This window comes from Hibiscus syriacus, unplaced genomic scaffold (genome assembly GCF_006381635.1).
Source record: "Hibiscus syriacus cultivar Baekdansim isolate YM2019G1 unplaced genomic scaffold, ASM638163v2 tig00109973_pilon, whole genome shotgun sequence".
In the NCBI taxonomy this organism is placed as follows: Eukaryota; Viridiplantae; Streptophyta; class Magnoliopsida; order Malvales; family Malvaceae; genus Hibiscus; species Hibiscus syriacus.
The window spans coordinates 328,814-400,902 of NW_024062544.1; the positions used below are offsets into that span (position 1 = coordinate 328,814).

Here is a 72,089-nt window from a genome sequence, read left to right on the forward strand (position 1 = left end):
AAAAAAAATACATTATATAATAGAATCTTATCCTCTCTATATATATGAGGATGCTCACAGAAAAAATACACATATATATGAGAAGCGTATTTTATAGAAAAAGAGAAAGGCATCCTATCAAAGTTACACTGGAAAGCTCTAAAATGAGTTTTCCGCTAGCTCCGCGACCCATCGCAGTACGAGTCGTAAATCAGACTTAAGACTACGATGATTATTTATATATATAATTGTCAGATAACAATTTAATTTTGACATATCCCATGAGCCAATTAATAATTATGTAAAAGGACTGTAATTATCTAAAGATATTGGACTCTAAGCTTCGACGGATGAAAAATCATAAACAGGGGTGCGATTTGTAAAGAAGGTCCGAGAAAGATATAAGAATGTTCATGCAACAGATTAGCTGGCTGATACTTTTAACTGCACTTTGTCCGTCAGTTGCTCATGGTTGATGGCAAGAAAACAATATAAGCATTGCACTGTTGAAAACGAAATCCTCATAATTTTCCAGTCAATTGCAGTCTACAAGACAAAAATATCCACTTAACAACAAATAGAACTCTTATAACGTGTATATTAAAATTTAGGATAACCTATTTGTTTAGACACCCAACTATCACTTTAGTTTTATTTTATTTATTCACTTATTTTTTCCTTCTTTAAAATCATATTTAACAAGGTTGTTGGGAGACTAAAGAGATAGTTTACTCTCAAATTTATTTAAAGCTTTACTAATAATTAGTTATACTACATACGCAATGAAACTCTTATAACATCCAATAGTTAATAATAATTATGATATAAATAAAACCAAATCAATAGCAAAATATAATTATTATTTTGGATTAATTATCACTTAAAATTTTACTATTATATATCAATTAAAATTGAAATTAACACTAATAGCATCCATCAATTTGACATTTTCAATAAAATGACATCTAGAATTGCCCGTCCAGCTCAGTTGGTAAGAGCGTAAGGCTCTTAACCTTATGATTGTTGGATAGAGTCTCACGGTGGGCAATTCATAATTCTAACTGTCAGAGGTCTCTCAAGGAAGCTGCTCTCAACTTGACGTTGGGAGCAACCTACTATCCTACCTCTCCCTTACCCCATTACATATGGGAATAGGATCAGTTAATTTTTAATAAAATGACATCTAAAGAAAATAAAGATTATCATATAGATATGTAAAATAGAATATTCTCATAACTGAATCGAATCGGATTGAGCCCATTCGAATACGGGTATTTTTGCCATGATACCTACTAATAACTATATAGTATTGAAACAACACATATTTCTGACTTAAGGTACAAGGGGTTACGTACTCGTCAGCAGATGAGAATTTCTACAACATCCATACAACTATTTAGTATTTATCAATTGACGTCGGTGAAAGGAGTTCTACTGGGCGAGAAACTTGTAACATGCTGCTGGATTTTACTTTCATTGTTGCCCCATTTTGATCTGTTTTTCTCCAAGTTGTTTTCTTCTCCTTTGTCGTCTTCGAAGTCCGTCGGCATCCTCATCCCTTCGATTGATGCTAAGCTGGGGACGACTGTGTCTCGCTTCTTCGGCTTTGTATGGTGATCATCAACCTATTCGATATAATTCCGATTATATGTTTAGAAATCCGGTAATAATTTCACTGGTAGCTGAACTAATTATATATATACATGGAACATACCAAGTAGTCTTTTGTGAGGCATTTCTGAGCTTCACTTCTGATATTCGTAATGCTTTCACCATGCTTTTCTTGCACTGTTTTTAGTTGATCTACGCAACTTTTTGTAAAGGAGTCTATTTCCTTCTTACATTCATGGTCATGAAGTAGTGAATCTGCCCTGGACAGTATTTGCTGAGTTATAATGAGAATAGACGTGAAATTCTAAAATGACAGTTCTTGCACTAAATGTACAAATAAGTTGTATTACCATTGATTGCAGCCACTATATCTCCAGTTCTAGTGGCAAACTCTGCATCCATAGAGGATATTACGGATAAAAGTTCTTCGTGTACTGCATGATTTCTTCTGATATTTTTGCTGTCAAATGTGATGAGAAGAGAATTTAGAATAGTCCTCTAACATTTAAAACTACAAAAACAAGGAACAAGAAATGCTTACCTAACACTAGTTTTAACCTCTGCAAGGCTGCTTGTATTAAGTTCATTTATGCATGTCTTAGCACTTTTCCCACTGCTGCCTAGAAACATTCAGTCTTTTTTAGCTGTGTTGAACAGATAGGATCAAATAAATTGGAAAGAGAACTAGTTATTGCCTAGTTGCACCAATTGATTTACGGTGACAAAAATTTGTCGAATGAAAACTTACCATTCTTGAAGGCCATCTTCCATGATGCCTGCAGATTCAGCTGCTGAGAAGGTGTTTTCCACGAAATGAGTTTCCACCTTTTCCATATACTTGCACATTTCCTTCCCAGCATCTGCTGAAACCTGTTGCAGCATGGACATATTCCGCTGCAATATTTTATTATCTTGAATATTCGAGTCCTTCATGCGTCCTGATGCCTCCGAGACCTAATAAAAATTATTCTATAAGCAAAAACTCCATGTATGTATTTGGGTTTTGCAAGATAACAAAGTGGCTGATACTAACCATAGCATTTCTATTAGATGTCAAAGTTTCTAATATTGCTGCAATCTTTTCCATAGCCCGCTTTTCCTCACTAGCAGCTTCTTCCTGTTTCACAGAAGTTCAATTTCATTATTAGCCTTCATTATTTTCCCCATATCAATCATGCATGTAGGTTATCAACTTGCCTTGAATCTGTTTACGAAATTTGATATTTGCTGAGATTTCTTGGTTCCAATTTCCTCAAGGGTTGTCATGAAAATGGAAGCTTGATTTTTGATGTCAGTCAGAAAATGAAATGTTGCCTTGGATATTTCTTGTGCTGAAATCAAGTTGTGGCGCAATCCCTGTCATTATCCACAAATATGAGAAAAAGCCAAGAGAGTGATGAATGAAATTGGAAAATAAAAAATATACCCACCTCTTCTTGTTGTCGAGCAGAGGAAACCAATAACTCCTTTTGTTCATTAACACAGTGACAAGGAACTTCAAAAGCAATTAACACAGCGCTTAAGCAAATCAGAATCACATGCTTTCTATAAGCAACTTGAAAAGAAAGCAGTGTTTCTGGATAGCATACCTTCTCAATGGCTTCTATTTGAGATGAAAATGAAAAATGCATTTCCTCCATGTTGGAGGAAGCGTTCCTTCGGAATTTGTTGGCAAGTTCCTTAATTGTTGCAACTCCTGCTGGCATATGTCTGTCATACTCTGAACCTTAGATTACAAGGAGTTGGTTGCCTGCGAATAATTCATAAATCATGAATCAGAAGTAATGTAGCCACTGCTATAGAGTAAGACAAAGTAAAACTTGCCCAAATCTTACGTCACATTTACTGGCAAGAAATGAATGAGCATGCTCTTCCATGCATCTCAGTTGTTGATGCTGCAGAGAAACAGAGCCCAGGATGGTCTTATGCAAATCTTGTAGATGCTGATTGAGCTGAGAACCACACGTTAAAACAATGCTTCGATTTTCTGCTTCCATCTTGTCCTTATCATCTGTGCAGAAAAATATTTATATTTAAGGGCTCTGGAATAATGGAGGTGGAATCTTTTATATAAAAGGCATTTCACTTCTTTGCCCATTCTAAAATAATGGAGCTACCCAGACAATTAGGCCAACTGCACCATGTTGGACCTATCAAACATGGTGTCCGGAAGATGCAACATTCTGTAATATCTCCTTATAAAATCTCCTTTTATTAGTTAATGGATGATTGGCAATTGTTTTTGACATACACCATGGGACTTTGAAAGATAATATTTCAAAGGGAAACCTTAAGATAAACTGATCATAACCAAGAATGAGAACAGATATTTTACCTAGTTTTGCAAGAAGTGAATTCATGTCCTCTGATGCATGTTGCAAATCTGTACGTAACTCTTTTGCCCTTTCAATCAAAGAATTTTCTGTTCATAAACCAATTGTCATTGTTACTAAATAAGCAAAATGATAGACAATGAAAATTTCCAGAATTGACTCTTGTACCCGAGCATAGCAGTTTGGAGATGATGAATTCCTTTTCTTTCAGTGTCTGGATGGCTACCCTGTAATTCTCTTGAAGATTAAGCAATTCTTTCCTATTCTTTTCGAGATTTATCTGGAGAAACAACATCAATTTACAATCCGGAAATTTCCCAGAATTGATAGAAAAAAATATTAATATTTCCAGTACATGCTTGCCTTGCAATCCTTCAGGTCACTTTCTAAGTCCAATCTTTGCTCTTGCTCAGTGAGATACAGCTCATGATACTTCTTAGCTTCCTGCATGAAGTAGAAGAAAATATAAAAAATACATGGCAAGAAAAGAGTGAAACTAAAATAAGTGGGAATCAACCTTCTCAATAAGGTTGAGATCATTCTGGAGTTGCTCTATCTTCTCCATGCTTGCCTGCAAAGGTACAAGTAAAAATTCAAATCAATACCCTTGAGCCTACATAAAGAGTGAAGATCATTCTTTGAAAAACAAAAGTAAAGTTTTTCTTTCAAGTCGGAGGAAATTACTTAATTTTAGAATATGCAACAAATCATAAACAAAAAGTGCAGTTCAAAACAATTTACCTTCTTTTCAGCTTCCTCTTGGAGAAATCTTTCTTGGGGGACGTAAACACCGTTCTTGTCCCTAGCTACTCGAACATCTGGAGCAATTTTGTTTTCCATTTGTAAGAATCTATATTGTATTTTTTGTATCAATCAAAGGACATTGAGATTGTAAGTGCTTTCCATACCTTCTTTCATTTTCTCAATTTCCAAGTACAACTCTTTAAGAAACACAGCCTTGGACATTTTCTGTTTCGCCTGAAATTACAAGCTTTTTCATTAGTAAAATACATACAACACACATAAACAATTAAATAGATCAAAAGAGGCATTTAAATCAACCTCTGTGTAATACCCTAATTTTGTCCGGGCCATTTAAATTCACTGGATGATTAACGAGAATTGATTTGAAGGTGTTTGTGATTGATGAGGAATTAATTCAAGTGATTAATCGTGGAAGCTTGAATTTGGGTTAATATGGAAATTGAGAGACTTTGGCTTTAATTGGATTGATATTGTATATGTTTCATTTTTGAAACCGATATATAAATTAAAAGTCAATCCAAAACTCAAATTAAGTGTTCAAAGTCCTTTTACAAACTCAAATTAATTACAAGCCCAAGCCAAATTACAAATAATGGACCCAAATACAGAGCCCAACAGCAGCTCATGAACCACGTCCTGCCAGCACTACAACCGAGCAGACAAGGCTCGGCTCCCAGCTGTGACCGAGCAGCATCCCACGTGAAGCCCGCTTGCCCGGACATCACCCTGCCAGCACTCTGACCGAGCAGCTCGGTTCCCTATCACCCGTGCCCTGCTGCTCCTGCTCCACTGCCCAGTCCATCTCATGCCCATACCATGCACAAATGAAGAAAGACAACAAAAACAATTAACAGAAGAGATCACGGGGAACAAAAAAAAATCAACGGAGAAATCAACGAGGGAGGAACCAGAAATAAAACACACACACACACGAGAGAGCTGGGGGGAATTTTACACAGCAGAACAGAGAGACCACAACCGAAAAAAGGCTCACCAACACAGGGGCTCGATTTTTCTATAGGATAGAGGGGATCGAACAGGGGTTCTCGGTTAGCAATCCAGAACAGAGGGGCAACAACGAAAAATGGGGGTGTTCATCAACAACAGGGGACGAAAACAGTAAAAAAAAGGAGGGTGGTCTCAATCTTTTCCTTCGAATTTACAGCATAAAATCAATGTAAAAGAGAAAAGAAAGGGCAATCCTTCATTGTATTCAAAAATCGGGGAAAGCAATAGAAAACACGTTTTGGGTTTGAGGTACTCTCTTTTGGTTTGTTTCCATTTTCCCGTTTTCTTTGTGTGTACTGGTATTGTCTTCAAACCAAGGTAAATATGAAATAGAATCAGGAGAGGATTGTTTACCCGAGTCGTGCGTACCAGGTGTTGGTGTTCGAGCGTTGAGATTTTTTTGAGAGACCTGGCATATGGGTATGAGGTTTAGCTTTTAAATCGTGATTTCAAAATAGAGTGAGAATAAAGAGAGGTAGGGTGAAGGTCGTTTACCTTTACGTTGAGTCACCGGGGCGTTGTGCATGGTGGTTGGATTTGGGATTTGGAGTCTTAGTCGTGGCTTGTGAATGGGGGGATAAAAAAGAGAATATAGAGGGAGAGTAGAGAAGATGAGAGGAACGGCTGGGGTAGTGTGAGTTAGGATTAGGTTTATTTTATAATTAGAATATATATTGGAAATTTTAGGGTTAATCATGTGTAGGTCACCGTGTTTTAGGGGTTATTAGCGCGAGGTCTTGTATGTTTAACCTGTTTTATTTTGGTCCCCGAATACAATCTTTTTGTTAGTAATTTGGCCTTCTTATTCTCAGAGTCTTGCGTTTTGATCCTTAAATCATGATTTTTGAGTTTTTTGATTGTGTCTATATATTTTTCTGTATTTAATTTAAGTCCCAAGTAGTAGTGTATTTAATTTTTGTTGTTTTTAGACATTTAATCTTTACATTGTTGCATGTTTCTTTTTAGTCCTATGTATGTTTAGGGTTTATTATAATTTTAGTCCATTATGGTGATGATTTGTTTTATTCTGGTTTCATTGTTTACTATGTGTATTACTCATATGTTCATTTCAATTATTATTTTGTTTATATTTTAGATATTAAAATTTGGTTTAATGTGATTTGGTTATTAGTGTAATATGTATAGTTTTTCTCATAGTTTGGTATGTTATGTTTTTATTTTTTGTATTTAAGTCCCATTAGTGTGTTACATATTAATACGATAAGTAATGTTAGTGCATGTTAGTTTTTCATATATTATTTATTAATTAGATAATTTTTAATATTGTATGTTAACCTCGTGTGCATGACCCGACGTCATTACATAATCAGATTAAGGGTAATATTCTTTTAATTTAAAATTGTTGGAATGGCTTCTCCTAACTTACTAGAGAGTTGTTTTGGCAATTTTAAATTAAAATTGTATCCCGTCAGTAACGCCTAATTAAATTTGGATTAATCACTTTAAAATTTGGGAATGAAAGAAAAAGAAATATTCGGCTATTTAAATTATTTGAGAAAAGGTCGTTAGAACTCACCTAAAGATCTGGTCTCGATATTTTTAAATAATCGAATATCCTTTATCTTTCTAATGACTTGGTAATTTTAAATTAACATATTTTGTTGCTTTTCAATGTTACAAATTTGCATTTTTGTTGTTTAAAGGGATCATTAATCAAATTAAACTTGAACTTGTGAAATTCGTTTCAAAGACATTAATTAATCGACTATGTACCGATTTAAGGCGTTGTGGGGGTGTTAATCCTTCCCCACACGTAATCGACTCCCGAACTCAGATTTTGATAACGCAAACCTCTACTTGTCGTTTTAATTAAAATTAATTTTGATTTAAAATGACAAAAGATTTTTGGGTGCCCAATCACACCCTAATCAAAGATTGGTGGCGACTCCTCGAACCACATGTTTTTATTGTAAAAGGATTTCCAAATTTTCGAAACGAGAGGTTTTCTAAAAATCACATTGTTTTTAATTAAAAATTCAATTGAAAATAGAATAATTAAAAAATGACGTGGTTTTCAAAATCTCGCCCCCCACTCTTCAAAAATCGTTTCGACAGCTTGGCGACTCCACTGGGGACTTTTTTTAGAGAGTCAGGCCGATAGTCGATTAATTAATTATCTTTGCAAACGAAATTTATAAGTTCGTTTTAATTTTGTTTTTGATCCCTTGTTTGTTTTAAATTTCTTGTTTGTATTTTAATTTGTGATTTGGTTAATGAATAAATAGTTGTACTAACGTGTGATTTGCGTGTTTCAGTTTTCTGACTTTAGTTTGTTGATTTCCTAGGATCGAGGCAAAGAATTATGGGTTTCCCCTTACTGTCGCTACAAACTTTCGATATTGAAAGCCTTCTTACTGTGCTTTGTCCCGTTAGGTAGGGGTGAACGCTACGCTTACGTGAGAAAAATTACTTTTCTCCGCATGGGCTTTAGCAAGTAACCTCTGGGGTACATGCCTTGTGTTTACGAGTGAAACGTTGAGTTTTCTGGCATGGACATAGGGAAATGTATCCTCTCGAAATTGAACTTGATCCGTTTTAAGCCTATAATGGGTGAGGATCGAGGGTCTGACAAGCTCAAGGGAGCACCAGCAAAGAACAATTCGAGGACCTTTTTAGTGATACCAAACTTTGCCCATCTTATGTTGAATCTCAGTCTACAGATACAAAGGGGAAACTCATTCTAACCTTTTCCTCGAATTTATTTTTGCAAGAAGTATGAGAACTAGAAAAACATGCAGTTAGGTTTTATATTTTCGCACAAAGCATGTGAATTAGATACCATGCGATTAGGATTTTTTATGAATGACAAAGCATGCGGGTAGATATCATGTTGGGTAGGATCTAGTAAAGCATGATTTGGTAGCCAGCATGTGAGGGTAGGTTTTATTTGATGTTTACGGTATCCACTATCTTGTTGTTTATCTTATGTGCACTAACCCATTTTTGTTCTCTGTCTGTTTTATTTTAATTTTATTGCATTTTCATCCTTATGTCCTCGAGGGGTGTTAATTCATAAGTGATTGACTAAAAAGAAGGCTGACCATATTGAGATAAGAAATTCTCCACCATGTAGTCAAAACCGGGAGATCTAGAGATGTTCAAACGATCCATGAAGAAGGACACCCGAGGAATGAAGAGATCTGAAGCTGATTGGAGATTTTCTTTAAAGGTGTAAAGGCCAAGATGTTGACTCAGAAGATATATATAGTCATACCAAGGACGAGAAGACCATCCATAAAGACGAGAAGACCATTCATAAAGATGAGAAGACCATTCACAAAGACGAGAAGATCATTCATAAAGACGAGAAGAACATTCATAAAGACATGAAGACCACTTCGCTTTGAAGGTAAGAATGCAGATTTCAAGATTCAATTTAAGGATATCCGACGTCATCAAAGGTGATGGAATACGCCGACGATTTTGGAGGTGCAATACCATATCCCATGAAGAGTACGACTCAAGGAAATGAAGAGATGAAGACTCACAGTTGTATTTTGACTACATGGTGTACTTACTGAATTCTTGTTGTCTAAGTGAACGGTTGTTCTATAGTGGTCACTTTTGGAATTAACACCTTGTGCATTTGCATTTGCATTCTTATTTTACATTATCTTATTAATTAATTTATTTTATTTTGCTATTGTTACTTTTGGCAACATTAATATCTTATTTGTACTAACTTGCTTTTATGTTGTTTTTTCTCGTTGTCTGCATTGCATGATTATGACATGATCAAAAGGTGTTGATTTGTGAGTGTTCATCATAGTAAAAGGTTTTCATGACGGACAAAGGGTTTCGTGATCAAACAAGCTATAACACGGTCAAGAAGTGGCATCCTGAGAAAGCTTCAAGAATAGTGGAGAGATTTGCGCCCAAATATCGCATGGCTGAGGGAGAGCAAAAGGAGATAAGAGAGATAAAAGAGCAGATGTCCACGATGATGGATAGAATAGATGTTTTTGCCAAAGGAAGTGGGACTTCTACAGCAGAAAGGAAAGAGCTCGATCTTGAGGTGTCAAATATGCAAAAGACTATTTTAGAGCCTATTGATTCTAGCCAGCATGAGAAGCCATGCGTAATCATTGTTCGCATCAACAAGTTGTTTGGAAACACCAAGGAAATAGTGGAAACTATAGAAGCTCAGAAGGATGAAAAGAAGCCATGCAGTCAGAACTCAATGACATTTGATAGTCTACTCCCAACATCAGGGGGAGTAAAGCTTGAAGCTTCAGTTCAACCCAAGTCGAAAGGTGGCTCTAATTTTGATTCTATCCCAATATCATATAAAGAGTTGTATGATGTACTGTTAGAAGCCTGAGAAGTAGCTCCGCATTATGTGAAGCCTTTGCAGCCTCCGTATCCAAAATGGTATGATGTAAATGTTTGTTGTGAATATCATGTTGGGGTTCAAGGACATTCCATTGAGAATTGCACTACCTTCAAACATCGAGTCCAACATCTTCTGGATCATGGAGTATTAGAATTTGAATCAGAAGGACAACACACTTCGGTAGCAGTTTATCCTGTTGAGTCGGAGCCAAAAGTGTTCAAAGGTAAGGGTATCAGTGAGGACATCCAAGAAGAAGATAGTTTGCCAAGGTATGAAGCTCAGATTCGTCATTTAAAGAGAAAAAATGATAGATTGAGCAGAGAGATGGAAGTTATGCGGGATAGTTTTCAAAGGATCAGGCACGCCTTTAAATTTGCCGGCATAGGAAATGTCTCAGAGGAGTAGATAGTAGGAGTCGCTAAATTGAAGAATGATGTTGAACAGTGGAGAAAGAATTGCAAGGTGCATGAAGGCCGAGCGGATAAGTTTTCTTATGAATTACAGATTGCAGAGAAAAGGTGCGATACAGCTATCAATGATTTGGGTAGATATCAAGCTGAAAATCAGACGTTGAATTTGGTCATAGCTAACATGGAAATCTCACATCAGCGCCACAAGCGGGAGAGTAAAGCTAAGCTAGAAGCCACTAAAGCCAAGAACAAGAAGTTGATGAAGATGGTGGATGACTGTAGTGATCTTATGCGAGAGTTTCATAACCAAAATGACTTTCTTACAAGGAAAAATCAACAACATTGTCTGCAGCTCTGAGAATCAGCACTCAAGATAGAGAAAAGGGACAACGTTATGAAAGAGGTTATGACTCAAGCAAGCGGTGTGGCTCACAAATTGGTTGATTTAGTTGGCTTTGCAAGAGAATTGAAGTAGATTGATAACTCAACCCCCGATTATAAGTGGAAGTTAAATTGGTTTTTGAAGGAGATAAAAAATCTAGGAGCGAAAGTTATCCCTTATCTGTAAAAGTTTGTTGATGTAATGAAACCTTTGTGTTCAATGAAAGTTGTTTTAAGATGGTCACTCTAGAATGACACCTTTTGTATTTGCATTTAGCATTTGTATTGCATATCTTTATTTAAGCATCTTATATATGCATTAATTTTGAAAACATGGAAATAATTTATGGGAGGTTATGTGACAGTAGTACAAAGATCATTCATTCATATTGTTCCTCATCATAATGAACAAATAATTGGAAGCAATGGAGCAGTCTAATGAGAAATCACAAGATTAGTTGCAAGTGCAGCTGGTTGGGTTGCAACAAGATACGAGGAATCAAGCATCGGGATATCTGCAAGGCGCATCGAATCAAATGATCCAGGTGCTGGCAACCAAGGCTGTTGGCAGAGAGGAAATCACTGATAAAGGATACCAGTCTCATCAGAGTAGTGCATCAAGAGTGATAATTTGCCCCGGAGCATCTAACTCAAACCAAGGGAAGAGCCTCGTCAATTATGGGCAGTTTGAGAATGAATTCAAGTGGTTGAATGAAGCCGTTAAAAATATGAAGGTTGTTAACGCCACTCACAAGGAGTTAGAAGCCAGAGAACTCAGTTTGGTCCCTGATTTGGTCATCCATATAAATTTAGGGTGCCTAATTTTGAGAAATATGATGGCACCAGTTGTCCCCTAATTCATCTGAAAATGTTTTACAGAAAGATGGAAGGGTACTTAGATGATGATAATATGTTGATTCATTTCTTCCAAGATAGTCTTGTTGGGCCAGCTGTAGTATGGTACAATTATTTGAACAGAGAGCATATCAAGACATGGGTCAACCTAGTTGATACTTTTCTGGGGCAATATCGCTATGTTAAAGGCTTAGCCCCAAAATGTCATCACCTTCAGAAAATGAGGATGAAGGCTACTGAGAGCTTTAAAGAATATGCCCTAAAATGGAGAGGAGTGACAGCGCAAGTTCAACCTCCTTTGGTAAAAGAGGAAATATCACATATGTTTCACGATTCTCTTCTGGCTCCTTTCTTTGAGTTAATGTTGGGAAATTCGACGAATGACTTCAAGGACCTTATGCTAGTTGGAGAGTCAATTGAGGATGCAATCAGTAAGGGAAACTTGAAAGTCACTTCCAAAAGCTCAAAAAATGAATAGCGAAGAGTTAATGAGCTAAATGAATGTCACGTCCATAGCTCCCACAGCCGTAAGAGAAAAGGGGCAGCTGGTTACTCGAGTCGTCCAAAGAAGGTCCCACGATCGAAAAGTACTTTGAAAGTGTTCCAAACTTCTATCTCAGATTTATATCCCCATTTGGTTAAAGGTCAATACCTCACACTGAGGCCAGTGAAAGTGCAACCAAACCCTTCTGCTTACAGCTATGACCCAGATGGTGTCTGTGATTTTTACTTGGGGGTATTGGGGCATTCTACGGGAAATTGTAGGCCGTTGTTGAAGGAGATAGAGATGCTTATGGAAAATGGGACGTTGACACAAGAACTAGTGGAACAATGGAGGACGAGTTAGAGTGGGGCATCAGAGTGCAACGTATAACATCCGATTGAGTCAAACACCACTGCGTCAGAACAATAGTGGGGCACCTGACTACGCAAAAATCATTTCATTCATCATGAAACTTTATGTTGCGTGCAACATCTTGTTTGAACATGTTTTATGAACTTTCTCATCAGTTTTTTTTAATGATATTTAAATGAATTCATGTTACTTTAAGGATGGCGAGCATTGAATAGAATTCATGACTTGAAATTCTTTGAATATCAATTGAATTAAAAGCTCTTTAATGATTAGAGTTATAAATCTTCGACAAAATGGCAAGGTTGAAACCTGATAAAACAAGGACCCTGGACCTTACCCCTAGAAGATACACTCGAACACCATACCATTCTATTGCAGAGACCGATATAGCCTCCTCTTCTTATAAGGAAGTGAACAATAGACTTGGTATTCAGGTATGCATATGAGCGGACAACATGGGGCATATTTTGTGTATGACATCACAAAAATGTCTAGAACATACTTTTATTGATGACGTTCAATGATGATTATGATCTACATGGATGGAATAGTTGAGTAGGTGAATCTAATTTAGGTCAGTTGCTTGGAAATTGAACTCTAACGATGAGATTTTCTGACCTTCAACAATACCTAGACTATGACATGTTCTTCTTGACAAGCTTAAGAAATTAGATTCGTGTACCCAGATTATAATATTATATGTATACTGAGGTCTGATAGAGGTGATTATATTATATGTGTATACAATAAAGCTGAGCTATTCCGCTAAGGCAATTGGTTATAGAGGAAACTCGAAAGCCCTGGCTTTATGAATAGATTATATTCAAACCATGACCTTGATTGGGTACCTGGAAATTCGGTGTATGCTCCACTGTGATTGTCAAGTCAAAGACTTTGTGATGAGATGAATCCTTCAGCTAGCCCGATAAAGAAAAATTACAATAAAGCTGATTTCAGCTAGCCAGACAAGGGAAAATTAAATCAAGTTTATCTAAATAAGGAGTTACGATAAAGATGGACTAAGGGAGTTGAGGAACACCTGTCATAGTCAATTTCACACGAGCACTCAGAAATTTCATTTTTAGATCGATATTTCTGCACTACCCTGGTTAGAGGAGTCTACGAAGCTTGAACAAATGGAAGATTTCATAGAACTGAAATGAAAGTGTTCTGGAAAGTCTGGTAATGGATTATATTAGTTGCGTCATTTTGTCCGCATCCGATTAAAATACCAAGCCAATAAAGAAGGGCATGTTGCGATATTCACAATGATCAATAAAGAAATGATATTTTGGTGGTCGAAAACTTTGAAAATAGGAAGCCGACTTAAAGCCAACCCCTCAATTTTGATACTTGTCAAAGATATATAACCCTGAAAACATTAAAGAGTTATTGATTCTCTTGATCTTTTGTGAACTCATGTCTATGATTTGATTTGATTACGAGTCTGAATTAACTGGCAATATTTAATAAAATTCTTTCATTCTTTGATCTTTGAAATAAGAGAAAGAAGAAAAACATTTTAAAACAGGACAGTTCAAATGTGAAAGGTCCTTGAAGCTGGTGAGGCTCATTGTGCCTCTATTTGAGAAGAAGAATAAGAAATGCAGAAACATTAAGCATTCCACAATCTTGAAGCAGATGGTCCAAGAAGATCAGAAGGGATGAAGGATAGAACTGGCAACATTTCCTTGTGACGTTGTCAGTAACCCGTCAAGAAGAAGATGATCTCATCATTCAGAAGAGACATATATTACAACTTGTATAAAATACAAGATATTTGTTAGAAGGGTTGATCACTTTTTAAGTAGCATGAAGAAAAGCCCTCAAATTATTTGACAACACTACTGTGTAGTGACACCAGAATGAGAACATTTAAGTTATGATATATTGGGGGTCGAATGAACCCACTTCATGTTGAGATGACAAGATTCAGAATGAGGCATGAAGAATGAGCCTTACAATTTGAGGTAATGGAGCATTTTGAAGGCCCATACCAATATATGATAATGTTGGGGCACGACTGAACCCACATCATGCTGAGATGACAAGATTCAGACCAAGAAGTTATTGAGAATGAGTCTCGCAACTCGAAGTGTCAGGGGCAGACCGTGAATTTGAGTTGAGCTTACCTTGTAAAGCAAGTCAAGTGAGCATCGATCAATGTTAGAGTCCTGGAAGAACAACTCTGAAAGCATAATTGAGCCGAGGACAGAAATAGGGCAACATAGTCGTATTTCTGACCATAGCAAGAAGTTGAGAGAGAAAACACTCTCTCCGAAATGAAGACATAAAATAAAGATGGCAATAAGATAGAAGAAGATTAGAGGGCTCTTCCTAAATGCAAATTGGAAATTATGAGTTGTTACACGGGTATATGAAGCAAACCCAGGAAAAGAATGATCAAATGGAAGAAGATCGAGCTCACCACCCTGGAGCCAAGTGAAGATTAATTCAACATTTATGCATTCATGATAACATCATTTGCATAAAAGAAAATGAATTACACTGGTACATTGAATTGCATTCGTGTTTCTTGCATAAATACATGATTTTGACAGATCTTCCAGCGAAAAGAGAAGATGCAGAATGTTAAAATCCTGATGATTGAAAGGAAGATTTCAAACCTCAAATGAAAAGAGTTGCGTTTAAAGAGGCATACCCTGAAGAACAGAGAGGTCTAATCCATAGAAGAAGCATTGCTTTGAAGTGAAGACCGTCAGATGTAGAAGAAAAACAAAGATTTTCATGTATGAAGAAAGACTTGCACACATAAGATTGGAGCAAAGTCAATCTTAAGCCTTCACCAAAGAGGAGTGAAACAAACCATCTTAAGCCTTCACCGGAGAGTAGTGAAGTAATCACCTTAAGCCTTCATAGAAGAATAGTGAAGCAGTCATCTTAAGCCTTCACAGAAGAGTAGTGAAGCACCATCTTAAGCCTTCATAGAGGAGTAGTGAAGCACCATCTTAAGCCTTCACCGAAGAGTAGTGAAGCAAATCCATCCATAAAACCTTCGGGTAGGATGTTTTCACATGAATTTGAAAATGAAAAATGATGTTTTAAGAAGATGAAATTTTTAAAAACGAAGAATACGATTTTCAAAATTTCACGATTTATAAGTCCTTCGGGCCATCAGTAAATCTTTCAAGCATGATGCTTAAATCCTTCGGGTCATCTGTAAGCCTTCAGAGCAAGATGATAAGTCCTTCGGGCCATCCATAAGACCTTCGGGTAAGATGTTTTCACATGAATTTGGAAATGAAAAATGATGTTTTAAGAAGATGGAATTTTTGAAAACGAAGAATGCGATTTTCAAAATTTCACAATTTATAAGTCCTTCGGGCCATCAATAAGTCTTTCGAGCATGATGCTTAAATCCTTCGGGTTATCTGTAAGCCTTTAGAGCAAGATGATAAGTCCTTCGGGCCATCCATAAGACCTTCGGGTATGACGTTTTCACATGAATTTGGAAATGAAAAAATGATGTTTTAAGAAGATGGAATTTTTGAAAACGAAGAATGCGATTTTCAAATTTTCACAATTTATAAGTCCTTCAGGCCATCAGTAAGTCTTTCGAGCATGATGCTTAAATCCTTCGGGTCATCTGTAAGCCTTTAGAGCAAGATGATAAGTCATTCGGGCCATCCATAAAACCTTCGGGTAGAATATTTTCAAATGAATTTGAAAATGGAAAATGATGTCTTAAGAAGATGGAATTTTTGAAAACGAAGAATGCGATTTTCAAAATTTCACAATTTATAAGTCCTTCGGGCTATCAGTAAGTCTTTCGAGCATGATGCTTAAATTCTTCGGGTCATCTATAAGTTAGAGCAAGATGATAAGTCCTTCGGGCCATCCATAAAACCTTCGAGTAGGATGTTTTCACATGAATTTGAAAATGAAAAAATGATGTTTTAAGAAGATGAAATTTTTGAAAATGAAGAATGCGATTTTCAAAATTTCACAATTTATATGTCCTTCGGGCCATCAGTAAGTCTTTCGAGCATGATGCTTAAATCCTTCGGGTTATCTGTGAGCCTTTAGAGCAAGATGATAAGTCCTTCGGGCCATCCATAAAACCTTCGGGTAGGATGTTTTCACAAGAATTTTAAAATGAAAAATGATGTTTTAAGAAGATGGAATTTTTGAAAACGAAGAATATGATTTTCAAAATTTCACAATTTATAAGTCCTTCGGGACATCAGTAAGTCTTTCGAGCATGGTGTTTAAATCCTTTGGTTAATTTTTAAGCCTTCACAAGAGAGTAGTGGAGCAAATCTATCAGTAAGTCTTTTGAGCATGACGATTAAATCCTTCGGGTCATTTGTGAGTCTCTCGAGCAAGATGATAAATCCTTCGAGTCATCCATAAGACCTTCGGGTAGGATGTTTTTTTCACCAAGTTAATAAGTCATCCAAGCCATTTTTAGCCTTTTCAGAAGAGTGTTTGAGCAAACCACCAGATCATCAGATGTGGGAAGAAATCGAATATTCTCGGATATGAAGAAGTGGAACAATCCATTAAAAGGGTTTGTGCAAGTGACAGAAGCGAAAGTCAAGAAGAAGACTGAAGAAAGGGAAATGACGTTGCAATCAGACAAAATTAGGTCATTATTTTTGTCTTTGCTACATTCTTGTGGTCAGAACAACGAGCAAATAGTGGCAGCTGCAATACTATAATTTTGTCCGGGCCATTTAAATTCACTTGATGATTAACGAGAATTGATTTGAAGGTGTTTGTGATCGATGAGGAATCAATTCAAGTGATGAATCGTGGATGTTTGATTTGGGTTAATATGGAAATTGAGAGACTTTGGCTTTAATTGGATTGATATTGTATACGTTTCATTTTTGAAACCGATATATAAATTAAAAGTCAATCTAAAACTCAAATTAAGTGTTCAAAGTCCTTTTACAAACTCAAATTAATTACAAGCCCAAGCCAAATTACAAATAATTGACCCAATTACAGAGCCCAACAGTAGCTCATAAACCACATCCTGCCAGCACTACAACCGAGCATACAAGGCTCGGCTCCCAGCTGTGACCGAGCAACATCCCACGTGAAGCCTGCTTGCCCGGACATCACCCTGCCAGCACTTTGACCGAGCAACTCGGTTCCCCATCACCCGTGCCCTGATGCTCCTGCTCCACTGCCCAGTCCATCTCATGCCCATACCATGCACAAATGAAGGAAGACAACAAAAACAATTAGCAGAAGAGATCACGAGGAACAAAAAAAACCAACAGAGAAATCAACGAGGGAGGAACCAGAAATAAAACACACACACACACGAGAGAGAGCTGGGGGGGAATTTTACTCAGCAGAACAGAGAGACTACAGCAGAAAAAAGGCTCACCAACACAGGGGCTTGGTTTTTTATAGGATATAGGGGATCGAACAGGGGTTCTCGGTTAGCATTCCAGAATAGAGGAGCAACAACGAAAAATGGGGGTGTTCATCAACAACATGGGACGAAAACAGTAAAAAATGAGGGTGATCTCAATCTTTTCCTTCGAATTTACAGTAGAAAATCAATGTAAAAGAGAAAAGAAAGGGCAATCCTTCATTGTATTCAAAAATCGAGAAAGCAATAGAAAACACGTTTTGGGTTTGAGGTACTCTCTTTTGGTTTGTTTCCATTTTCCCATTTTCTTTCTGTGTACTGGTATTGTCTTCAAACCAAAGTAAATATGAAATAGAATCAGGAGAGGATTGTTTACCCGAGTCGTGCGTAACAGGTGTTGGTGTTCGAGCATTGAGATTTGTCCGAGAGACCTGGCATATGGGTATGAGGTTTAGCTTTTAGATCGTGATTTCAAAATAGAGTGAGAATAAAGAGAGGTAATGTGAAGATCATTTACCTTTACGTTGAGTCACCAGGGCGTTGTGCATGGTGGCTGGATTTGGGATTTGGAGTCTCAGTCGTGGCTTGTGAATGGGGGAGATGAAAAAGAGAATATAGAGGGAGAGTAGAGAAGATGAGAGGAACGGCTGGGGTAGTGTGAGTTAGGATTAGGTTTAGTTTATAATTAGAATATATATTGGAAATTTTAGGGTTAATTATCTGTAGGTCACCGTGTTTTAGGGGTTATTAGCGTGAGGTCCTGTATGTTTAACCTATTTTATTTTGGTCCCCGAATACAATCTTTTTATTAGTAATTTGGCCTTCTTATTCTCAGAATCTTGCGTTTTGATCCTTATATCATGATTTTCGAGTTTTCTGATTGTGTCTCTATATTTTTCCGTATTTAATTTAAGTCCCAAGTAGTAGTGTATTTAATTTTTGTTGTTTTTAGACATTTAATCTTTACATTGGTGCATGTTTCTTTTTAGTCCTATGTATGTTTAGGGTTTATTATAATTTTAGTCCATTATGGTGATGATTTGTTTTATTCTGGTTTCATTATTTACTATGTGTATTACTCATATGTTCATTTCAATTATTATTTTGTTTATATTTTAGATATTAAAATTCGGTTTAATGTAATTTGGTTATTAGTGTAATATGTATAGTTTTTCTCATAGTTTGGTATGTTATGTTTTTATTTTTCGTATTTAAGTCCCATTAGTGTGTTACATATTAATACATTAAGTAATGTTAGTGCATGTTAGTTTTTCATATATTATTTATTAATTAGATAATTTTTAATATTGTATGTTAACCTCGTGTGTATGACTCGCGTCGTTACATAATTAGATTAAAGGTAATATTCTTTTAATTTAAAATTGTCGGAATGGTTTCTCCTAACTTACTAGAGAGTTGTTTTGACAATTTTAAATTAAAATTATATCCCGTCAGTAACGCCTAATTAAATTTGGATTAATCACTTTAAAATTTAGGAATGAAAGAAAAAGAAATATTCGGCTATTTAAATTGTTTGAGAAAAGGTTGTTAGAACTCACCTAAAGATATGGTCTCGATATTTTTAAATAATCGAATATCCTTTATCTTTCTAATGACTTGGTAATTTTAAATTAACATATTTTGTTGCTTTTCAATGTTATAAATTTACATTTTTGTTATTTAAAGTGATCATTAATCAAATTAAACTCGAACTTGTGAAATTCGTTGCAAATACATTAATTAATCGACTAGGTACCGATTTAGAGCGTTGTGGGAGTGCTAATCCTTCCTCACACGTAATCGACTCTCGAACTCAGATTTTGATAATGCAGACCTCTACTTGTCGTTTTAATTAAAATTAATTTTGATTTAAAATGACAAAAGATTTTTGGGTGCCCAATCACACTCTAATCAAAGATTGGTGGCGACTCCTCAAACTACATGTTTTTATCGTAAAAGGATTTCCAAATTTTCGAAACGAGAGGTTTTCTAAAAATCACATTGTTTTTAATTAAAAATTCAATTGAAAAGAGAATAATTAAAAAATGACGTGGTTTTTAAAATCTCGCCCCCTGCTCTTCAAAAATCGTTTCGACACTTTGGTCTATTTTTTATATTCTTAGCCCGATGGGCATAATCCAAGGTGCTCAATGTTTCTTCTAAGGAATGAGCAGATGGAGATATTGTGGCAATAATGCAGGTCTTTGTTTTCCCTCCCAAAGAATCTCTCAAGAGCCTTGTCAGCTTATTATCCCTGCAAAGAGTGTTGGTAACCACACGAAAACAGTTACTAAAAGAAATTTACAAGCAACTCAATGTGCGAAAATGACTTTTAAGGAAGCAAACCTGTATGGTATAGCTGAATGCTCCACAGGTGCACTTATGACACGGCCAAGGGTAATTAAGCTCTTGTTAATCTTTCCTGCTTCCCTTGCACGACCCTGCAAATTCAATTTGATGAAAAAACTTCACAGGTACTGATTAAAATATACCCATCATTATCATTTATATATGTAGATCCATTTAATAATCATACTTATAATTGGTAATTAGCCATGTATTAGAAAGTAATGGACAGAAAAATAATTTGGGGGGTGTGGAGGGGACCGGACCCTTCAAAGACATGTCAAATTCCAAGACTGTATAATCAATAAAAGAAATTAAGTGCCAGGTAATAGGCTTCAAAAACTAAAATTTACATTTCCCTACCTCTCGAGCACCCGAACGTGAAATATTCTCAGATCCTGCCAAATCAACCAGATTGAGCTTGCCGCATTTGATCAATTCCTCTTCTCCCACAGCCTACTCTTTAATGTGGACAGTGATGGAAAATACAGAATGAGAACGGCTTCATGGCAAAGAAAGTGACTTTAGTCAAAAGGTTCTTAAATACCAAGCATAATATTAACAAATGAAACAAACAAATCCAACCTGCTGCGCTTGTTTAACAAGGCATCGGCGGTACATCTTTTGGCCGCTCCACGTTCCAAGATAGTGTAGATTTCATTAGCAGTGTATACGGCTTCTTCTTCTAGACCTCTCATAATAACACAACCCTTTCCATCTTCCAACAAAGAGATTGGTTTTCTTTGCCTATCTTCAGCATATCTTGGACTCTCATCAGGAGCCAGAAAATCAGTTATTTCCTCATTGTAGAGCTCCAAAAATGTAACTTTCATGCTATAATAAGCATTTTGGGCCTCTAAGGTATCAAATATTTGTCTCACTGCTCTTGGAATAACATCAGCCTCAGCAGGCAAGTCCCCACCCTGTATTTAACATAAATCCTTAACATAAAATGGTGCATCAAATACAAAATCTCAACAAAACATTGATTTGATGATAACGGTCTTATACCATGTTTCTCATCCCACCCTCCATTGTATATGTTTTGCCAGTGCCAGTCTGTCCATAGGCAAAGACAGTACAGTTGAAAACATCAAGTACTTCATTAACAATGAGGGCAATAGTTTGATTTGATCATATATTGTTCATTGCTGGGCCTTGGGGCCAAAAACCTTGCAAATGTAAAACAAAATCCAATTAATCTTGTGAATTTGAAACAACCCTAATAAGATGGATCATTTTCATAACATTGAAGCTGGTTGTTAGCTACATTTTGCAAAACAGTAACTTCCCTTTTAAGTTCATTACACGAAATCACTCTCGGAACATTCGTCCTCCGCTCATCCTCGCTTAACGGCCTAAAACTCAGATTCATCAAGGAAAAAGAATATACCGGTCTAAATTATATATATTTTACAAAAACGTTAAATAATAAATAAATTAAGTTGAGAAACTAAAAATACATGCATCTAAGCAGCACTTTGGCATTAACCTCTTTATTTCTATTTTGGAGATTAGAGAGCCAATCAGTTCCTCTAGAGTCAACACGACGTCGATCGGGGCGGGGAATGAGGAAAGGAGATGGTACTAATCCTCCCATTGCAGTTTTTCTAAATTGATCTGGAGTGAGCGACATCGTTTCTTCGTTGGATTTTCTAGTTCAATTTTTTTTTTTTTGAAAACCTAATCAAATCATTCGATGAGTATTGAAACTGAAACAAATGTGTGCATTGAAAATGATTATAAATTTCAAACTGAAAATCTTACCTGAATTCTTCCTTTATGAGAAACCTTTTGAAGTAGAATCTGAGACGCTGATTTGCAAAGATCTCTTGTTTTTCCTTTTTTTTAATTTGGATTTGTAGAAGTGAAACTTGGGTTGTTTTATTGTCTTTTCAATTTTAGTTTTGAACATTTTTTACTAGTAAGTATATATATGGCAGCAGCGTTTGTTCAAATGTAAGAGCCATTGGAACATGTGGGCCCATGAAAATTCAAATAAGACGCTTTCGAATTTGATCTCAAAGAAAACTAGGCCCTCTTAGCTTTTAGGCATCCATTAGCATTGCGTTTATTACTAATTAATAGGAGTGTTATAAACAGGTATTCATCACAAATATATTTTATTTTAGAGTGAGTATGTATATATTATTAATAAAAATAATTTATATAGCGTAGATAAAAAATTTTTTAGGATAAATACTATTAGTAAAATGAACAATTAACATTAAGAAATTCAAATTTCAGAATGAACACATATTCACCCTGAAATCCACTTACGTCTACCACTGCTTTTCGATACTTAAAAGATTAGATGTTTATTTTATCATGTAGTTAAAAAAATGGTTCATACTTAACCTAATGAGTGATATCTTAAATGTTATTTTTTCAAGGAACTTGACTTCGAGTAATTACGTTTGCATAAAATGTGTTGTCAATTGTTATTTTTTTTAAATAAATCATTTGTCTGAAAGTTGATTGGATACTTATTCATAGTTAGATATTATGTTTTATATTCGAGTCATATGGTCATATTGTTTAATAAATCAGATATCCAACCCATAATTTTCACCTTTTTAATAAAAATATTTAATCTTTTTTATCAGATTGATAGATCGGATATCACAAGTAAAGTGATAAAATGATATTAAAATAAATATTTTAAAAATATTTAATTAACAAATTAATGATTCATTTAACTATCATATAAAAATTAAAATAATAAAAACACATTGTGAAGTATATTAACAAAATAATATCTAATTAATTTACGACAACCAAATCAAAAGTTTAATATTAATAGACATAACATTGGATTTGTATATGTAGAACCGATTCCTAGTGTAAGATGATAAAGACCTATTAACTTTTACTACATCCTTTCAAGAAAAAAATTGACTTTTAGTCCCCTTTTTTTTTTAAATCTCCATGTACATGATAAAAAAACATGCAGACTTTAAAATTCTATTTACACGAGTAATGCAACTAAATTATTACTATTTTAATAATTTAAACTGCTCAGACACGAGACATATAGAGAGAACAACATTATGGAAACCGTATTTCAATTTATTGATTAGTTAAAATATTAGCATAAGAAATTATAAAACTATTTTGCATTTGAAATCATAAACCAGTGATTAATCATTCTTGATATAAAATTATCTAATCCTGGGTCACGGTTTTGAATATCATTTTAATTCATTAATGGAGTTAAAAAGGTTTTACTCTACAAGGACTAAATCCTACTATAGAGTTAATAAGAAATTATCTGCATGATTTGTCTAATCAAACAAATTTACGGGAAAGCACCAACCGAAGCTAGCAGAGTAATAATTATTTGACCCAAAAGATTAACCGCGTTAATGATGGAAAAGCCTCAAATCAAATGTAAGATGCAGAAAGTAGATTTCTCTTTCCTACAAAATTCATGCAGGCGCTTAGCAATATTAGAATCATCACACCGCAACTGATCCGTAGAACACTGCTTCAGCCGGGCCGGTCATGTACACGTGATTGTCTTCCTCCTTCCATTCAATATCTAAAGGGCCTCCAGGCAAATCCACCGTGCAACTCTATTTCACATAATGAATAATCAATTCCAACTCTTTGCCTTAAGAAAACCATGTGAAATACTTTTGAGATGAAAACACCTCGATGTCTAATCTCATGCACATAAGCTGATTCACCTTATTTCGTTACCGCAGTTTAAACATAACATAATATCAAAATTAGCCCCTAACGTTTATCAAAATAGTCATTTTAACCCATATTCTTTTTCTTTTTTTTGAAACATTTTGAACCTCTAACATTTCATTTTGGGGCAAAAAGACCCCTCTAGGGTGGAAACCATTAATTATCAAACGGTTAATGCTCCAAAATATGGGTTTTTTACTCTAAAATGAAACCTTGAGCGTCAAAATGCTCAAAAAAAAGAATGAGAGTCAAACTTTAGAGACCTTTTTGCCCTAAAATAAAAACGTTAGGGGTCAAAATGCTCCCAAAAGAAAAAAGAATAGGGAGCCAAAATAACTATTTTAGTAAACATTGGGGGTTTAAACATCAAGCGAGAAAACTTACCCTTCCGGCACGTCCTTCAAGAACAGCAGCAACCACCACAGCACAAGCTCCGGTTCCACAAGCCAGTGTTGCTCCTGTGAAAGGCGATTGAAATGAGCTTTTAACAAGAACAAAACCTAATCCAAAATGATACCCCCATTTTATACATGAACATGGTAGGTAAAGCTAACCTGCTCCGCGCTCCCAAACACGCATTTTCAAGTGCTCATGAGAAAAAACTTCGACAAATTCTAACCAGACAAGACACAACCACAGTTAGAGAGAGGGTTTGCTTAACAAAAGGAAATAAATGACAATCATGCAATAGGAGAACCATTTCATCAACTAATAAAAGCATGAAGCTGTGATAATAGAAGTTATCCGTGGAACTAATCGCTGAATATCATCTAAGAGAGTAGATAAAAACAAACCTGTGTTAGTCCTAGCCGGGAACATTTCATGATGCTCAAATTTAGGACCAATTGCTGCTAAATTTAGTTCATCCACAGTCAAATTCTGCTCGATCACAATCATTAAGCAAAAAAAGGATATATTAGAAATGCAAAAAAGAATAGAAGGAAGAACAAGAAATATGTATTTCAAGAAACCAGTCAAGGAATCCATTTCCTTTTAGAACAAGTAATTTAATGGAAGCAAGAGACAATTTAGCAGGAGCTGATGAATAGTTTGTTATAATGATACAAGATTGGCAAAAGCAAGTAGCTCTTTTAACTGTTCCTAGCATTTTTTTTTACTTGAACCAAAGGGTGAAAGGTTTATGATACTCGAGCACATAATTTATATACCAAGAAAGTTGGGCATGGGGATAGATGTCTTGTCTTCTGCTACAAGTCATACCTTGAGTCAAACAGTTTACCAGATATACAGTATATACTGAGCAAAAATATTCAATTATTGTAGAGTACATATAATTACGAATAGTTCATATAAATATAAGCTCCAGGTTAATCTTTTCATCAATCATTATCCAAAAACAAACCTGGCTTTCTTCACTGCCAAAAGTCACACAATGTGGATTTCCCATACTAACGCAAGTAACATTCCATAGTACTCCATCTACATTAAGATCAGATTTAATAACAGCTTGATCTTTATTAGCTGGTAACTTTGTAGGAACATCCGATGCTTTAAGAATTGGTTCGCCCATATCAACTTTAACCTGAGATCAGTTTGCTTCAAGTTAGATGCATTAAGCGCCATATACAAAGTACTGTAATGTATAGGGTTCCAATAAAATACCTTCCCATCTTCTTGAATTTCAGGGACAATTAAACCCGCACCAGTATGCACAGTAAAACTGCATAAAATTAGAGAAAGAGAATGAGACGCCAAAGACAAACTGTTCTTTTCAACAATGAAGTTGCACTTACAGGCAAAGAGAATAAAAAATTGCTTCAAACAAATGCATAAAGCAACATCATGACAGAAAAATATAACAAGGCATTAACTGTACCTTTGCTTCCCATGTAAATTCTCAAGTTCAGCGATGAATCTGGCAAAACAGCGCACACCGTTGCCACACATCTAGAAGAACAAATGTTAATTAAAAACTCAAACCGGAATTCTAATTTCACCCAAAAAAACAACACTCTATCCAAGTAACCACTCAATATTCAATTTCAGTGATGCAACCAGAGAATCAAAATCGAAGTGACAACCCAAGGCTCCGTTGGTTTTCACTGATAATACTAGTGAAGACACTAGTTTTTTATTTCATTTGTTTTATTTATTATTATTATTTTGTTTTAATATTATTATTATTATATTATATTATATTATTATTATTATTACAAACAGGCCAAGTCCGGCCCAAACCAGACGAGCCCAGTTACAAGAGACCAAACCCAAACCCAGATGGCCCAACAGTAACCCTAAACCCATCTAGGGTTTGTATCATCACCAGTAGCCGCCTCCACCTCAACCGTTGGATCTGGTAAGATCCAACGGTCCAAAAGCTTCCAAAGGAAACCCTAGGGTATCACAACCCTAGGGCCACGTCCCAGCCGCCGCTGCTTCCAGAAGACCCCAGCTGTCGCCTCCAAATGTTTTCAGCCGCCCCACGTCGACGTTCCAGCTGCCGCCGCCCTCAAAGAAGCCTCCAGAAGTGCCATTGAGCCATCCACGTTGCTACCCTATGGTGAGTCACCACCATAGTTTGGTGACTCACTGAGGGCCATTCCATTACCCGGTCCGATGAACGTCTCGACAAGGCTATAAAGCCTCGGTTTGCCTGAAGACAGAGAGGAGGAGAGAGCAAGAAAAGAACAAAACAACCACAGCAACAACCAGAAAAAAAAAATAAAGAAGAAACGGGAAAGCAACTTACCAAAGAGGAGCCTCTACGAGCCACCGGAGAACCGAAACGTCAAAGAGAACTATCTTAGATCTACCACGATTGGTAAGGTTTTAAGCTAAAACAACCTTAGATTCGAGTATAGAAAAATAGGGGCTTCGATTTGGGGTGGGTTTTGTAATTTCCGGCCACCGTTAACGGTGGTCGGAGCCCGACAGCGGTGGCTGACCGGTGCCGTTTCTCTCGTTTTAGAGAGAAGCCAGAGAGAACTCTGGCTCTCTCAGTTTTGAGAGAGAAGAGGGAATGGAGAAATGAGAGAGCTGGCCCGAAGGGCCAGCCGTCTCGTGTATTTAAATACCCTCTCCCAAACGACGCCGTTTTGGGGAGGGTATTTCTGTAATTTCATAAAGGGTAAACCCCGTCCGCAGTGCTCCAAGTTTGTATACCTTGCAATTTAGTCACTGAAATCAATTCTTGATTATTTTAATTTAGTCTTCTAATTTTATTTTATTTTATTTTAATTTAGTCCTTATCAGCATATATATATATATATATTTAGGTAAATATCAAATTTAGTCCCTCATAGTTTAGTAATTATTATTTTAATCCCGTATTATGAATTATGGTTAAATTACACTTTTAATGCCCACCTTTTATATATTTCAAATTAGGACTCTAGTTTTATAATTTTACATTTTAATCATTAAATTTTCATTTTTGACTATTTATTTTTAATATTTTACATTTTAATACTATATTTTTAATTCCTTTTATTTTAATCATTATTTGCAATATTATTTTATTATTATTATTGCTTTAATTATTATTTCATTATTATTATTTTTTATATAAATAAATATATATATAATAATATTTTTTTATTTATTCTATTTGTTTTCTATTAAAATCCTATATTTCATAAATTACTTTTAATAATCATATTTTAATATATATTTATTTTTTAATATTAAGAAAAAGACTGTCTTAAAACACCTAAAAGTTTGTTTTCTGATATTTTTACTAAATATCCTATTTTTTATAAATCCTATATTAACTTTTAATAAATGTTTTATTTATTTTTATATCAAAGAAAAGAACTGTCTTAAAGCACCTAGAAGCTCTTTTCTGATATTTCTAAATAAATAAATATCTTATTTATATAAATTAATATATTTTCTTAAAATTATAAATTTGAAATAATAATAGTTAAATATATTTTGAATTTTTAATTTCTAATAATAGAGAATTTATAATTAAAAAGTATCAATTTTGGGCGTTGTAGGGGTGTTAATCCTTCCCTAAACGTAACCGACCACGAATCCCTTTTTATTATTAAAAAGAACGAATTTTTGGTTAAAACGCATATCAGTTTATCTTTTAATCGATGTTTTCTTAAAAACTCTTTTAAAGGGTGATTTTTAGGTATTCGACCTACCTGACCCAAAAGGTCGATGGCGACTCCCAAATTATTTTAAAAACCATTTATTCACATCACTTTTCCCGCCAAATAAATATTTCGTGCCCGGACAAAAATCGGTTACGACAGCTTGGCGACTCCGCTGGGGAAACCGTCAAACTTTAAAACCAATTATTAATTGTCTCTATCAATTAGAAAATTAAAAATTCATATTTTTAATTTTTAATTCTTTCTTTTCAAAAATTTTATATAATTTCATTATTTTCATAATATTTATATTATTTTATTAATGTTTTATTTTATTTTTCAAGTATTAAATTTTATTATTTATTGTCTGTCAGAGGTTTGAACATTTCTCCTCACACACAAACACATGCATTGCATAACATAAGCTTTATAATCAAGCTTGTCCCTTTTAAGTGGGAGTGAAAGCGACGTCTACGTGAGAATTTATTCTCCGTATCAGACCTACCAAGTAACTTTCGGGGTTCATATGCTCTATGTCTTCGTGAGAATTTATTATCTGTGTCAGGCATAGAGAAATGTGTCCCCTCGAATTGAACTCGATCCGCTTAAGTCTGTAATGGACTAGGATTGAGGGTTTGATAGCCCAAGGGGGCATCGACAAGGACAGTTCGAGTACTTTTACCCTTAGAACCAAAACCCTGCATATAATGAACCCTAGAAATTATCCTGATCTAAGACAGTACTGAACCTCTAAGTGTACACAAAGGAGAAATAAACTTTAGCTTTTAATTTATTAATTTTCTCTCTGAATAAATGCATGCGAACTAGTAATCATACAATTAGGTTAATTTTTCCAAACAAAGCATGGAACTAGAAAGCATGAGGTTAGAATTTATTATATACCATGATAAATAATTTTTTCTTTCAATTAGTTGGTACTAACCATTTTATTTTTTCTTATTTTCCCATGCATGTTATTTTTGCTCTAATTTGTTTATATTGTTTTCTTTTGTTTGCATTGCATGATCATGGCATAACCAAAAGGTGTTAACTGGAAAGACTGTTCATCAAATTGGAAAGAAATCATAAATGGACAAAAAGTTTTATGATCGAACAAAATATGACGCGGCCAAGGAAAGATATCCTGAAGAAACTACGAGGATCGAGGGAAGTTCTGTACATAGAGAACCGGTTATATTAATACCAAAAGTATTACACAAGGATCCTACCAGATTGATACCAAAAGCAGTCTATGGTAAGAACATCAGTCAGGGCATTCAGAGTAGTAGAGGTTTTTATGAAACTCAAGCATGTTATTTGAATGACTTAAATGACCAAAACAAGAAATTGAGCACAGAAATGAAAACCATGCATGAAGATTTTCAGAAGATCAGTCAAACCTTTCAAAATGCTGGCCTAGGAAGTACCCCAGAAGAGTGGATCACAGGGGTCACCAAGCTGAAAAAGAGCTGCAACATATATGAAGATCTTGTTCAAGAACTTCTTGGACAGAAAGGTTCTCTTACAAGGGAAAATGAGCAACTCCGAGAAGTGACACATAAGATAAAGGAGAATGTCATGGAAGAAGTTGCAGTCCAGACAAGCAATATGTCCCTTAAGCTGATAGACTAATTTAGCTTTGGAGAAATTAGGAATGAAATATATCCCTATATGTAAAGTTTTGTTTGATGTACCGAAACTTTTGCGTTCAATGAAATCTGTTCTAAGATGATCACTCTTGAGTAACACCTTTTCATACATGCATTTGTATTTTGCATTTGTACATTTTTACGTTTGAATTTACATTTACATTTTTACATTTGCATATTTACATTTGGCATCTTTGCATTTGTATTTTTATGTTTGCTTTTGTATTGCACAATTTGTATTCTTATTATTACATTCACATATTTACATTTGCATTTGGCATCTTTGCATTTTTTATGTCATAATACATTAAAACATTCATTCATTAAAATAAGGATTTCAAACGAAGTGATCTTGGTTTTTCCTTGAAGCAAGAACGCTCAGCACGACACAAGAAAAATGTCTAAAGAAACTGAAGATAGGCTAGCCAAATTTGAGATAGAGCAGAAAGAAATACAAGAGGAATTGAGGAGCAAGTTGGCACAAATTGAAGCTAATATCACAAATTCTCATATTGATCTACTGAACAATATGAAAGAAATGATTGAGAAGCACCAGACCGCTGGAAAGAGTCTTGTTGAAAACCCCATAAATTATTTGGGTGTTACACCTGTTCATATTCCTGAATTCATCTCTGTACCCCAGGAAATTCAATCACCGATTTACTTCGCTGTTAAGAACTCACCATATCAAACTGGAGCATCGTTCCCCACTGATTGTCCTACTACTTCTGAGTTGAATCCTGATGAATTTTGTATTAGTAATGAGGTCTTTGACCTAAACAAATCAGTTGAGAAGGAAAAATTCACTCAACGACTGGAAAATATAGAAGAGGTGATAAAATCTATAGAGACAGTTGAGTCATTTTATGGGTTTGATGCCAAAGAACTAAGTTTGGTCCCTGGCCTGGTTATTCCACCAAAGTTCAAGGTTCCAGATTTTGAGAAGTATAATGGGACCGCATGCCCTTCATATCATATCACTATGTATTGTCGTCGTATGACTGACTATGCAGAGAATGAAAAGTTGTTGATCCACTGTTTCCAAGACAGTTTATCTGGGTCTGCATCCAGATGGTATAATCAGCTGAAACGTACTCAAATACGTTCTTGGAGGGATTTAGCTCAAGCTTTTTTGGGTCAATACAAGCACATGACTGATATGACCCCTGATCGAACAATGTTGCAAAGCATGAATATGAAGTGCAATAAAAGCTTTCGACAATATTCACAACGATGGAAAGACGTTGCTTCTCAAGTACATCCACCATTGACTGAAAAAGAGTTCACTACTTTGTTCATCAGCACATTAAAATTTCCTTATGTTAATCACATGATAGGGGTTGTCCCTAATAATTTCTCTGACATCATCATAAGTGGAGAAATCATCGAAATGGCTATCAAGAATGGCAAGATAAGAGGCTCTGACAATACTAAAGTCAAAAAAGAAGCTGGGGTTAATACAGCAAGGTCTTATTCAGTTAAACATGGTGCCAAACCTTATAGAGTGATCAAAAAGAAAAAGAATGTGCAGGGATTTCAATTTCCTCCCTTCCATTGTTCGAGTGAAAAATTGCATCCAAAAATACTCTCAGCCAAATCAATTACTCCACAACTTGATCAATCACAGTGGCCTCCAAATGAGAATTGGACCTATAAGGAAGTTCCTTGGATAAATCAGACTGGAATTCCAAATTGTTCAGCTAAGGTTCCTGGTAACCTTAAGGGAAATTTCCAAGACCCTTTAGAGCAAACAATTCAAAAATGCAAGATAAAAGAAGGGGTTAAGGTTCAATGTTCAGAAACCGTTGTTACATCAGAAACTAATAAAACCAAATCCTACGAAGAATATCGGGCACAAGAAAATGGGAAAAGAAATCAAAAGGCTCCCATGGATGTAATTCGAGATTGGCCTATAGGTCTAAGAAAGAATGAGGCAGATATAACCCAGAAGACACCTCAGATACATGTATCAGATTTTCCGAAAACCAGTAAGACAAAGGACAACTTAAGAAATCTGGTTAATATTACCCCAGTTATAGCTGAAATGAGCATTAAGAACCCCCTCAATAACATGAGAGCATTCATTCGTTCAGAACGATCAAAGAAAGTGATAGCCTCGCGAGCGAGAAAAACTCTGAAGGTGTTTCAAGAATCTATCTCAGACATGTACCCTCATTTGGTTAAAGGTCAATACATTACACCAAGATTGGTGAAGATGTCACCAAAGCCTTATGCCCATTGCTATGATCAAAACAGCTTCTGTAATTTTCACTTGGGAGTATCTAGACATTCAACAGGGAATTGTTGGTCACTGTTAAAGGAAATAGAGACGCTCGTCGACAAGGGAGTCTTGACACAAGAAACGATCAAGGAATGGGAGGCAAATAAGGATAAAAATCTTGGGTCAAGTACACACCCAATAATAGAGGAGTAATGATGCATAAACAAGTGGAAGTGTTATCTACCACTGTAGTACTTTCTATTTTCAGCATCTTGTTTGAATATGTTTTTGTTCCTTTCTCTGCCTTTTGTGCAATAAATAAACTTGTGTTGCTTTTATGGTTATGAGCAAGGAATCAATTTTTAATCTTGAGATTATTGAGTATCAAGTAGATTAAATATTCTTTTAAATTTTAAAGAGTTATAAATCTTTGGCAAGTGGTAAAATTATATCTTCCATATCTCATTCAACACCAATTACTCGACCCTTACCAAAACCAAATCCTGACACTACATTTATCTGAGATTCTGAAGAAATGTCTCTACCTGTTTTTGAGACACCAACTCTAGATGTTTACCTTCTCGGATAAAGTTGGTTGGTTTATGATATTACCCCTTCCACCATATATACGACTTCAAAAGTCACACATTTGTCCTTCCAAACACAAAACCACCATAAACCAAATAACCTCAAAAGAACCAAACTTTCAATTATCCGTGAATCTTACTACAAGAAGAGACGAGATGAGGCATCATGGACCAACTCATTGAGCATAATTTCGAGTGATTGGAGCATACTCAGAGAAGAAAAAATGATGGATTGAAATAAATATATCATGCATTAATTACATTTTTCCTGTAAGTAAAGTTAATCTTGAATATTCGTCCCCTGGAGATACCTCTTTTTACAAGGACTTCTATGTATGAGATGACTAAACTTCGAGCACAGATCAAGCAGGCCAGCTCAGTGTCATATCACCCAAAGATGAATGGAGCATTTGCAAGAGCAAATAAGTACCCTAAGAGGATCATTACAAAGATCACTGAAGCTTACAAGGATTAGCACGAGAAGCTACCTTTTGCCTTATATGCATATATATATTTTTTTTATAAGAATGACAGGCCTCCTTAAAAACCTCCTTCTTGATTAAAGAATGAGGAAAAGAGTGCCTTAGAAACTGCCTTATATGCATATTGAATTACTGTGCGAACATTTACTGGGGCAACATCTTATTGTTTAGTCTATGGGATGGAAGCAGTATTACCAATTGAAGTTAAAATCCCATCATTTTGTATCCTAAAGGAGGACAAATTGGAGAAGACTGAATGTATATAAACTCGATTTAATCAATTAAACCTTATTGATGAGAATCAATTGAAAGCTATTTACCATGAGCAAATGCATTAGAAACGGACAAGAAAATACATCCAAGAGAATTCCAAGAGGATGATCTAGTGCTGAAAAAGATTTTGCCTATACATAAAGATTTTCGGGGGAAATGGATGCCTAATTGGGAAGGGCCATACGTTGTAAAAAAGACCTTTTCCGGAGAAGCGTTGATCTTGGCAGAAATGGACGGGAAAGCTCTGAGAAACCAAATAAACTCAGATTCTGTCAAGAAATATTATACTTGAAGAAGAGAAAAAGGACAAAAGGAAAAGGAGACGCTCAAAGAAATTGAAGTCTTATACTCATCCAGCAAAGAAAGAAGAAGGAAAAAAAAGAAAGAAAGAAAAAAAAAAAAAAAAAAAAAAAAGAAAGAAAGAAAGAAAGAAAAAGAAAAAAAGAAAAAAAAAGAAAATGAAAAAAGGAAAATTGAATCAAGATGGGCGACTTATTGAGCCTCAAGTTACAAGGTTGATCAAATACAAACAAGAAGAGCAAGAAATGCTGGAGATATGAGAAAATGGAAATGAATCCAAAATTTGGCAGTCTAGAGGGATCCAGATGATAGAAAAATCCCCAACAAAACAAATCCAAGTCAAGCAAAGCAAAATTGAAGGCATCCAATTAAGAGAGAATATCTTCAGAATTCATTCCGCCTCTCAAGATTGATTTTTATTTGCAAAAATTGATTTTTAAAATCTTTAATGCATGATATAAAAAATGATAAAAGGGGGGTTCAAGATATAAATTTGTAAATAACATCTTGAAACCAAAGGAGGATTCGTGTTGAAAACCTGAAAAGGCGGCTCGAATATTGAATGGTGCAACAACGACATAAGAGACGATTTTAAGCTCTTAAATGAAGCACCGCACATCCCAAAGACGTTCTTGAGATTTTGGAAATGAGAAGCATCTTTACAAGATGAGCATAACAACCTTTTCTTCAAGTTAGTGGAAGCCGAAGCGACATACTGAACCAACTTGAAAGAACCTACTTTACGAAAATCAACCTACACCTCAAATCAGTCAATAATTTTGACACTTGCCATAGGACTATGATTTTTGAATGATTTAAAAGTGTAGTTGATTTATTGGATATTCATTAAACTTATTGTTTATGATTTGATTATATTGTGAACCTACAAGGGGTAATACTTTGCAAAATTCTTTCATTCTTCAATAAAGAAAGGAGAAAAAACATTTTCAAACAGGACAGTCTCAAATGAGAAAGGTCCTTGAAGCAATTGTTGCTTATTCTACCTCTGTTTTAGAAAAAGAATGAATGAGGTCAGAATAATGAAGCACTTCACATTTTTGAAGGCAAGTGGTCCAAGAAGCCAGAAAGTCTGAAGAATTGAACTTGTGACACTCTCCTATGACATAATTAGCAATCCACTAGGAAAGATTATCGTTTATCTCATACTGAGGGCGATAAGCATCACCAGACAGATTATTTTCCCCAACCATCAATTCATGTTCTCTAGAATATTACATCATAGAGCCATGAACAAGTCGCTACCTGCATTCTGGTTATACCGTGATACTGGCTTAAGTCTTGATACATCATTGCTACTTCTTCTATGCCAATCACTTTCTTTGTCAAGATGATATCCATCATGTCCTTCAGAAGATTGCTGAATTTGAATTTGAGGACTTATGGCACAGAATAAGACATTAGAACAAATTCTACATTTGTATGCCGTACATGATTCCAAAAGTTGAGATAACCAGTTTTACCATCAATTAAACCTTTCCATGGTCAGGGAAGAGTGGGATATGGCAGTGTGTATTTTGGAGCAGCAGAAGAGACAGTTACTGTGGCAGTCATTGCAAGAAAATGCACCAACAAAAATATTCTATTTCATCTTAATGATGTTTATTTCTTCCAGTAAGGTTGTTACGCTGGATGCCACTGACAACAAGGTCGAATTCGACAAATCTACTCATCAATTGCTCCAACCGATCATCATTCAGTTCTTGCACATCTGTTTTCAAAAGTATGCCAAGACAGTAAAAGGCAACTTCTGCAGCATTGATCCCAGAGAAAAGAGACAAGACATTGATACCACCATGGAACATGTCTCTATACAGATCCTTGTGTATGGTTTTTAGGGAAACCTAGAAGCATTTCTACCTCATCAGATTCAAGTGGAACAATTTTATTCCTTCCAACCCATACCAGATTCCATTTTCAGCACTCATCAAGAACATAATTTTGGACACTCGAAGGTGGCTCATTGTCATAAGCTTCAAGAGCCTTACAGATCCTTTCTGTCAATTTGGCACTTCCTGTACATGTTTGTAAACAGTTCAACGTTGTTCTTGGATCCCAGGAAGGCCATCATTTCTTTGTCAATGGAAAAATATCATGTATAGTGCGTGGAGAAAACAAGATAAGAGGAAATCTGTTCTCAATTGGCAGATTATGAATATAGCTATTTTCAGTGTAGCAGCATGAAAATGCTTCAAATCTACAAATTAAGGCTCTACATCGAATAAATACTGTGATATTCCAGTCCAAACATTAACTGGAGCAAGTGCCACGTTCTCGTAGTAGAAATAAGGAGCCCCAATAGCATCTTCTGGAAGTGTTCTTTGAGTTATCTGATCTGGTTCGGTAAGAACCCCAAAACCAATCATTAGATTTGAAAGATGAACTGCATAATCGTCTTCATTAATAAGCTTCTTTTCAAGCTTCATCTGCTTCTTCCTTTTCCAAAAATCATAGCCTGGGTTTTGCTTTTTCTTGTAATTGGGGTCATTGCATAATGGCTTCCTATCTTCTCCTGAAAGAAGTGCGTCAGCAGCCTTAGCCATTTGAGCAGCACATATAAAATCTGTCAACTTTGCAATTGATGAATCCAGACCACATCTCTCCATGGCTATTGAAGCCTCAGCCTTTGAGTACCCCATTTTCGTCAAGAATAACATTTTATTCTCCTCATCAGAATCAGAATTCAGGATTTCCTCGGTATCAGAAAGAACTATCAATATCTGTGAAATCATCCTGAAAGATCGCTTCATAATTAGATGAGTTGATATCAGAATCAACATGTTGCATGGATGTGATTTTTGATGAGCCTGTACCACTGTATATGTAGTCTTGCTATTGCACCAAATTACTGTTCACGTAAATTGGTTTCTCTCCCACAGAAAAGTATATTTCAGAGATGGCTTTCACCTTAAATGATAAGCCACTGTGTCAGTCTGGAACGGATCACCAAGCTATTTATATTACTCTGTCTGATTAAATCCCTCCAGATACAGAAAATGGTCACCTCATTCAGAAGACACATATCTCAGACGTTTCTGTCATAATGATTGAGTACTTCTTAAGTTTGTGACAACATGAAGAGAATTTCTCCAGTTACTTGACAATACTACTGTTTAGTGACACCAGAATGAGAGTATTCAAGATAAATAGATTTGGGGTACGAATAAAGCTACAAATACCTACAACAGTTCATTGTCAAAATTGGACCTCGTAGGGATCATGACATTTCAGTCAAATAGACATTGAGAGTGAATCAGACGGATCTAGAAGAACATCTTGAGGGCCTATTTCAACCAGAAATAGAATATTAGAGCATTTTGAAGGCTCACAACAATATGAATATTTGGGCATTCTTGGAGGCTCATCTCAACAAGAAGTAATGTTGAGCACACTTTTGACATCTGTATCAGCAAATGTTGGGGCATTTTGAAGGTTACTTCAGAAAGATCCATATAGGGCATGCTGAAAGCTCCTTTCAATCAGAATCAAGAATATTGATATATTTTGAACGTTTGTATTAGCAAATGTTGGGGCATATCGAAAGCCCATTTCAGACAGAAATGATTCACGTGGGGCATTCTGAGGGCCCACGTCAGTATGAATATTTGGGCATTTTGAAAGCTCATATCAACAAGAAGCAAATGTTGGGACATGCTGAAAGCCCATTTTAATCAGAAATTGGAATAACATTTTGAATATTCATATCAGCAAATGTTGGGGCATGCTGAAGGCCCACATCATTATGTGTTAAAGATCATTGCTTTGAGCAAAATTCCAATGAGATAGAAAGATATGAAGAATGAAAATGGTGAAACAGTGAAAGTCGAGCTGACTATACATAATTGCTTCGTTCATCAGGCAATTACATTATGATCATGTTGTTGAACAAATATCTACTCAGCAAGTATGTTTTCAAATACCCAATCTTCTTAACCGTGTTTCACGTGACATCATGTTCTTTGTTAAGCTACATCACGGTTGCATGAATAAAGATTATCCTTTTTTAGACCATTCGATCCAAGGATCAGTTCCTCGAGACCTCGAAATCTGAATTTGGCCTTTTGTGTGTCGGTGATAATTGAAAATATTTCTTTGAGATACCTGTCAGTTAGTTTCAACCATACTGTTGAGGTTACGAAGCTATTTTTCACATCAGTTTTGTTTACTTGATGACATTGAAGAGAGAAGCTCATGTATATTGCTCTTTCCCGATGTTACTGGGGTTATCATTGCCAGCTAGACTGAAACGAGTTTTCATCTATTTTGGGTTTTATCATGTGTGTTTCATCCCCAGCTGCAAGAATTCCACGGATATCTTTCTGTACATTGATCCTATAGCTGAAGTGTTTTTACTTTCTACAATGCTCATTATGAAAGAAAGCATGATCAGTATCACATTTGCCTTTTCCAGAGATGATATCAAGATTTGTTGGTATCTCCTATTCAATTCGACACCAGTACATTTTGTGAATTTGACCAACTTTTTGGTCATACCAACATTACACTTGAATCCCCACTGAGTTTTGTTCTCAAATGGTCTTGTGACATCATTCAAAAGCTTTGAACACTAGGCAAAGAGCTTCAATGATTGAGAAATCTTGGCAGAAGCCATAGAAAAGGATGAATGTGTTGTCAAACGCTTTACGAACATCTGAGCAGAAACCACAGGAAAGGATGAATGCGCTATCAAATGTTTTACGAACCTGTTATTCTGATGCTGAACCAATGTTGCGATCATATGGTTTCCATTTATTGATCCAAGATTAAGTCTGTTTTCTTCAACCCCAAGATTAGAAGTGAGATATAATGAAGATTTCTTTCCACAGAAGGGAAGCAGAAATTTTAAAGAAACTAGTGGAGCCAACTAAGGTTGAACGATAGGTTGTTAAGCATCTCGACATGATATGGTCCAAGTTGCCTTATTCGAGATCTGATTATATGTGGAGACATGAAATGAATTGGAATAAATCTTCCTTGTGATGTGTTTTAAGAGTTAAATTAGAACAGACTCTACTCTCCTAATTAATCCCTGTTGAGTCAGGCATATCTACATCTACAATCTTCAAAGATGATAGATTCTCTTTTCAAAGATGATAGATTCTCTTTTTAAAGATGATAGATTCTCTTTTCAAAGATGAAAGCTTTATTGGATTTCTACACAAGTCCAGACAAAGAAAGCCGGTGTTACCAAAGACAAAATAGGGCATCAAAGTCAATAGTTCTGACTACGGCAAGAGTTCCACAAATGAAACAATTCTTATGAGACTTTCATGAAGCAAAGAAGACATAAAGATACAAGTTGATCAGATGGTTCTTCATAAATGCAAGCTTGATAGCATAAGTTGCTAGACTGATATCCAGAGGTGACTCTGGCAATAAATGATGAAGTGGAGGAAAACCAAGTTCACCATTTTAAAGTCAAATGAAGATTACATCAACATTCATGCATCATATTTAGACATTTGCAAAATAGGAGCATTTTCATTCATTTTATCCATGTTGAATATTTGACAGGAATTTCAAAGATTTTAGCAAAGATTCAAATCCATCACAATGGATTAGCTTTTCCAGAGAGAGTTCATAATGAGAAGAACTCATCTGAAGAAGAAATAATAAATTCATAATGAGAAGAATTTGTTCAACATTTTGCTTAAATCCATCACCCGATGGATCAGCAGTGCCAGTTAGAGTTCATAATGAGAAGAACTCATCTGAAGAAGAAAGAAGAAATTCATAATGAGAAGAATTTTGTTGAGTTAATCGAATGACGAAATTGGCCAAGAGGGGGGTGAATTGGCAATAAAAATTTTGTGGAAGCTTTTGCAGAAAATTGAAAGCAATTGCACAGCGATTTACAGTGGTTCGACTTTCTCAAACAAAGTCTACGTCCACTACCTTAGCTATCCACACTAAGGATTTTCCAACAAATTCACTAATTTGTTCTTTCTTTTGAGGCCAAAGAGATAACCTTACAATTCCCTCAAGAGTATACCCCAACTCTTGAGAACACTCTTTTCTCAAAGAGAAGATTACAAATTTGCAAACTTACAAGAAAACCTCACAAGGTAAGATGTTTGCACAATTCTAGAACAAAGAAAAGAACACTCAAAGATGAATACAATTGAGCACAAAAAGTGTTCTTGAAAGCAAAATGAATATTGAATGAAAATGGGCTTGAAATGCTCAAACTTGAGGTTTGATGCTTTCTCTTTGATTCTCTCTTGATTCTAGTTGCTTGATGTTTCTTATTTTTGATCAATGGCTTCTAAGCTTGCTTAAATACACCTTGGATCACTTCTGAACGTTGGGGATAATTAGAGAAGATATTATAGCCGTTTTAGTGTGAAAACATTTAATAAAACAGCTTGGACAGTGGGGGGAATCGGTTCCCTCTCATAGGGAATCGGTTCCCTAAGTGTAAAATTCAAATATTTCGACCGTTGAACAAGGGGGAATCGATACCCCCTTGGGGGGAATCGGTTCCCTCCGAGCATTCTGGAAATCTCGGAGCCAAACCATTCAGGGGGGAATCGGTTCCTCCTATGGGGGGGAATCGGTTCCCTCTGAGTATTCTGGAATTTTTGGCTTTGAATTGGTTCGAAATACTTTGTAAAATATTTTGAAATTGTTTTATGATTAAAACTTAATTTTACACTTAAGTAAGGATCAAAAATGATTTTTGAAATATTTGGAGTAATGTTTTGATATTCGAATAGTTATATCGAATATACTTAGAAAATCATTTGGAAAATCTTAAAATTCATTTAACTTAATTTGTTATATCGAAATCTTAAAATGTTTCAACAATCTCCCCCTTTTTGATATAACAAAACATTTTAAGATTTTTGAAATCAAGTTTTGAAATTACTCCCCCTTACTTTAACACTTCTTCAATTTACCATGTAAAACATTAAACACTTATTCTTCTCCCCCTTTTTGTTAAATCAAAAAGACATTGTAAAACAAGGTTTTGAAAATCATTTAGCCAATTGATTTATTAATTATAAGTTTAAGCTGCTAAGATCACAATCAAAAGAGAGGTTAGCCATTAGTTTCATAAATCAATATTCATAAATAATGTGATATGGCAAAATTGGTCATATTGCTAATGATAATGTAAATAATGCAGAAATGTATAAAACACACCAAACATATAAGTTCACACCATTCATATATCCAAAATCCACAAAATCAAACAAATCAAAATGTTGAAACAATATTCATTTTGTTCAAAGTTTTAAAGCTAAACATAAAATCAAGCATCCGGATCGGTAGGAGGAAAACGGGCTCGCATAGCGGCCATCTCGTGTGTGAGTTCATTGATACGAGCGTTGGTTGATTCATTGTTTGCACGCATCTCCCGAAGAATCTCTAATTGTTGAGCTCCCATTGTGGATAAATGAGACTCTATAGAGGAAAAGCGCGAGTCCATGGTAGCGTATCGGAAATCGAATGTCTCCATAAAGGATTGAAAATATGGAGGCATTTGATGCGTTTGTTGAGCTTGCTCCTCGGGCTGCTCTTCGGGTTGTTCAGGTTCTTCTTCAGCTTCATCAATATCTCTCATTAATTGTTCAAACTCGGGATCTTCGTCAGCCTCGGGTGGAGCTTGTGAAGAACTAGCTCCCGGAGTAGAAGAACGAACCCATTCACCGGTTTCTTTGTCCTTTACCCATCCCGCTCTCGTTAAGGAAAGAAGATTTATTTGTTTCTTAAGAGGAAAAACGGCATCTAGACTTACTCTAAGCCCAGCTTTGGAAAACAGATTACTCAAAAAGCAACCGTAAACTAGAGATGAACAGTGTTTCTTGTTAGGAACAAGATTTACGGTTTCAACAATTTCAGCAAAAATAATCTGAGGTAGGTTAATTTTAATACGGTTTTCGAAACAATGTAACCACCAAAGATCCAAAGCTCTAAGAGTAGAATAACGACCTCCGGATGGTCGAAACCACCAAGAAATCATTAGATGAAGAAAACGCTCATGTAGGTCTAAGACACTCGCACTATCTCTTCTTTTGTAACGAGAACCTAAAATTTGTTTTTCATTCGAGATACCATCATTATCTAATCCAAATGTATTGGCTATATATGCCGGGTCAATATATAAGAATTGTCCTAGGAGGTAGGAACGAATTCCTATAGTTTCTGTTTCAGCTTGGTTTTTAACACATACAGCATTAGAGTAGAATATACGAACAAGTTGATGGTAAACGATGGGTTCAAGATCAAATAGTTTATCAAATTTCCATTCTTGTAAAATGGGAAGATATTTAAAATCGATAGCTAACATAGCTTGACGAGAAGGAATACGTTCTTCCCGGATTTTGTAAGAATCGAAATATTGATAATACCAATATCGGTGATTTCTAGACCCAGGATGATTGAAACACGAATTTTGGATAGTCAAGTTAGGATCAGTGGGATTGGGATTAGAAATTGGAATAGAATGAGGATTTTGAGGTGGATTTGGTTGACGACTAGAACGACTAGATGAAGACCTAGGACGTTTAGGATTTGACATGGTGAAGGAAATCGGAATAGATATAATAACCTGCAATTTTAAAACAAGTGTATGCAATTCAATTAATCCCAAAACTCAAATGAGTCCTCAATATTTCAAGATTCTCTAAAACAATCCTAATGGGCAAAGTTTTTGAAAAACTTTTGAAAAATATGGTTTTGAGAAACAATATATGTATAGTTTTTCATAATAACAATATAATTTGATCAAAACACAATAATTTGAAAAAATAACATTTTTTTTTTATTTCGAAAATTTTAAAAAATTTGAAAAATTCTTGTGTTTTTGATGAAATTAGTTGTAACATCTAGTTTCTAATCACTAAATAATCAATGCCCGATCACTATTTCAACCTAGAACTAATTGAAACTAATCCTATGTTCAAAAATAATGAAATAAAGAGTTTAGAAAAATTTACCTTGAAATATGAAGATTGAGTGGATTTAGATGTTGTTTGCACGATTTTAATGATTCCAACAGGTTTGGAAGATGATTTATGAAGCAAATTCCGATTAATATCGTTGATTTGAGGCAAAAATGGAGATTTGAGGGGTTTAGAGGGTGAAAACGGCGGAAGAAATAATAAAATGAGGGTTTGGGATTTTGGGGTTTTCTGTTCGATTTTAACAGATCCCCAGGGGGGTATCGATTCCCCTGTGGGGGGAATCGGTTCCCCTTCAAAGGGGGAATCGGTTCCCTCAGGGGGAGGAATCGATTCCCTCTGCACCAAAATGCTAAAATCCGAATTTTTAAGCACAAAATGCTAAATTAATCTTTTCTAGTGGTATTGGCAACTCATATATCAAACATTAATTATGTTCAAATAATTAAATTAATCTTTAATTGATTTTTGAACATAAAATTAATTTTCATTAAGAATCACAAACTCCCCCTAACTAATAGCAAGAATGCAATCAAAAAATATAAGCATTTTTCAAGATTTATTAAAAGTGCTAAAATTATTTTAAACACTAAGTGAAGATAGATTGGTCAAACCTAATTCTCTCCTAAGTGTCCAAAATCTTTCCTTGTCTAAGGGTTTTGTAAAGATATCCGCTAATTGGTGCAAAGTATCAACAAATTCTAGAACTACATCTTCCTTAGTGACATGGTCTCTAATGAAGTGATGTCTTATTTCAATGTGCTTAGTTCTAGAGTGTTGGATGGGATTTTTAGTGAGACAAATAGCACTAGTATTGTCACACTTGATAGGAATAGTACCTACTTCAATTCCATAATCAAAAAGTTGTTGTTTCATCCATAAAACTTGTGCACAACAACTACCAGCTGAAATGTATTCAGCTTCAGTGGTAGATAATGCAACACAATTTTGTTTCTTTGAAAACCAAGAAATCAGCATATTTCCAAGGAATTGGCAAGTACCGGAGGTGCTTTTCCTATCTAATTTGCATCCTCCATAATCCGCATCAGAAAAAGCATGCAAGCTAAAACTAGAGTCTCTAGGATACCAAAGTCCTAAACTAGGAGTGTCCTTAAGGTATCTAAAGATTCTCTTAATAGCTAGTAAATGTGATTCCTTAGGACATGATTGAAATCTAGCACATAAGCAAACACTAAACATAATGTCCGGTCTACTTGCAGTTAGATAAAGCAAAGAGCCAATCATTGACCTATATAATTTAACATCTACACATTTACCTCCTTCATCTAAGTCAAGCTTTGTTGAAGAGCTCATTGGAGTGTTATGAGGTTTCCCATTTTCCAGTCCAAACTTCTTGAGCATATCTTTGACGTACTTAGCTTGATTAATGAAGATGCCATCTTTTCTTTGCTTGATTTGGAGTCCCAAGAAAAATGAGAGCTCCCCCATCATGCTCATCTCAAATTCACTTTGCATTAGCTTAGAAAATTCTTGACAAAGAACATCATTAGTAGAACCAAATATTATATCATCAACATAAATTTGAACTACTAATAAATCTTTACCTTTTCTCTTTAAAAACAATGTAGTGTCAACCTTTCCTTTTAAAAAACCTTTTTCAATTAAAAAATTTGACAATCTTTCATACCAAGCTCTAGGAGCTTGTTTTAAACCATAAAGAGCTTTTGTCAATTTTAAAACATGATCCGGAAAATTTGAATCTTCAAAACCTGGAGGTTGTTCCACGTACACTTCTTCTTTTATAAAACCATTTAAAAATGCACTTTTAACATCCATTTGATATAATTTAAATTCATTGAAACATGCAAATGCTAATAACATTCTAATTGCTTCCATCCTAGCTACGGGAGCGTATGTTTCATCATAGTCTATGCCTTCTTCTTGAGTATAGCCTTGAGCAACAAGTCTAGCCTTGTTCCTCACTATATTACCACTTTCATCAAGTTTATTTCTAAAAACCCATCTAGTACCTACAGTAGATTTATCACTAGGCCTTTCAACTAATGTCCATACTTTACTTCTCTCAAATTGATTTAATTCTTCTTGCATAGCCATAATCCAATGTTCATCTTTTAATGCTTCTTTGATGTTCTTAGGCTCTATGCATGAAATAAATGCAACATAATTACAGATATTTCTAAGAGAAGATCGAGTAGTTACCCCTTTTGATAGATCACCTATAATTTCACCATCCTTGACATAGTTGTACTCTCTTGGAAAAGATACTTCCCTTTCTTCAATGGTTGGATTCTCGAGGGGATCATGAGTTTCCTCATCTTTTGTTTCTTCCTTTGATGATGATTCTCCAATGTAATGTCTAACGTCATTTGCTTGTACAATACCTACATCATCATTAACAGAAGAATCCTTCCTCGGAAGGGGATTATCATCGAAAACAACATGTATAGACTCTTCTACAACTAAAGTTCTTTTATTAAATACACGATAAGCTTTAGAATTTAAGGAATAACCCAGAAAAATTCCTTCATCACTTTTAGCATCAAATTTACCAAGATTTTCTTTACCGTTGTTTAAAACAAAACATTTACATCCAAAAGGATGAAAATAGCTAATGTTAGGCTTTTTATTTTTGAGAATTTCATATGGAGTTTTCTTTAAAATTGGCCTAATCATTACTCGATTTACAACATAACAAGCGGTATTTGTGGCTTCCGCCCAAAAATATTTTGGCAAATTATTTTCACAAAGCATGGTTCTAGCCATTTCTTCTAAAGTTCGATTTTTCCTCTCAACAACTCCATTTTGTTGAGGGGTTCTAGGTGCTGAAAAATTGTGGCTAATACCGTTAGAATTACAAAACTCAATAAATCCAAGATTTTCAAATTCAGTTCCATGATCACTTCTAACACTAGTGATAGAGTAACCTTTTCATTTTGGATTATTTTGAAAATGTGATGAAATTTTCTAATGCTTCATCTTTAGTACTTAAGAATAGAACCCAAGTGTATCTAGAATAGTCATCTACCAAGACAAATGCATATTGTTTTCCTCCCAAGCTAGTAGTTCTAGTTGGCCCAAAAAGATCTAAATGGATCAATTGTAATACTCTACTAGTTGATACATCATTAATAGATTTAAAAGAAACTCGTTTTTGTTTTCCTTTAGCACAAGCATCACAGATTTTATCATTATCAAATTTAAGCTTAGGCAACCCTCGAACTAAATCACCTTGAATTAGCCGTTGCAAAACACTCATACTAGCATGACCTAGTCTCCTATGCCATAACCAACTATCATGCTCATCCTTAGCAACTAGGCATAAATTAGTCATATCAATAGAATCTAAATGCACCATGTAAATGTTTCCTATTCTATGACCAACAAGCATAATCCGATTAGATGCAATGTCAATGACTTTACAACCATTAATTTCAAATAAGACATTGAATCCTTTATCGCATAATTGACTAATACTCAATAGATTATGCTTTAATCCATTCACATATAAAACATTTTTAATTTGTATGGAAGAGGTATTACCTATTGTACCAATACCTTCAATGTGACCTTTTGAATTGTCTCCAAAAGTCACTTCTCCTCCATTTTTGGCGTTAAGCTCAATGAACCGGCTTTTGTCTCCGGTCATATGTCTTGAGCATCCACTATCAAGGTACCATGAGTTTGAATTTGTTTCCCGTGCCTTGTAGCAATGCTCCTTTCCCTACAAACATAGATTAATTTTTGATTTTTGGTACCCAAATTCTTTTGGGTCCATATTCATTAGTTTCCAAAATCCTAGTTCCCTTAGGTATCCATTTTTGTAGGATATCTTTATCTTTAGTAGTAATGAGTCCTTTAGGAACCCATATACTTCTAAATATTTTACCATTTAAGGTTCGTTGAGGATTTCTATGATTGTAGTTTCTAAAATCTTTTCTAACAAAGTTGGATTTTGAATTTTCTCCTTTTTCAAAACGTTTTGTTCCAACTTTTTCAAAAGAGATTTTAAGATCATCAATTTTCTTTTGATGATCATCATTGACCTTTGAAAGTAAATTTTGCAAATCTAAATTTTTCTTTTCAAACTCTTCTAGTTTGATTTGCAAATCTTTAATTTTACTTTCAAGATCATTGTTGGTTTTGGATATGAGTTTATTTTCATTTTTCAATTTTGAAACATCATTTTTATATTTTAAAAATAATTTCTCATAATCCGAAGCCAACCCATTATATTCCTCTAATAGCTCATCATAAGATAAATCATCAAAATCAGATGAGTTAGAGGTTACCTTAGAATCTTCCCCGAATGCCATCAAGCACAAGTTTGCTACTTCTTGTTCCTCTTCATCGGAACCTTCTTCATTGCTCCATGTAGCCACATGAGCCTTGTGCTTATTCTTTGATTGACCCTTTTTCTTCAATTGTGGGCAATCATATTTGACATGCCCCGGCTTTTTGCATTCATAGCAAATGATTGGGTCCTTCTCTTTTGGTTCATTTTTGAGGCCTTCGTTTCGTTTGAATTTTCTTCCTTGGTAAGGTCTCATCATTTTTCTGAACCGTTTGGCAAACAATGCCATTTCCTCGTCATCATCATCATTAGAATCACTCTCATCTTTTGTGGATTTGAGAGCAACTCCAATGTTTTTCTTCTTCTCCTTCTCCTTTGGTGTCTCTTCAACTTTATCAAGGTCCACCTCATCTTCAAGCATCATCTCATGAGTGAGGAGTGAACCGATAAGTTCTTCAAGAGTTAAGGACGATAGGTCCTTAGACTCGATGATTGCCGTCTTCTTTGATTGCCATGATTTTGGGAGGGAGTAGACTAACTTCCTCACAAGCTTTTCATTTGAGATGATCTCTCCATATGATTTGAGACCATTGACAATCGTTGAAAATCTATCCGTCATAGCTTTGATGTCTTCATTTGGTTTCATCCTGAAATTTTCATAGCTATGCGTTAGAATACTAATTTTTGATTTCTTTACCTCATCTGTACCTTCATGTGTGACTTGAAGTTTGTCCCATATTTCTTTGGCGGTTGTACACGATGAAACTCTTCCGTATTCATCTGGTCCAAGAGCACAAAAATAATATGGATGGCTTTGGAGTTGAGCTGGAACATTCTTGTCTCTCCTTCACTCCACAACCTTGGATGAGTGAGAGGTTTGATGTATCCTTCTTCTACAGCATTCCATGCTCCCATGTCACTTGCTTGAATGAAGTACATCATTCTATTCTTCCAATAGGCATAGTTAGCTCCATTGAAGAAAGGAGGCTTGTTGACGGGCATCGAATCAAGACCGGAGTCGAAGTTTGAAGTGGAGGCCATTGATGACTTTGTAATCGATGTAACTCTTCCCGGATCGACTCAAGAGGCGATTAAACCTTCAAATGAGTTAGGCTCTGATGCCAATTGTTGAGTTAATCGAATGACGAAATTGGCCAAGAGGGGGGTGAATTGGCAATAAAAATTTTGTGGAAGCTTTTGCAGAAAATTGAAAGCAATTGCACAGCGATTTACAGTGGTTCGACTTTCTCAAACAAAGTCTACGTCCACTACCTTAGCTATCCACACTAAGGATTTTCCAACAAATTCACTAATTTGTTCTTTCTTTTGAGGCCAAAGAGATAACCTTACAATTCCCTCAAGAGTATACCCCAACTCTTGAGAACACTCTTTTCTCAAAGAGAAGATTACAAATTTGCAAACTTACAAGAAAACCTCACAAGGTAAGATGTTTGCACAATTCTAGAACAAAGAAAAGAACACTCAAAGATGAATACAATTGAGCACAAAAAGTGTTCTTGAAAGCAAAATGAATATTGAATGAAAATGGGCTTGAAATGCTCAAACTTGAGGTTTGATGCTTTCTCTTTGATTCTCTCTTGATTCTAGTTGCTTGATGTTTCTTATTTTTGATCAATGGCTTCTAAGCTTGCTTAAATACACCTTGGATCACTTCTGAACGTTGGGGATAATTAGAGAAGATATTATAGCCGTTTTAGTGTGAAAACATTTAATAAAACAGCTTGGACAGTGGGGGGAATCGGTTCCCTCTCATAGGGAATCGGTTCCCTAAGTGTAAAATTCAAATATTTCGACCGTTGAACAAGGGGGAATCGGTACCCCCTTGGGGGGAATCGGTTCCCTCCGAGCATTCTGGAAATCTCGGAGCCAAACCATTCAGGGGGAATCGGTTCCTCCTATGGGGGGGAATCGGTTCCCTCTGAGTATTCTGGAATTTTTGGCTTTGAATTGGTTCGAAATACTTTGTAAAATATTTTGAAATTGTTTTATGATTAAAACTTAATTTTACACTTAAGTAAGGATCAAAAATGATTTTTGAAATATTTGGAGTAATGTTTTGATATTCGAATAGTTATATCGAATATACTTAGAAAATCATTTGGAAAATCTTAAAATTCATTTAACTTAATTTGTTATATCGAAATCTTAAAATGTTTCAACAAATTTGTTCAACCTTTTGCTTAAATCCATCACCCGATGGATCAGCAGTGCCAGTTAGAGTTCATAATGAGAAGAACTCATCTGAAGAAGGAAGAAGAAGTTCATAATGAGAAGAGTTTGTTCAACCTTTTGCTCAAATCCATCACTTGATGGATCAGCTTTTCCAGAGAAAGTTCATAATGAGAAGAACTCATCTGAAGAATGAAGAAGAAGTTCATAATGAGAAGAATTTGTTCAACTTTTCGCTTGAATTCATCATTCGATGGATCAGCATTACCAGGTCGAGTTCATAATGAGAAGAACTCATCTGAAGAAGGAAGAAGAAGTTCATAATGAGAACTTGTTCAACTTTTCGCTTGAATTCATCATTCGATGGATCAGCATTGCCAGGTCGAGTTCATAATGAGAATAACTCATCTGAAGAAGGAAGAAGAAGTTCATAATGAGAAGAACTTGTTCAACTTTTCGCTTGAATTCATCATTCGATGGATCAGCATCAACATTGCCAGAAGTTCATAATGAGAATAACTCATCTGAAGAATGAAGAAGAAGTTCATAATGAGAAGAATTTGTTCAACCTTTTGCTCAAATCCATTACTTGATGGATCAGCATTTTCAGAGGAAATTCATAATGAGAAGAACTCATCTGAAGAGGAAGAAGAAGTTCATAATGAGAAGAACTTGTTCAAATTTTTGCTCGAATTCATCACTCGATGGATCAACTTTTCCAGAGAGAATTCATAATGAGAAGAACTCATCTGAAGAAGGAAGAAGAAGTTCATAATGAGAAGAACTTGTTCAATCTTTTGCATGATTCTATCACAGAAGGAGATAGATCAGCATCAACATTTCCAGATTACATCACAGAAGGAGATGAATTATCATCCCCAGTGAAAGAGTTCATAATGAGAAGAACTTGTTAACTTTTTGCTAAATTACATTACAAAAGGAGACAAATTATCATCCCCAGTGAAAAAATTCATAATGAGAAGAACTAATCTCAAAGAAGATTTTGTTCAACATTACCATCTTAATCAAGTGAAGTCAAATGAAAAAAAAACTTATTGTCCTTTAGTCTTTGTCCTATTCTCGTTAACACAAGAATGAACAAAGAGAGGCAGCTGAAGACACTAGTTTTTTATTTCATTTGTTTTATTTATTATTATTATTTTGTTTTAATATTATTATTATTATTATTATATTATTATTATTACAAACAGGCCAAGTTCGGCCCAACCCAGACGAGCCCAGTTACAAGAGACCAAACCCAAACCCAGATGGCTCAACAGTAACCCTAAACCCATCTAGGGTTTATATCATCACCAGTAGCCGCCTCCACCTCAACCGTTGGATCTGGTAAGATCCAACGGTTCAGAAGCTTCCAGAGGAAACCCTAGGGTATCACAACCCTAGGGCCACGTCCCAGCCGCCGCTGCTTTCAGAAAACCCCAACTATCGCCTTCATATGTTTTCAGCCGCCCCACGTCGACGTTCCAGCTGCCGCCGCCCTCAAAGAAGCCTCCAGAAGTGCCACTGAGCCATCCACGTTGCTACCCTATGGTGAGTCACCACCATAGTTCGGTGACTCACTGAGGGCCATTCCATTACCCGGTCCGATGAACGTCTCGACAAGGCTATAAAGCCTCGGTTCGCCTGAAGACAGAGAGGAGGAGAGAGCAAGAAAAGAACAAAACAACCATAGCAACAACCAGAAAAAAAAAATAAAGAAGAAACGGGAAAGCAACTTACCAAAGAGGAGCCTCTACAAGCCACCGGAGAACCGAAACGTCGAAGAGAACTATCTTAGATCTACGACGATTGGTAAGGTTTTAAGCTAAAACAACCTTAGATTCGGGTATAGAAAAATAGAGGCTTCGATTTGGGGTGGGTTTTGTAATTTCCGGCCACCGTTAACGGTGGCCGGCAGCGGTGGTCGGAGCCCGGCAGCGATGGCTGACCGGTTGCGTTTCTCTCGTTTTAGAGAGAAGCCAGAGAGAACTCTGGCTCTCTCAGTTTTGAGAGAGAAGAGGGAATGAAGAAATGAGAGAGCTGGCCCGAAGGGCCAGCCGTCTCGGGTATTTAAATACCCTCTCCCAAACGACGCCGTTTTGGGGAGGGTATTTCTGTAATTTCATAAAGGGTAAACCCCGTCCACAGTGCTCCAAGTTTGTATACCTTACAATTTAGTCACTGAAAGCAATTTTTGATTATTTTAATTTAGTCTTCTAATTTTATTTTATTTTAATTTAGTCCTTATCAGCATATATATATATATATTTAGGTAAATATCAAATTTAGTCCTCATAGTTTAGTAATTATTATTTTAATCCCATATTATGAATTATGGTTAAATTACACTTTTAATGCCCACCTTTTATATATTTCAAATTAGGACTCTAGTTTTATAATTTTACATTTTAATCATTAAATTTTCATTTTTGACTATTTATTTTTAATATTTTACATTTTAATACTATATTTTTAATTCCTTTTATTTTAATCATTATTTGCAATATTATTTTATTATTATTATTACTTTAATTATTATTTCATTATTATTATTTTTATATAAATAAATATATATATAATAATATTTTTTTATTTATTCTATTTTTTTTCTATTAAAATCCTATATTTCATAAATTACTTTTAATAATCATATTTTAATATATATTTATTTTTTAATATTAAGAAAATAACTGTCTTAAAACACCTAAAAGTATGTTTTCTGATATTTTTACTAAATATCCTATTTTTTATAAATCCTATATTAACTTTTAATAAATGTTTTATTTATTTTTATATCAAAGAAATGAGCTGTCTTAAAGCACCTAGAAGCCCTTTTCTGATATTTCTAAATAAATAAATATCTTATTTATATAAATTAATATATTTTCTTAAAATTATAAATTTGAAATAATAATAGTTAAATATATTTTGAATTTTTTAATTTCTAATAATAGAGACAATTTATAATTAAAAAGTACCAATTTTGGGCGTTATAAGAATGCTAATCCTTCCCTAAACGTAACCGACCACGAATCCCTTTTTATTATTAAAAAGAACGAATTTTTGGTTAAAACGCAGATCAGTTTATCTTTTAATCGATGTTTTCTTAAGAACTCTTTTAAAGGATGATTTTTAGGTATTCGACCTACCTGACCCAAAAGGCCGATGGCGACTCCCAAATTATTTTAAAAACCATTTATTCACATCAATTTCCCGCCAAATAAATATTTCGTGCCCGGACGAAAACCGGTTACGACAACTAGATTTTAGTTTTGATAGAAAAGGGAAAAAAGCATTTTGATTCAAAATTGACAAAGTATATTCTTCAATAAATGAATTATACATTTCAAACTTTTTTTATGAAAAGGATGCCCCATTAAAAAACACTCTCCAGAGACAACAAGTGGAAAAGAGTGCCTCTGTCATGGGCGCAATTCATTAATAATAGATGAATCAATACAAAGCCACGTACCAAAACAAAATGGTGAAATATGGCACCATGTCAACTGATTCTCAGTACCTAAAAATTCATATTTAGCTAAATGATGGCCCAGTTAATTACCATATCTCAAGGCATGCTTAAACAAGATAAAACCAAAACTGCTAGCTGTCTCCTTAATATAACTAACTAGACTCCCCAGGCTTGACACAAAACAATAACTGCCTGTAAGGTATGTAATAGTTATCAAAAACTTGCTTTCAACTTCAGCTTGTGTTTACATTTAATGTTCTGTTTCAATTTCAATCAAATTTATTCACTGACATATACTTCTTCTAGCAACTTTTCAAAAAGAAAAAGCTGATTACCTCAGGCTCGCTGCCATCAGAGTTGAAGATTCGCATAGTATAATATGTACCGTTGACTCCCGGCATCGCAAAAATCACTCCGTCAGCACCTATACCAAAGTTCCTATCGCACAACTTCACCGCTTGCTCTGGCGTAATCCTCAGTTCTGTCGAGTCCCTATTATCAACCTATGTCAATAAACAAGAGTTTAGCTAAGGCACTTTCTCCCAGAATTTTCTAAGCTACAATAGAAATTATTAAGGGAAATTACCAAAATGAAGTCGTTTCCATGGCCGTGATACTTGACGAAATGAAGGAACCCACTTTCCTTTCGGTCAAGGAACGACGTCGTGGAGATTTCCTCCGGAGTTCCGATTCTCATGGAAGAAGCGACGACTCGAAAGTTGGGGTTTCTAAGAGAATAAAAGTTGGAACGGAGGGAATCGAAATGAAGAGAACAAATTGATCGAAGAGGAGCGGCGATCGAGGCGGATAGACGGCGAGTTTGTGGCGGGAGAGAGAGGGAAATGGCGGCGGCGGTGGCCATAAGAGTTTTGCTTTTACTTTGAGACGGCGTGGTTTTGGAGTTGCAGTGACGTTTTCCAGTCAAAAATTGGATACGCAACTAATTTTTGTCTTTTGTAATGTAAGATAGGTGGTGAAATCGTATGCGGATTGTCAATCGTGGAACCCGTTTGAATATGGGGGATTAGATTTCGTAAATGGTCTGATTTTTACCTGGATTTTAATTACTTAAATCAATTACTTTAATTTAATTGATTTTTAATTTAACTAATTAAATAATGAGTAAACTACACATGTCATTAATGTTTGAATAAATTTTAGATTTTTTACTAAAATTTTAAAAGTAAACTATTAGTCACTAATTTTATAGATTTTAACAAATCGATCACTTAACGTTACCCTTCGTTAGTGTGAGTAATGTGAATCTTACCTAACCCATTAATCATTTACCTGGAATGTTGACCTCCATACTAAAGAGTGATCAACTCTTCAAATGAATTAAAGGTATATGACACATATAAGAATTAAAGGTGAAAAAGAAAAAAAGACGGGTAAGTTTTGTATGCCACTAGCAACAGTAGCCGCATTGTTAGTAATCCAAGGAAGGTCGAAACTAGCCGAAAAATTATAAGACCAACAACGGCGACCCTTTCAGCAATTCCTTCTAAACAATTGAAGAAATCATCACTCAATGTCGTGTCAGACATCCCAAACTCATCTTCCCCTATATCTTTAACCAAATCCTTCATATTGTCCACCTTTGTATTTTGAACCACAACACCTTCATCCACGGAGGTCGTTAGAGACGAATTATTGACGAGTTTAGTTGAGGAGGTTTGTTGGAATCAACAACAATTATCATTTGTGGAGTGAAAGGCTTCTGACAAACGCTTCCAGTGAGTGAATTCTAGTGGTAACATGGAATGTAAGGGTGCTGGCCATTTATAGGCTAAAACAAATGTTTCATTTGAGAAGTAAAAAGCTTCTCCCGTTGAAAACATGCAGACATAAGAACAAAACAAAACATAAACAATAAACCATAAAAGGTACAAGAATATTCGACTCACGTCATCGTCGTATATAAAATCCAGTTGAGTGTTTTGGCACTGATTATTCAACTCTATGAATCTCTCATTGTCGCATATAAGGTCCAGTTGAAAAATACTTATAAACTTTATTGTCATTCATTTCAAGTTTTATCGGCTCCTTACTTTCAGGTAAACTTTTGAAGAGTAACACAAATAGTGTATTCATGGATCCTCATCTAGTATATCTAAGAGACATATCTTTCAAATTCATACCATATTTTGATGCGATCTTAAGTTGAAGGAAGGGATACAAGGGAGAATAAATTATCCAGAGTTCTTAAAATCTATTGATAGTTCTCAAATTGTATCAGTGAAGAATAAATTCACTCGCTGTTAGCATGCGCCAGAAGCCTTTCACTCCATAAACGATGGTCGTCGATGACTCCTATAGACACTCATTTTCGTCCGAGACTTTATTTTATTTTTTATATCATATAACATATAGTTTTGTCAAAAAAATAATATATGGTTTTTGAAAATATATAGTATAGTTTTTAAAAACATATGGTGTAGTTTTTGAAAACATGTTATATAGTTTTTTTAAAAAAACACATAATATAGTTTTTGAAAATATATAATATAGTTTTAAAAACATATGGTATAGTTTTTTAAAACATATATAATATATAGTTTTTGAAAATATCTAGCATAGTTTTTAAAAAAAAACATATTATTATATTTTGAAATATATAATTTTTGAAAAACATATGTAATATATATATATATATATATTGAAAACATATTATATAATTTTAAAAATATAATATATTATATAGTTTTTAGAATATATATATATATATAAGCTTGTTATTATTATTTATTTTCTTTTTATCTTTTTCATTTTTAGGTTCAAATGGTCCAATAAAAGTCCAAATCCGGGTCCAAAGAGTCCAAAAAGAAAAGCCAAAGGTAAGATCCAAATTCGGCCCAACCGAATCAACAAGCCAACTCAGTGGAAAGCCCAAACCCATCTGTCTGACCCAACAGAGGATTAGGGTTTCGTGTCTAACCAGGCGTGCCATACGGTTTACGACCGTAAGATCGAGGATAGATCAATGGTCCAGATAAAAAACAACTAGGATTTCAACCCTAACACCAGCGCCACAAAGGAGTGAAAGCCGTTGGATCTGGTCAAAATGATCCAACGGTGGATCGAGAAAACTTAAAGGTACCCACCGACTGAACAACAGCCACGTAGCGACGAAGCATCCAAAGTCGAGAAAAATGCCAAAAAATCAGCCATAATCGAGCATCCTGACAAAATCATGACTACACCATCCCATTTTAATCGGTAACTACCACCATCGGCAGGGTTATAAAAACCTTGAGAATCATCCAAACAAGACACGAAAAGAAATCGAAGAGCACAACAATGAACAACAACAGAAAGGTGAAATCTACAAAGAAAACAAAGCTAGCACAAAAATAACCAAGAAAGGCAAGTAAAATCCATCGAAGCAACCCAAAACACACATATTTGAAATACCCATCGAGACTTAAGAAAAAACATCGGTCGAGATAAGCAAGAGCCTCGCCAGGAAAAGAAAGGTCACCGAAACTCAAGAGACGATGATTTTAAAGGTAAATATTTAAACCTAAAAGTTTAGATCTACGTCGTTTAGGGGATGTTGAGCGATTGGAATTCGGATTCGGTTTCGGAGTGTTGAAGGGAGTGTTTTGAGGTAATTTTAGGAATTTCTGGCTACTGGAGTGGCGGGGCAACGTCGGTTGTCTACGCGGGAGCGGTGGCCGACTATTGGTCGGTTGGGATGAGTTGAGAACATTTTTAAGAGAGAGTGGGAGATTATTTTTAGAAATTGGATGAAATGATTTTTTGAGTTTTATGGGCTATTTATAGGGAAGACCTTTGTGTAAATACTAAAATTTAGTCCCTGATATTTTGATGCGTAATTCATTTTGGTCACTTGTAGTAGATTTATCCTTAAAATTTGAATTAATTCAATTTAATCCTTGTTATATATTTTTTTGTATCTTTGCAATTTAACCCCTTAATTTACGTTTTCTTTCCTTGCAACATTCAATTAATATCAGTTTAATCCTTGATTTTAAATTTTTGTAATTTAATCCTTTAAATTTAAAATTTCCTTTTATTCTTTTATTTATTTTATTATTTAACATTCATTTGGCTTTGTTTTTTAGGACCATTTTTATTGATAAAATGTAAGTAATTCAGATCAAATTTTAAATATTAATTTTAATTTAACTTGTAATTTTCGTAATTAAGACAACCGAAAAATTAAATTGGTACTGAAAGGGCAGTACAAGGGTGCTAATCCTTCATTGATTGTAATCGACTCCCGAATCTGATTAATTTCTGGAAAACGCAAATCAGACAAATGGTAAGTCAAGGTATCCGATTAACCTAATTTTAAATGATCGGTGGCGGCTCCAACACATCAAAATTTAGTAGAAACCTGATTTCGGGCCTACCCGAATGACGGTTACGACAGCTTGGCGGCTCCTTGGGAGGGTAAGTGAGTCAGACCAAAATTAATTTTTGGTTATCTTCTTAAGCAAAATTGTAAGTTTAAATTCGAATTTATCCTTTAGATCCTTTTTATTTACTTTTGATTTTTATTTTTTGAATAAATAGTTGTACTGATGTTTTTTCAATGATTTCAAATTTTTCAAAATTATATCTTAGGCTCCAAACCCTTTTTAAGTGGAGGTGAAAGTGATGCCTTCATGGGAATTTATTCTCCGTATAGGCCTAGCAAGTAACCTTCGGGATTCATATACCTTATGTTTCGTGTGAATTTATTCTCCGTATAGATATAAGGGAATGTATCCTCTCAAGTTTAACTTGGTCCACATGAGTTTGTGATGGGCTTAGGACTGAGGGTCTGGCAGACCCAAGAGGGCACCAGTAAGGAGAACTCGAATACATTTTTTTACAACCAAACTATGACGCTGCAAGGAATTAGAGCTCACCCTAAAACGCCATTTCAAAACCTAGGATGCTTGATTTATTTCTTGATTTATTTCTTGCTTTAGTTTTTGTTTAAAGCATGCGAATTATAAATTTATGCGGTTAGGATTTGTTCAAGAAAATAACATGTGGGGTAGAGATCATAGCCGGGTAGGAATAAAATATGTGGGGTAAATATCATGTGGGGTAGAAATTTTTTATTTTATTTTCATTATGATTATGATTTCTATTTATATTTTACTAACTTATTTCCTTTCATTTTTGTTTTATTTCTAACTTTTATCATTGCATCATTTAAAGAGGTGTTGATCTACAAAAATGTTCGTTTAAACCCGCATAGTTGGCATTAATTGACAAAAGGGTTATAATGCAAGAGGTCAAGAATATAGAAGTACGACTATGGTCAGAAATGACTTAGAAGGAAAAAGAAGACAGTCTGCAAGATAACTATGTGTCAAACATGGTTGGCTACGCTTCCATCAGTCTCAAACAAAATGATACCCATGAATTGCATAATATTTGGGACAGTTGGAAAGCTGACAGGAAACAGAAGTTTTGTCAGCGATACGGTGATATCGCACCATTGCTCTACATAAAGGTAGATGAACCATTAATTCGAGGCCTTGTACAGTTTTGGAATCTGGGATACAGCTGCTTTACCTTCAACCAAGAAGACATGGTGCCCACCATTGAGGAATACACCACACTGTTACACTGTGAAAGAATTAGAATAGATCGGGTGTTAAATCAAATATATCAAGAGTCAACCTTTCAAAGATGGGCTGGAAAAGGTGGCAAGGGTTGATGAAAAGTGGGTCACTGACCGGATTCAACGCAAAGGCAAAGGTGAAGGAATTGCTTAGACTCACATCAAGTAGTTAATGAAGAATCACCCTGATGGGTGAAAGGCAATCGATCTCTTTGCACTAGGTGTCTGTGGCCTGGTTATCTTCCCTAAAACTTTGGGATATATTTAGGCAGTCGTGGTGGAACTATTTGAACAACTGCCTAAAAGAGTAAATATTTTATAGGGGCGATGTTGAGCGATTGGGGTTTATGTTAGGGTTCGGGTGTTGATGGGAGTGTTTTTAGGTAGTTTTAAAATTTTTTGGCCACCAGAGACGGTAGCCAGAGTGGCGGGGCAGCGACAGTTATCTACGCGAAAACGGTGGCCAACCATTGGTCGGTTGGGGTGAGTTGAGAGATTTTTGAGAGAGAAGGGGAGATTATTTTTAGAGATGGGATGAAATGAATTTTTTGGGTTTAGGGTGCTAATCATTCTTTGACTCTAATCGACCCCCGAATCCGATTAATTTCTAGAAAAACACAAATCAGACAAAGAGTAAGTCAAGGTATTCGATCAACCTAATTTTAAATGATCGGTGATGGTTCCAACACATCAAAATTTAGTCAAACACCAATTTCAGGCCTACCCGAAGGATGATTACGACAACTCCAATGAATCTTTCTTGATTAAACTCGTCGACAGTTCATATTCGATGAGCTCCATGGATGAAGAGGTTGTTGTTTCAAAGTATAAATATGGACAACATGGAGGATTTGGTTAAAGATGAATGGGAAGATGAGTTTGGGATGTCTGATACGACAATGAGTGATGATTTCTTCGAGGGTTTAGAAGGAATTACTGAAATGATCGACAAAGATTGTTGGTCTGATAATTTATCGACTAGTTTTGACCTTCCTTGGATTGCTAATAATGCGACTACTACCTCCGATCAGGGCCGGTCCAATGAGTTTTAATGCTCTGGGCGAGATAATATTTTTATTCCCCTATACTTATACCGTATAATAGACAAAACATAAATAATTTTTTTAAACAAAAATGTAATGGAAATTATAGTCAAACAATATCAATACTAATACAAACCAAAACTTACAAGGCTACAAATATCACCTAAAGCGATGCCTTCGTGCATTTTTTGAAGAAAAAACATCTATTATTATACGAAAATCAAGACTTTGTAAAAATTGTCTTTCGATGCTTAGAATTACTAATCCGTTCAATCTATCTTGAGTCATTGTACTTCGAAGAAGAGTGTGTTTATATACATGTACATGATTAATGAACCATGACGGAGGGCAGAATGGAGAGAAACTGTGGGCGAGCTTGTTTCAGTAATATTGTTTTCTTCTCCACCGTCCATTGCTGGAACACAACTTTCAACTGTTTCATTCGCTAAAGTTGGTTTTAGCTAACTTAGTTTTCCCCATTGAATTTGTTAAAGTAAAGAGTTAAATAATTTGTTAAAGTAAAGAGTTAAATAATTTGTTAAAGTAAAGAGTTAAATAATTTTGTTAGTAAATCTTTGATTATTATCATATTGGACACATTATAAAAATAAAAGATCAAATTATGTCATTAAACTGAAAGGTTTATATCTTGAGTTTTAACTTAATTAACCAAATTGGACCAATCTAAAATATTGTCAATGAATTCATGGGATAATGGGTAATGGCCCCAAAGAAATTCACAATTAATGTTATAAAACCCAAAGCTTTATCAATGGCGGCCATTGAAAAACCAAATCTTTAGAACCCCAGAAGGGGTTGTGCATATACAACACCAATGCTAGTAGTAATCAAAGCTCAACACCTTTCCTCATCTGATGCCCCCTCAAACATGCTACCCTGGGCTAAGGCTCATCTGACACATGTATTGGGTCGGCCTTACCTCTGATGGCATATAAAACTTGCCTGAATATGTATATTTTTCCTTTTCACCTTTAATTCTTGTATACATCATATATTTTTAATTCATTTGATGCGTCGATCAAACTCTTCAACGTGACGGTCAATAGTCCAAGTAAATTTTCCATCACACACGTTAACATATGACCGTTTTGTTACAAACCAATAACGTTAATGACCAATTTGTTACTTTTAAATTTTAGTGAGGAAAACAAAAAATTACTCAAATATTAGTAATATTTTATAATTTACCCTAAATTAATTGATGTATAATGCAAATGATTTGGTCTTAATGTAATTGCAAATCATTTTTAAAAAATGGATGAATCATTTGAATTAAGAGGAAATACGAGCTGCGCATAATTATTTTCCTAGAAAATAAATTTACATTCTTTCTAACCGACACAGTAGGGATAAGTGGTCAATTCATCGGCTCGAATTAAAAAATTTGAATTATTCAAGTTAATACGTCTTATTTTATAAATCAAATTTTATTTGAATTTTTTTATTTAAGTCGAATATAAAATTCACATCGAGTTCATTTTTTAGTTTATATTTAAATTTAATTGTAAATATTTATAATATCATGGTACTATTTGATTCTAATTTAAACAATTTTCTATAATAATATACAATACATGTATATTTATTCATATGTGATATGCATATATGATATAGAATCTAAAGACTCAACTAAAACTTAAAAATTAATCTATTAAATAATAAATATTTTGAGTTATTCGAGTTATTAAAATTTTATTTATAATTAGACTCGAAATTAAAAATTTTACGAGTAGAATTTTGTTCACCCTACTCAACATTAAGAATAACTGTTACAAAACTATGCGGGGGATATTATTTATTTTTCTTGAAGAAATAAGTAAAAAAAAATAGAACTTCTCTGCACCTTTCCAATTTCAATTTGAAGAAATTGGATACGGCTCCAGCCCACTACCCTAAAACCCGCTCTGATGAGCCCGACCCATCAATGATGTATCGGGTCCACCAATATCCACGCGTCAATTAACTGGCGCGAGCCCACCTTAAAGAGAGAAAAGGAAAGTGCAAAGCAGCGAAGATGGTCCCACTTTAATCATAGATAACCTCAGAGTTAACTTAACCTCTGATTTGGGTTAGATCCTCTCCGCCTTTAGGCGCATAGCTCATCTCCCCTTCCCCCAAAAATTGATTAGGGTTTCAAAAATCCCCCAAATCGATCAATATTCTCTCCTTTTTTTGGGTTTCTACGGTCAATTCTGCGAGTTCTTGCATCGAAAATTCAAAATTCTACGGGTTCTTCTATTCAGTGTGAATTCGATTGGAAATTGAATTGAAAAAAGAGGGAAAGAAAAATGGAGACGCAGAGGATAGTAGAGTTTCCTCACAAGGATATTGATAAACGTCCGAGGAAAAGGCCCAGATTAGCATGGGATATGCCTCCTCCTAAGGTAAAAGAAAGAAGTTTATATTTTTTCTCCTTTATTATTGTTGAAGTTTTTTCAGATTTTTCTCTTATATGATGTAGAATAGTATCAATTTTCAACGTCTTAATTTGATGTGGTTTTTCCCCTTTAGATTTTTGATTTTGTTCTTTTGGTTTTACAGGTTCTTCCAGCAATATATTGCGGTCAGGAATTTGGGAATGGATGTATATCTAATTTTTCATTTCCTAATAATGTTTTACAGGGGAATTCCTCGTAATGGATCTCCTCCTTGGCGACCTGATGATAAAGATGGCCATTATGTTTTTGCAGTTGGAGAAAGCTTAACTCCTCGATGTAATTTTGTCTCTTCTTGCAAAATTGACTGTAGTATATGTTTTTAGGTAGATTTGATAATATCTACATATTTATATTCGTTTTCGGAAAGTAAATATTGAACTATTGTGAATATCTTTGAATGAAATTATGCAGTCATCATCGCTAAACATATTAAGTACAATCACATCTTTACCCCATTTATGTCATATTCAAATTGGTCACTTATATTCTTTTATTCTCCATGTTTGCAGACAGGATTCTCAGTAAAATGGGTGAAGGTTAGTATTTTCGTTCTCAATCCTGGTTTGACAATCATGGGAAGCGGCTTCTCCATTCAAATAACATTTTAATATTCTAATCCATGTAGATATTTTGGATTGTTGCTTAACCTGGATTATGGTCTATGAATTGTGTATTGCAGGAACATTTGGTCAAGTTCTAGAATGTTTTGACAATGAAAAACAAGAAGTTGTGGCCATCAAAATTGTTCGCTCCATAAACAAGTATCGTGAAGCTGCCATGATTGAAATTGATGTCCTTCAAAGACTTGCTAGGCATGATATTGGTGGTGGTGCTCGGTAAGGATGCCCTCATCCTTCTTTGTTTTCTTATTCGGTGTAGAAATTGAAGTGACTATGGTATAAGTGGTTTCATTCCTTGCAGTTGTGTGCAAATACGGAATTGGTTTGACTATCGTAATCATTTTGTATTGTAAGTATTTATTGATATTTTTATTTTATTAATTTGAGGGGGCAATGCAAGCACTTTCATTCCTAAATATTCTGTGAGTTAAAAAGCTTGCGGATGAATTGCAATGGTTTGAACAGGTATTTGAGAGGCTTGGACCTAGCTTATACGATTTCCTCCGCAAAAACAGCTACCGTTCATTTCCATTGATCTTGTTCGGGAGCTTGGCAGACAAATTTTGGAGTCTGTAGCATGTGTGTGGATAATTCTTGCACTATTTATAATCTGTATTATATTTACTAGAAAACCCTTTAGTATGAAACAAGAGCTCTGGCGTATTGGTTAATTTATTAGTTATGTTTCTACATTTTTCTTTAAAAATTGAAAACCATCTTAGTTTTATTAGACAATCAGGGGTTGATGATGATAATGTATTTCCTTACCCTAAAAAGTATATAAGTTTTGTTAGTTTTGCATCTAGTTGCTTAGTTAATTTTTCCTTTTCAAATGTGCAGTTATGCATGATTTGCGGTTAATTCACACTGATTTGAAGCCAGAAACATTCTGCTTGTTTCCTCCGAATATATAAAGGTGCCAGATTATAAGGTATTCCTTAATTTTTCTATTCCCTAGGCATGTTTTTATATTGCTGTGTGTAATTGGAGATTGCTTAATTCACTTTTTATGCACTATTAAACTGAGGCATCTTTGAATTCTAATTTCTTGAAAAATGTTCTTTTATGTGCTCTAGTTTTTACAACGCTCTACGAAAGATGGTTCCTATTTTAAGAACCTGCCAAAGTCAAGTGCAATAAAGCTGATTGATTTGGGAGTACAACATTTGAACACAAGGATCATAGCTATGTGGTGTCTACTCGACATTATCGTGCACCAGAAGTCATACTTGGTTATCATCATCTTCGTAACTGAGATGCGGGTGTTTTTTTTGCACATGTGCACATTTTCTTGACACTTTTTTTCATTTTTACAGGTCTTGGATGGAACTATCCTTGTGACTTGTGGAGTGTGGGTTGCATACTGGTTGAACTATGCTCTGTAAGTGAATCTTCGTAGATAAGTTTGTACTTATTGGTGTTACTGAACGCTGGAGCACAGTGTTTTCAAGAAAGAGGAAATGAGTATTTTAGAAACCTCTGTTGAGCTAGTTATTAGTTGATAAGATTAAAAAAGATGCAAGACATGATCAAGTGCATAAATCTCATTCAATATGAGCTAGCCTCTAGAAGATAAATCTTGTTTTAAGGTAGCTAGAATGTGGTTTGCTGTTCATTGTAAAATAAGAAGGCAACTTAAAATTTTCATGATTGATCTGTTGGAATCTAAAGGTGGTTGTAATTTACTTCCTGAACTGACTATGATCTTAAATGTTGTATATTATTCATGAACAGGGTGAGGCACTTTTCCAAACACATGATAACCTAGAGCATCTTGCCATGATGGAGAGGGTTTTAGGGCCATTACCCCAACATATGGTGGTCAGAGCTGAGTAAGAGTGACTATGTTGCTTGTTCTTGTTTTGAGTTTGTTGTGGAGGAAGTTCTTACATAGTACCTGTATTGTTGCAGCAACCGTGCTGAGAAATATTTCCGGAGGGGCACACGTTTGGATTGGCCTGATGGTGCTACTTCAAGAGAAAGCTTGAAGGCAGTTTGGAAACTGCCCCGCCTACCGGTATGTTATCATGAGCTTGCTCCTCTTCTTTTAACTCACTGGCAATTATCTGAACTCACCTGATATTGACAGTAACTATATTTGCTGCTTTTGATGTTCATCACACCAACTATAATCAAATTGAGGAATTATTTTATTGCTTTTACTGACAAGGCTCATTATTCTCCGGAACTTGGGGCATGATCCTAGCTTTTTTCATTCTCCAACTTCTACTCCTAAACCACTCTTGGTTCTTTACTTTTTTGCTGCAGAACTTAATAATGCAGCATGTGGATCATTCTGCTGGTGATTTGATTGATCTCTTGCAAGGTTTACTACGGTACGATCCAGTCGAGAGACTTAAAGCTAGAGAAGCACTAAGACATCCATTTTTTACTAGAGATTGTAGGAGGTTCGGCTATCCCTTGTAATCGGAGATTGGGATCTGTCAAATTTCGAGTGAGCAACCTTGCATACTGAGGCATATGTTGAATGGCATTTGTCTCTTAAAATATATTTGCCTGATCAAATACATATATGTGTATAGTATAATACTCATTCCCTTTCCTGAAGGTGCGATTTGCGTCTTTTTCGTTTGTTGGCTTTCTTGGTCTCACGAACGTGTATGTTATCTGGTGGTCATCTTGAATGGTATCTGCCTGATGATGTACGGTTTGCTGACTGTTATTCAAAAAGAGAGATATAAAAGTTGGTGTAAGAATTTATAAACTGCTTCTATATATTATATGAGAAATAATTTCAGTGACAACAAATACTTTAGTATACGAATTTAATCAATTTTTTTTGGATTTGTCAAAATGACTAACAAATTCACAACGCGAATTCCAATTTTGTAACTCAGTTTCTAATTTTGCAACGAGAATATGTAAATCGAATTACGATTTTTCAAATTCGTAACGCGAAAGTCAAATTCGCACTGAATTTTAAATTTGTAACAGGTTTAAGTTTCGCAACACAAATGTTTTGGGTATATAACAACGCAACAGTAGCAATTCATAACCTAAATCCTTAAATCGCAACTCATTTCATCTCCATCTATCACTCTTTCCAGCGACATTCGTTCCTATATCCAACGACATCCTTTCCCATCTTTATTTTTTTTACATAATTTTATTTCTATATAATTTTTCAATGATTTCTCTCCCAAATTATCAACTATCAACTTAATAAAGTTATGTTTTTCTCTAAGTTAGTGATGATATCTAGTTTATAGCTCGTTTGTTTAGTAAATTAATTCACAATTTTTAGAATGAAATCATCTAATGTTGATCATGTTTGGATAGATTTGTTTTGGAGGGTTATGGAAGAATGTTCATGGTGTTTTACAATATGTGACTTTACCCATGAATCTTCAACTAAAACTGTCATTAAAAAGTTAACTTATGAAACTCTAATGTTACTGTTGCAAAGAAATTGAATTTAGAGCCTCTAAGTGGATTTAGGCTATCTTATCTGAGAAAAGATAAAGTTTTTGTTAATCGACAATGAAGATGTTGAACGATTCATTACTTACATTAGTGTTTCGCAAGAAGATGATGTTACATTGTATGTTGTTGAACCTAGAAGTAGTGAAGTTGGGTCAGTAGCGAGTAGTAATCAACTAAGTTCTTCAACCCAAAATTTAATGGTTCCACCACAATTTCATCACCAAGCAAATTTTGTTTCACCACATTTCCAATACCAAACACATATCAAACACATCTCAAAACCCACAACCTTTTCATAATCCAAATCCAATCAACTTTCAGCACCAAATTCCGATTTTCGTATTGACCAGTTAGACAATTATGAGCCAACAAAAAAATTGTGAGTACTAGTCAGTATTCGAAATTTGATCTTGGTCAATACCCGGACTTTGATCTTGGTCAATACTTGGATTTTGATGATGTGATGGAAGAAGAAACAGACCCTGCATGTAATGATTTTGATATTGGTCAATACTCGAATTTTGATGATGAAACAGCCGCTGCCGATGAAGATGTTGTTGATGATAATAAGGAGGAAGTTACGACTGTGAATGAACATGTTGAACATCCATTCTGTAATTCATATAACCCTGAAGAAGAAGAATAAGAAGAAGTCCTCGAAGAAAGGAAAAAGAAGAAAATGCCACGGGAGTATAACTGGAATATGCCAGAATTACTTCAGATACCGGAAGAAGAGTTGGTAAAGATATCAGTTGATTGTTACACAAAATTTATTCGTATCAAGAAAGATGATTGTTTTGATACAAATGAAGACTTGAAGATAGCTTTGTATACTAAATGTGTGGAAGATGGCTATCAACTAAGAGTTAACAAATCAAGCAAAGATCGTTTCGAAACAAGGTGTATGATTGACAAAACTGTACGTGGCGTATGATTGTAAAGAGGATAAAAGATTGCGAAATGTTTCAAGTTTAGACTTTTATTGATAACATACATGTTCAAGAACTCAAGTTTCCTCACCATAGACAGGCAAACAAAAGGTGTTGGGTGGTTTTCTAGCTGAGTTAATGTTTTTGAATGGAAGGGTATATCGGGGACATGAAATTATGACTGACATGAATACTCGGTTCAAGATTAGTATCTCATATTCTCAAGCTTGGAGAGCCAAATGTTATGCCTTGGAATTGTTGAGGGGGTCGCCAGAAGCATCGTTTGCCCAACTGTCGGCTTATTGTCACAATTTAAAGCTGAAAAATCATGGGTCGGTAACTCATATCAAAACAGATAGATATGGACGATTTGAGTTGTTGTTTATCGCCATTGGTCCTGCGGTTAGTAAATAATTATAATTTTGTTGACTCATTTTTGTTAGTTGCATGCATTTCACATTTAAATGATTATATTTCTTGTGTATATGATTTTGTAGATTCATTTGTTTATTACTTGCATACACCCAATTATTATAGTTGATGGAGCACATTTGAAAGGTCCATACCTTGGAGTAAACTTATTAGCAGTAGCCATGAATGCTAACAATTGGATATTGCCAATAGCTTATGGGGTTGGCAAATCTGAAACCTCTTATTCATGGACATGGTTTATGGGGCATCTTAGGGATTACATAGGTCCTATTAGCAATATGACAATCATATCCGATAGGGCAAACTCAATTGACAACCCTGTTAGAAGGTGTGTCCCAGATGCTTTTCATGGACTTTGTTGTGTTCATTTGTACAGAAATCTAAAATCAAGGTCTGCTGGTATAAAAATCACAAATGGACATACTGGAAGGCTGTAAAAGCTTATCGGGAAGTGGATTTTAATAAGCATAAATTGTTTAAGACGTGTTTTGCCTCAATGTGCTCAAACACTAGAAGATGTCAGGTTTAAAAGATGGTCAAGAGTACATCAACTTGGAGCAAGATAGTTTCATGACGTCTAATAGTGCAGAATCAATCAACGCTCTAAGTCGTCATTCCCGGAAATTACCCATTACTATGTTAATGGAGTTTTTTCGAGCCTCTATTCAACAGTGGTACTACAAGAAAAGAAACCATACAGGTATTATTTCTTTAAATTCGTAACTTATCATATATTTACTAAGTATTATTTATTTAAATTTACAGGAACATTGGAACGTCTTATACCATGGACTGAAAAAAAGATAATGAAATGTGTTGTGAAGTCAACGTCCTGGAGAGTTGAACCATGTTCAAACACTTTGTTTGAAGTATTGGATAATAACTTAAATGGGCTTGTCGATCTAAATGCAAAGACGTGTAGTTGTAAGAAATGACAAACATCTGGTTATCCGTGTGGCCATGTTATAAAAATTGCTCTTCATCTAAACCAAGATGATTCAAGCGCATACGCTATGGATTGATACACTACATAAGTATATCGACAGACTTATACCGAGATTGTCTACCCATGTCCACATCCTTCTGAGTGGGACATACCAGATAACTTACAAATAGTTTTGCCACCAGTCATGGACAGCATGCTACCTGGCCGACCAAAAATTACGATCGTATACCGTCTAAGGGTGAAGAGAAGAGGATATCGACATGTAGTCGGTGCAAGGAAAGGGTCATACAAGGTTGACATGTGGATCACCAGTGCCATCACAATCATCTTTTCCTCTACCAAAAATGGATCCTCATCAAAATCCAAAGCTCATATGGTGCCAAGCAAAAGGAAATCAAAATCGCAATCAAAATCAAAATCCCAATCACAACCGGCTTCACCTTTTGGGACTTATTAACTTAGGTGATTTTTAAATGCAAACGTTGTATTATGTGTATTTTATGTGTGAATGCATATTTTTCAGTTAGACATTCATTAGTAACTGAGTTTGAACATTGCTATGATCTGTTCAGTTGTTATCATGTTAGGATTTTCTCTTGTGTTTGATTGCTTGGATAGTTGTTCTTTTGCTTCTTCAAGTGTCCTTAGCTGTATTTATAGCTTGGAATGTGTTTGATGTTGTATATACCTTGATGTTGTATGTTGCGATCAACGCGAAAGTCAAATTCGTAACACGAAATAAGCGTTGCGATAGTCAAATTCGCAACGCAAAATCGTAAACCGAATTTGACTTTCGCGTTGCGAATTTGACTATCGCAACGCTTATTTCGCGTTGTGAATTTACCTTCCGCGTTGCGAATTTACCTACAACATGTCTTTTTTACCTTCAACATAATGCAGATTGAAAATTAAACATTGTCGTGGGTACATTATTTGAACATTGTTATGGGTACATTATTGGAAAAATAATGTTCCGGACTTCGTTAGAAATAACCTTTTTTCATCGGATTAATTTCATTTTTGTGGGTACATTATTTGAACATTGTTATGTATAAATTTGTTGTGTATGTATGTTTTGGTTTGATTATATTATATGTATATTTTCATTCAGATGAGATGGGTTGTGCATAACAAACAATCTATCTCTTCTATGTGAGTACTTTATTCCAACCATGTGACAAGTGTGACAACCCCATCAACTCACAACTCAGCTTTGAACTCAATCAATATTGTCTTTTAGCTTGATGGTTCATAAAACATGTTACTTGAACAGTATGAATCAATTATGCAATTTCCATGTTCAATTTAACACTGTATTTCAAATTCATTTCATATGTAATTAGAGTTTGAATTTAAATTTCAATTTGAGTTTGAATTTCAATATAAATTTCGGCTCCACTATAAATATTAGCCCAGGCCAATATGCATGTTATCATTGATTATTCCTAATTTCCATTGTTTTTTTCAACTTCAAACGCGAGGGAAATCCCGACCATCGTATTTTTTGGTCAACTTTAAAGTGTCAGAAATGTTTCGGGCGTATGATCTGGGTGGTATACGAGAAATGCAATAAATGGCAACTAAAAATCCCGATAATTGAGGGCTACAACTTGTAATAATAACAAAAATAATAAGTCCGAAATGCTTCTGAGTACCACCCAAATCATAAGTCGAAATGCTTCCGATGCTCATCAAATCCAAAGCTCATATGGTGCCAAGCAAAAGGAAATCAAAATCCAAATCTCATATGGTGCCAAGCGAAAGGAAATCAAAATCTACAACTTGAGTTTGAACATTGATATGATGTTCAGTTGTTATCATGTTGGGATTTTCTCTTGTGTTTGATTTTTGGATAGTTTGTTCTCTTGCTTCTTCAAGTGTCATTATCTTGTATTTATAGCTTAGAGTGTGTTTGATGTTGTATATACATTGATGTTGTATGTTGCAATCAATGCGAAATTCAAATTCGCAACACGAAAGTCAAATTCGCAAACCGAAAATCGCGTTGCGAATTTGACTTTCGCGTTGCAAATTTGACTATCGCAACACTTATTTCGCGTTGCGAATTTGACTTTCGTTGTGAATTTAACTTTTGCATTGCGAATTTGACTATCGCGCTACGAATTTGTACCTTCAACAGGTCTTTTTTGCCTTCAAACATAATGCAGATTGATTTTTTTAGAAACAACAAATCAACTTTTACAAATCAATTAAACAAGCAAAAAAATAATTCTTATTTACAAATAAAATTAAACAATCAACTTTTACAAATCAATTAATCAAAAATAAATCTTATTTCCTCATCAATTAAACAAATCAACTTTCAATGTAAATTTAATTAAACAAAGAAAAAAAAGTGTACCCCAGACTGTTGTTTATGCACAAATACATTTCACGCAGCTCACTTCAGGATTAACCTGTAGAAACCAAACATTTGCTCAAACAACACTTTTTACACATCTAAAACCAACAACAACAAATTACTCTAGATACTTAACCAAATATTTTCAAACCAATTAAAGAGTATATGTTAACAACACTTGCTCAAACTTACCAATTATTTATGTACAACTTTCAGCACGCGGATGCAGGTAGGCAGTGTCTCGCATATATCGATCTTGCCATATAATTCCTAAACCACAAGCCTACTGCAGTTCTATCTCTATCTGTGGGAGGTAGATACTGTATACTACCTGTCGTCAAACGTTCCAAGCACAAGCATACGAGAGGACCACAATCCCTCTGGTTCCCTGGGTTTGTTGTGGCGCAGTCTCGTCTCTGATCATTGTAATTTTGAACTTTTTTGGGCTTCTTGTTTCCAGAATTTGTCCAATAATCAATCGCATTCAAGTATTTAGCCAATGATCGCTCCATCCCTTTGTAATAATATCTCTCAAATCAGACAATGGTATGTAATTCAACATGCTGTCATATACCATTGTCTTTAATTTCCTTATTATTAGAAGATGACACCCAGCATCAATATGCTGTTTTATAAAAAATAATATATTAGTGATTTATTATAATTTAAAAATTTTTAATCAAATGCAATATAAGACGAATATAAGACTTACCACCCTTTGAGATAGCCATTATCTTCAACCCCTAATAAAACACCCCACCAAGACCGATCAAGAAACAAAATAACATCGTTGATTTGGCATAGGTCAGAATAACACCCCTTGCTCCGTTCATATAGATAAAATCAACTGCGGTCTTAGCCCAAAGAGTAATATTCGTAATTGTGTCTGGTAGTTTTTCCCTCTCCTGCTGAGGAATGGTACTGGCTGGTAACACATACGAAAGCCAACTCGCATCCATCATCGGGAACGCGAGGGGGTTTATCAATATGTCGACATATGATGTCATATGAATCAGGCTCTTGAACGGTGGACGGGACCTCTTAAACGATGACGGGGGCCTCTTGAACGGTGGGAGGGGCTTCTTCGATGATGAGAGGGGCCTCTTGAACGATAAGAGGAACCTCTTGAATGATGATAGGTGCATTGGGTTTCTTCTTACGGAGTCTTGGCACTAGTGGGGTGAACGGAGACGTAATGTCACGTGCACGACGTCTGATGCGAGAACCCTGTCGTGCAAGAAAACCCGACGTAAACATCTACCTTATCGGGCCGAAAATAAATTAATACATAAATCAGTAAATAAATAATGCCGAAAAAATGTTATTTGCATTTTTAGTATAGTATTAAACAAATTTACCTTATTGCGTAAAGTATGAACCTCATTCTGCAACGATGAAACAATCTCGCGTAGAGCGGCAACCTCATCACGTAAAGTAGATACCTCACTGTTAAAAACATTTTTGATATTTCGATATAACAATTAAGTTAAATGAATTTTTCAAGTCTTTGAAGATCAATTTTAATCCTTACTAAATGTGTAAAATTGTGATTTGTACTTAAACTATTTTTGAAACAATTTTTCAAAGTATTTTAAACCAAATCAAGGCTTAAATCAATTTTTCAAAGGCATGCACCGATGCATCAATACCATGCATCGATGCATCAATGACTAAATTGAAACATCGAATGCATTCCATGCACCGATACACTCTCCATGCATCGATGCACTCTGATTTAATTAAAACATCGAATGCATTTGATGCATCGATGCACAATCCATGCATCGATGCACCAGGCTATTTTTCAAGCATCGAATGCACTTCATGCATCGATGCACTCTTAGTGCACCGATGCACTAGGAGTCCAACGGTCAAATATTTGAAATTTTAC

General features: G+C 35.1%; 2 protein-coding genes and 2 pseudogenes across 2 annotated transcripts; 1 reads left to right on the forward strand and 3 right to left on the reverse strand.

Annotated features, from left to right (window-relative positions):
- Nucleotides 1-1,356: 1,356 nt before the first annotated feature.
- LOC120211588 lies at nucleotides 1,357-22,075 on the reverse strand (annotated as a pseudogene).
- A 1,516-nt stretch (nucleotides 22,076-23,591) lies between these two features.
- LOC120211605 (diaminopimelate epimerase, chloroplastic-like) lies at nucleotides 23,592-25,852 on the reverse strand. Its single transcript, XM_039210103.1, has 7 exons — nucleotides 25,782-25,852; nucleotides 25,568-25,625; nucleotides 25,308-25,487; nucleotides 24,739-24,823; nucleotides 24,499-24,558; nucleotides 24,329-24,402; nucleotides 23,592-23,823 (listed from the first exon to the last, which is right to left on the reverse strand). The coding sequence occupies exons 1-7, from the start codon at nucleotides 25,850-25,852 to the stop codon at nucleotides 23,707-23,709; spliced, it is 645 nt and encodes a 214-aa protein (XP_039066034.1). The 3' UTR covers nucleotides 23,592-23,706.
- A 26,811-nt stretch (nucleotides 25,853-52,663) lies between these two features.
- On the reverse strand, nucleotides 52,664-53,302 carry LOC120211599 (diaminopimelate epimerase, chloroplastic-like). The gene is made up of 2 exons (XM_039210100.1): nucleotides 52,963-53,302; nucleotides 52,664-52,879 (listed from the first exon to the last, which is right to left on the reverse strand). The coding sequence occupies exons 1-2, from the start codon at nucleotides 53,236-53,238 to the stop codon at nucleotides 52,679-52,681; spliced, it is 477 nt and encodes a 158-aa protein (XP_039066031.1). The 5' UTR covers nucleotides 53,239-53,302; the 3' UTR covers nucleotides 52,664-52,678.
- A 7,810-nt stretch (nucleotides 53,303-61,112) lies between these two features.
- Nucleotides 61,113-64,635, forward strand: LOC120211600 (annotated as a pseudogene).
- The last annotated feature ends 7,454 nt before the right edge of the window (nucleotides 64,636-72,089 follow it).

Bases quoted from the DNA above. Each gene is read 5' to 3' on its own strand.
- LOC120211605 (XM_039210103.1), bottom strand. From the start codon at position 25,852: ATGTGTGGCAACGGTGTGCGCTGTTTTGCCAGATTCATCGCTGAACTT. The intron at 25,488-25,567 runs GTATTTTATTGG...AACTGATCTCAG, and splicing joins AAATTCAAGAAGATGGGAAG to GTTAAAGTTGATATGGGCGA. The intron at 23,824-24,328 runs GTAAGTTTTCTC...TATGTGAAATAG, and splicing joins TTGAAGGACGTGCCGGAAGG to AGTTGCACGGTGGATTTGCC.
- LOC120211599 (XM_039210100.1), bottom strand. From the start codon at position 53,238: ATGGCCACCGCCGCCGCCATTTCCCTCTCTCTCCCGCCACAAACTCGC. The intron at 52,880-52,962 runs GTAATTTCCCTT...TTATTGACATAG, and splicing joins ATGGAAACGACTTCATTTTG to GTTGATAATAGGGACTCGAC.